Source organism: Arachis hypogaea, chromosome 2 (genome assembly GCF_003086295.3).
Source record: "Arachis hypogaea cultivar Tifrunner chromosome 2, arahy.Tifrunner.gnm2.J5K5, whole genome shotgun sequence".
Classification (NCBI taxonomy): Eukaryota; Viridiplantae; Streptophyta; class Magnoliopsida; order Fabales; family Fabaceae; genus Arachis; species Arachis hypogaea.
The window spans coordinates 96,271,871-96,343,959 of record NC_092037.1 but is presented as its reverse complement, the minus strand read 5'-3'; the positions used below and the strand labels follow the sequence as shown (position 1 = coordinate 96,343,959).

Below are 72,089 nucleotides of genomic sequence, written 5' to 3'. Positions count from 1 at the left end.
CCCATTTGGGGCATGGGAGGGATTGGAAAAACTACTTCGGCTCAATTGGTTTTCAACGATGAGAGAGTGCAGCAAAAGTTTAATGTTAAAACATGGGTTTGTGTTGGGGAAGAATTTGATGTTCTTAAGGTGACTAAAACTGTGGTAGAGAAAGCAACTTCTGGTCCTTGTAACTTGAATGATTTAGATTCAATTCAGCTTCATTTGAAGAATGAGCTAGCAGGGAAGAGTTTCTTGGTTGTTTTGGATGACATGTGGAGTAACAATTATATGGCTTGGAAAAAATTGCTTACTCCTTTTCAATGTGGAACTGAGGCAGGGAGGCACGGAGGTAAGATTCTTGTGACAACTCGTGACGAAAAGATTGCAAATATGGTCAAAAGTTATCACCATCAAGCCCACAATTTGAGTGTGCTGAATGATGAAGATTGTTGGTCATTGTTTGCAAATCTTGCCTTGCTTTCTAAAGACCGTTTAGGTTTTGAGAAAGTAGGGAGAGAAATTGTTAAAAAGTGTAAAGGATTACCTCTGGCTGTTCAAACACTTGGGAGCTTACTAAGTACCAAAGATGATGAAAGGGATTGGAATGATATTTTGAACAATGAAATTTGGGATTTTTCTGAAGAGGAAAGTGAGATTCTTCCTGCACTGAGAATCAGTTATTACCACCTTCCTTCGTATTTAAAACGTTGTTTTGTTTATTGTTCTTTGTATCCCAAGGACTATGTGTTTGATAGAGATGAATTGATGTTATTGTGGATGGCAGAAGGTCTTTTGCAACAACCAAAGAGCGCAAGCACTTTAGAAGAGGTTGGTTATGAATATTTTAATGATTTAGCTTCAAGATCATTTTTTCAGCCTTCTAATAACGCTTATTATGAAAATTCATTTGTGATGCACGATCTCATGCATGATATGGGGACATTCTATGGTGGAAAGTTCTATTTTAGAACCTTTGAACTCAAAAATGTACTCAAGTATGATGCCAGAACTCGTCATTTGTCATATGCTCTTTGCAGCAATGATTCAATCTCAAAGATTGTGGAAGTATGTGATAATTTAAAGCATGCAAGGACATTGCTGAAAATCAATTGTACATATCATGGATTCTCAAAGGGAATAGTCGATTCTTGTCACCTACTAGAACAAATGAAGTGCTTACGAGTTTTGTCATTTAAATCCTTTTCCCGTGAGGAAGACTTGTTGCATGATTCGATTGGTGAATTGATTCATTTGCGTTATTTAGATCTTTCTAACACATTTGTCGTAACATTGCCTGAGTCATTGTGTGATTTGTACAATTTACAAACTTTGAAGTTGAGCAACTGTACGAATCTTAAAAAGCTTCCCTACAACATGCAGAATCTTGTGAATTTGCGTCATCTTGATATTGAAGGCACTAAACTAGAAGAGATGCCAAAAGGTATGGGCAAATTAAAAGACTTGCAGATTCTGCGTTACTATATTGTTGGCAAGCATGAGGAGAATGGTTTTGGGGAATTGGGAGAACTTGTAAATCTTGGAGGGTCATTTCGGATTGAGAAGATAGAGAATGTAGTTAACAGCAGTGAAGCTTGGAAGGCAAGGATGGTTGATAAGAAATACATCCATCATTTATGTTTGGAATGGTCATCAGGTGAAGATAGTGAGATGGTTGATTCTCAAATGGAGAAAGATGTACTTGCCAAATTAGAACCTCACAAAGACCTGAAAGAACTAACAATCACGGGTTACAGGGGTACCATGTTTCCAGATTGGGTAGGGCTGTCTTTGTACCACAAGGTGACTGAGTTGGAGCTGAGTGGATGCAGGAATTGTTGGGTGCTTCCTTCACTTGGACAGTTACCAGCTCTAGAGAGGCTGGTCATTTCGAACTTGGAGAAGGTGAAGATGATTGGTGGTGAATTCTATAAGGATGATGGAACTGATCATCATCACGAGACATCCTTCCGATCCCTTAAAAAACTTGTTATTTCAAGAATGCCTTGCTGGGAGGAATGGAAGTCGTTTGAATGTGATGACGATGATGCACCGTTTCCTCAACTTGAGGTGCTCCACTTAGAGGTGTGTCCTAAGTTAAGAGGAGATTTACCCACTTTCCTTCCATCTTTGAAGGGACTCTGGATTTCAGGATGCGAGCATCTTGGTTGTTATCTGCCAGGAGCTCCCATCATACGCCAATTAATAATATATGGCAAACAAGAAGCAAGAATGCGGGACTACCACTTTCCACGTTGGAAGAAGTATCAATTAGTGGAGAGCAACAGGTGGAGTACGTGTTCAATGCCATGACCCACACCCAACCAACCTCTCTCACATGGCTACGAATCTCAAACTGCTCATCAGCCATATCATTTCCAGGGGATTCTTTGCCCTCTTCATTGAAATATTTGTTCATCATAGATTGCAAGAATGTTGAATTCCCAATGCAACACCAACAACATCACTCACTACAGACCTTATATATAGACAACAGCTGTGATTCACTTACATCCTTTGCAATGCCAGCATTCTCAAATCTCAAATATCTGACTATCAAAAGACGTGAAAATTTGACATCTCTGGAGGTGTCACACTCACAGTGCCTCAGAAGTTTATCAATATCAGACTGTTCCAAGCTGGAGAACATAAGGCTGCTTGCCTCTTTAAGTCATCTCTCCATTACAAAATGTCCGTTATTGGGGGAACGCATACAGAAGAAGGACCCCCATATTTGGTCATCCATTTCCCACATTGCCAACATTTCTGTTAATGGAAAACAGATTCGCAATGACTCAACATCTTAAAACAGGTACTGTTTTTCTCTCTCTATCCCAAACCCACTTCATCTTCTCCAACATCATATTCATCGTCTTCTACATAATCTTAATCTTATTTCCAAATTTGTAGTCCATCGAAAAACTGCTAGCTTTTTTAGGATACACTATCAATTTTGGATTTTTCCCCTTCCCCATTTAACTGTGTTTACCCATTTATTTATTTCCTCTTTCTCTTTTCATAGGGACATCCAATGATTCTTCTGGGACTCGTGAATTTGTTGCATCGGGGTGCTGCACCTCCATTCTTGTAAGGATGCTTCTTCTCTAAACTCTCTATTTGAATTTGATGTTTGAATTTGTCATATACTTTGCTTTTTCTTTTGTTGAAACTTAAAAAAGAGTTCCTGGAGCATTGATTGGCATTACGGTACAAGTTAAACACTAAAAGTGCTCTTATCATTCTATATTCTTCAAAGTCTCATGTGTGAAATCTGCAATAAATAATATACCAAAATGTTTGGGCATGCTTAAAGAAAGATCTTGTAGAGTAATTGAGTTATTTGTTTCAAATTTCTTAATGTAGAAGATCTTAAGAATATGTTTGGAATGACAACAATTAGAATTCACAATAATGAAATTCTTTTTCATATTTTGGAACAAATAAAAAAATTGATTCTAATTCATTCGAGAGTTCGGAATTCTCAAGTTTACTACATTTATATAATGGAATGGAATTCTTGTATGTAGTAATTATTTGCTGGTTGAGTACATGGACAAGGAGCTAGGCATATAGTTGAACTTTCTTGTTGCATACAGAAACTTCAACCTGGACCACTCTTAGAGGTATAATCCTACACTGCATTACTCTTATGATTAATAACATATCTTATACAATATACCTTCTCATACACCTTTCATAACGATTTTGCTTTTGCTACATCCAAGTATCAAGTATGTACAACCATCACATGGTGTGACCTATTTTAATGGGATCATAAGCAAATAAGTACAAGCATTGAATTTTTTTGTCTTTTTCCAATTTTCCACAAAATTCTTAGATTGTTGATGTTTTCTTACCCCCCTGATAGCATGGACAAACTTGTTAATCTGGAGCAAGTAATGTTAAAAGCTAGGCTGAGTGGCTGATATGATGATCTCAAAACAATGTTGCTCAACTCAACGCAGAATTTTTTTTTTTTAGGTCAGTGAGAGATTAGGCATTTTGGGCCATAATGTTATACATAAACTACATGCAGCATAGACATACTTTGTTCTAATTCTAAGTGCAATTATGCAATGTTTATTACAAGGTTATAATTTTGTTAATTCAAAGATCATCCCTCATTTTATTATCTTAGTATTAGTTTCTGTTGAATGAAGAAACTTACTTTGTGACAGCAAACATTTATGGTTTGGTTTCTAATGTGTTTGTTTTGGGACAGCAAGATTGCAAGAAACAAATTGGATCAAGTTGGAGTAAGCAGAATTCATGGAAGACATCATCCTCGTACAAAATCAAAAGAAGAAATGGATGATGTAGAACAGAATTTTGCAAGGACAGATAGACCAATCAAAATGCAACAAGAACACCTTCAATTATTCTTTTTTTTTTTCCTTCAAGAGTTTTCATTTCTTCATCATTTCATTCTATTTAAGGATAATTGATATATGACAGACTAAACTATATTATGGAGCCATGTTATTGAAATCTAACTCATTTCATGAACTTTATATGTGTAAGTTAAGCTAATTGATTATTGCAAGTGAAATAATGAAATATCTCCCAAATTCTAGTAGGCAGGAGGTGTTGAGGATAAATAAGAGATGAAACTAGCTGTAGTGTGAGGCATGTGATTAGAAGTTAGTTGTGCTGAGTTAGTTTGTTAGAAGGATAATTAGTTGTTAGAAAAATCTGTTTTAGCTATGACTATAAATTCAAGAGAAAACCTACTCTGTAATGTAGTTTTTCAGAATCAATGAACTCAATTTCTCGTTCTCTTCTCTTCTCTCTTCTCTTCTCTCTGCTCTCTACTCCCTTTCTTTCTCGCTCTTTGCTCTCTTTTCAGATCTAACAGAGTTTTCTGATACATTCTCATGGTATCAGAGCTCTAGGTTCTGATCCATGGCGCTACCAAGTGAAATTCCAGCTTCCGCAATTGTGAACCCTAGAACAACGATCAACACCATCGCGTTCAAGCTCGATGAAAATAACTTCGTTCCATGGAGACGTCAAGCACTGGCCTTCATAAAATCGAATAAATTCAAGGAGCATCTCGATCCAAGAAAAGTACCGAGGAGATATGGATCTGAACAAGATCGATTGACAAACACTGAAACGAAGGAGTTTGAAGCTTGGGAGCAAGAGGATCAATTCTTAGTCTCGTGGTTCTTTGCCTCAATGGATCCAGAGTTTACTCATCAGTTGGCTGAGTGTGAATTTGCTTATGAGATCTGGTTCAAACTGGAAGATTATTTTGCAAAAAGGATGAAATCAAAAGTAAAGCAGCTGAAAACACAAATTAAGACCATCAAACTTCAAGGATCTGTAACTGAATATATGTCCAGGATTAAAAAGGTAACAAACTCACTTTCTGCATTAGGTGCACCTCTTACTAGTGAGGAATTTGTCGAAGCAGTAGCTCAAGGCTTAAATGAGGATTACAATGTTTTTATTACTATGATAAATTCAAAGGCTGATGAAATAACTGAGAGTGAGGTGGAGGCATTATTAGTAGGACAAGAAGAATTAGTTGAGAGATTTAAAAAGAATGTACTTGGCACTATGCATGTAAATTTGGCTCAAGGTTCAGAATCAAAACTGCAAGAACACCACCACAATTACTCTACATATTCACAAAATCAACAACATAACTATCAAGGAAGAGGTCAGGAGTTTCGAGGACGAGCTCGTGGTCGAGGATTTAGAGGTGGCAGATCCTTCTATTACGGCAATTCAAGGCCGCAATGTCAACTATGTGGAAGGATTGGACACATTGTATGGGATTGTTATCACAGGTTTAATCAGAACTATCAAAGACCTTATGAAGCAGCATCAAATCCAGCTCCACCGTCTTCAGCCTTTCATCAACCACAGTCACAAACAGACTCACAACCACGAGCATTGGTTGCAGCTGCGTCGTCAACCACACCTTTGACAGATAGAGCGTGGTATCTGGACACAGGAGTATCACACCACCTTACATTTGATGGCAACAATCTAGTTACAGGCTCAGAGTATGAAGGCATAGAGCAGGTGTTCACAGGTAATGGTCAAGGTATGTGCATCAATAATATTGGCAGAACTATATTATTTCCTGTATCCAACCCTCCTTATCAGTCCAACACACACTACTTTAAACTACTAAACCTACTACATGTTCCCTCAATCACGAAGAACCTCATTAGTGTAGCAAAATTTGCGCAAGATAATCACGTGTTCTTTGAATTCCATCCTTTTGATTGTTTTGTTAAGGATTAGGAGACCAACGATCTGCTTCTCATAGGGTCTCTTAGAGGAGGACTTTATCAATTTGACAACATTGGCATATTGGCCAGGGCAACATCATCAAGCGGTTTACCTTCATTTGGAGGAATAAGAGAAGTTTTGCAAGCAATAAAAGCCACTGCATCTGCTAGCAGTGACCAGGAATCTCATTTTAGTGTACAAGAGTCTAGAATAGGTAGTGTTGAGCATGAACAAAAAAGCAAAGAAAAAGAAAAAGAAAAAGAAAGTGAACAAAAACAGAAAAGAAAAGAAGAAGGAAATACACATTGTAAAGATGTGTCTGTGTCGCAGTTTGAAGTATGGCATAGAAGGTTAGGACATCCGGCAGCAAAAACAGTAGCAAAAGTAATGCAGCGTTGTAAAATTGTGGATGATGATATGAATAAAAGAGACACAACAGCTATTACTCATTTGTGCAATGCATATTGTCAAGGAAAACATCATAATTTGCCGTTCTCTGACTCACTCACTGACTATAACACAACTCTAGAGTTAGTCTACTCTGATATTTGGGGGCCAGCACCAATCATCAGTAGTTCAGGTTTTAGATATTATATAATTTTCATTGATGCCAAAACCAGATACACATGTCTATACCTGCTGCAAAACAAAGCTCAAGCTCTCCAAGCCTTTACCCAATACAAATTGCTACTTGAAAACAAGACTGGACACAAGATTAAAAGTCTTCAAACTGATAATGGAGGTGAATTCCTCTCTCACAATTCACAGAATTCCTCATTTAGCATGGCATTGCTCATAGGTTTAGTTGTCCTTACACTCACCAACAAAATGGTAAAGTTGAACGGAAACACCGGCACATAACTGAAATGGGCCTAACACTACTCTCTCAAGCCTCTTTGCCCCTAAGATTTTGGGATCAAGCCTTCTTGACAGCCACTCATCTCATTAATCTACTACCCTCATACACTACAGATCAAAAAACACCATTTGAGCTCCTCAATCACAAAGAACCAGACTATTTGTTTCTCAAAACCTTTGGATGTGCATGTTATCCACAACTTAAACCCTACAACACTCATAAATTTAATTTTAAAACTCACAAATGTCTCTTTTTAGGTTACTCCTCTCATCATAAAGGGTACAAATGTCTCTCACCTTCCGGCAAACTCTACGTTTCTAGACATGTCTTATTTGATGAATCTGAGTTTTCTTATCAATCTCTCTTCTTCAATCAAACTCCAAAACTGAAATATGTTATCCCACACCTCCAAACTATCACATCTGCACCATTGCACCTCATTCCAGCCCACACCATTGTCCAACAAAACCATCTCAATGCCCAAGCCACATCTCCAATTAGTACTTCCAACACCACTAGCCCTCTCATACATGAAACACCTGTTCCTAACTCAGATGCCAATTTACACCGTCAAATACTAGACCCTGCACAACAATCACTTTTCCAACCATTTTCACCATCCTCCACACCCTTAGTTCAACCTGAGTCTTCTGCCAATATTAGTGCTGCTCATAACTGTCCATTAACTGATGATACTGCTATGACTACTTCTACTTCTGTGTTTCCCTCAACTAATGCAGGGTTATCTGAGCAGCTAGAAAGAGGACATGTAGCTCTGCCCACTACAGCGCCTACTCGAACGCATCCTATGGTTACTAGAAGTCAGGCTGGAATTTTTAAGCCGAAACTGTTCACTGCACTGGTTCCGGATAATGTTGTAGACCTCACACAAGTTGAACCTTCTTCAGTGGTACAAGCACTAACCTTTCTGCATTAGAAAGCCGCAATGGATGAGGAGTATGCAGCACTTTTGAAGTGCAAGACATGGAACGTGGTTGAAGAGTCACCAACAGTTGAACCAATTGGATGTCGCTGGGTATTTCGCATCAAAAGACAGCCAAATGGGACAATTCAGAAGTACAAAGCGAGGTTGGTCGCAAAGAGATTTCATCAGCGAGAAGGTTTGGACTATGATCAAGTTTTTAGTCCAGTTGCCAAGCCTACAACAGTACGCACATTGCTGTCTATTGCTGTTTCAAAAGGATGGAGAGTGATGCAATTTGATTTCAACAATGCATTTCTCAATGGGGATTTACATGAGAAAGTGTACATGGTGCAACCTGAGGGTTATGCACTTGGTTCTAGCCTTGTGTGCAAATTGGAGAAGGCCCTATATGGCTTAAAACAGGCTCTAAGAGCCTGGTTTCTGAAGCTAAGCAGCACACTTAGAGGATTTGGTTTTGCAAGTACAACCTCAGATCCTTGTCTCTTTGTTCGACACAGTAAAGCTTCAACAATCTATTTTCTAGCATATGTTGATGACATACTGATGACTGGCACTAATCAAACTGAAGTTGATGGTCTGATCCAACAATTAAAAAAAGTGTTCACTCTAAAAGACTTGGGGGAAATGAATTTTTTTCTTGGAATTGAAGTTGAAAGAACTAAAGCTGATACTCTAGTGCTGAAACAGTCTAAATATGTCAAGGATCTGTTGAAGAGAGCTGAGATGTTAGAGGCTAGACCCGTTACCACACCAATGGCTAGTACCTTAAAGCTTGATACAATAGGTACAACATTTGATAAGCCCTTTTTGTACAGATCCATAGTGGGTGGGCTGCAATACGCCACCATCACTAGGCCTGATATTGCCTTCTCCGTGAACAAAGTGTCCCAATTTATGCATGCTCCCCTGGAACAGCACTGGAAGGCAGTAAAGAGAATCCTTCGCTACCTGGCCGGGACAATTGAGTTTGGGCTTGAAATTCATAGAAGCAGCGACTTCAGAATCTTAGCATTTTGTGACTCAGATTGGGCAGCAGATCCTGTGGATAGACGATCAACAACAGGGTATTGTATATTCCTTGGGGTGAATCTCATAAATTGGTCAAGCAGGAAGCAAACGGCTGTAGCCAGATCAAGCGCCGAGGCTGAGTTTAGAGCCCTGGCTGATGCCATGACAGACACTATGTGGCTGCAGAAACTCCTCCATGAAATGCACATACCGGCTGGACTTCCTCCAACATTGTTTTGTGACAATCAAAGCACAGTGCTCATGAGTCAGAATCCAATTCTGCAAAGCCGATCGAAACATTTTGAAATTGATCTCCACTTTGTTCGACATAAAGTTGAGGACAAGCAGGCATATGTAGTCCATATTCCATCTCAAGATCGAATTGCAGATGTTCTTACCAAGCCAGTGAGTCATGATGCCTTCTTGAAGATTAGATGCAAACTAAGACTAGTTGACCAAGCCAAGCTCAAGTTGAGGGGGAATGTTGAGGATAAATAAGAGATGAAACTAGCTGTAGTGTGAGGCATGTGATTAGGAGTTAGTTATGCTGAGTTAGTTTATTAGAAGGATAATTAGTTGTTAGAAAAATCTGTTTCAGTTGTGACTATAAATTCAAGAGAAAACCTACTCTGTAATGTAGTTTTTCAGAATCAATAAACTCAATTTCTCGTTCTCTTCTCTTCTCTCTTCTCACTCTCTGCTCTCTACTCCCTTTCTCTCTCGCTCTTTGCTCTCTTTTCAGATCTAACAGAGTTTTCTGATACGAGACAAAGCGAAATATAGTGCAGGGGTTTAAAAATGTTAATTTTACTTTATGAGTATCTTAATCTGTTTTTGAATATGCGTTCCTTCTAAATTATTTTTATTATAGTAAATATATATTTTATATTATTAGAGGTGCCATTTTTATTCTTATTTTACCATATTTATTTTTTTAGTTAGGAATAATAAGTATGCTTATAGTAATTTTTGGTGTATATATAATATTAGCTATTATTTTATGTAATTAGTTTAAAAAGATTTATATTTAGAAGAAATATAGATTTTGTATAGCAAATAATATGATGTACATAATCCATATACTTTAATTTGTAATCAGAAAGTATTTGTTTACTTTTATATATTATATCTAATAATTTAATTTGGCCATTAAACAATTAAAATATTGATAAGTTATTAGTTCAAATATAAAATTTAATAGGCTATATAAAATACTTTAATATTCAACTTGGTTATTGTTAATAGGTATTACTTAAAAATAATAACAGTATACTAACTAATTTATTGTTAAAATATTTTTTTTAATTAAGTTATCAATACATTCATTATTAAAATACTATATATCTTTTTACTAATAAATTATCAATGCCCTAATATTTTAAATAATTTTCTTAAACTTAATTCGTAAATGTCAGTCCCTAAATATTTAGTCTAACTCCACCTCTCAAAGCAGGGACGACTAAATTTGTGTTACATGTTTCTAGGTCATAGTCAAAGAATTTCATGAATTTTAAGTTGAGTTTTGAACTTTGATACAAATAATAAATACACCAAACATCTTTTTTAGGGAGTGAATTCTTTTTAGTGGAAAAAAATTTTAGATATTATTAAGTGTTTAATTTAATTCTTCATTTTTTCTCTTTTTTATTTAATTTTGATTCCACTTATAAAATTAAAAGTGAAAAGTTATATTTTATTCTTTCAAGTGTTTTTTCTATTGGAAAGAATCTATTTCTGCTCTTTTACATATTATAAAAAATAAAAAAGAATGAATGCATGAATTACCACCATTGTCATGTATTTAAGGCATCACCTAGAAATACCACCAGAAACTAAATGAGGTAGTTGAATGGTGACTTATGAGGTAGTGCAAGAAATAAGAATCGTGATTTTCTTGCCTTTCAGGACACTTCTGCACAAACATATATAATATTAAAAAATTATGTAAAAAATTATATAATAAAAGATGTACTATAAAAATATATCGATAAAAAATATATTTTAAAGAATAAAAATTATGTATGTATTTATTATTAACGAAATGGTTGATTATTTGTATCATAAAATTCATTGATAATAGAATCTGTCAAACTTTTTAACAATTTTTTTAATATAATTAAAAAATAATTAGTAAAAAATTCATCTTTTATTTTGTTTCTGAGTTATTTTTCATAATATTCATAACTGAAAAATAAATTTAGTTCTAGCAATTAAAACAAAGAGAATTAATACCAAATGAATTAAGAAGGACGGTCACATGGAATTTAAAAAAATTTATTTAATTAAAAAATATTAGTAATAATATCTTTTTTAAATTTTTTTAATATTATTAATTACTTTTTAGATATTAGAAATCATTAATATTTAAGTTCGACTTGACTTTTATTTATATTAGATTAAACACTAAATAAATTTTCAAAAAAATTAAATCATACTTAATAATTTATTACTATTAACTTTTTTTTAAAAAAGCTGGGGAAGCTAAGGCCTCCACTCTCTCCTCTTATGTCCATCTCTACTTCTATGATTCTCATTCACTTCTAAATTCTAATTTAACATTCAAAATTTGTAGATAGTTATTTATTTGATTTGAGTTATTATTAAACCTTTCTTTTATTTTCAAAATATTTATATATAATATATAATTATTTTAAGAATTTAATTTTTGATGTGTTATAGGTGTAAAATAATATTATACAAGTATTTAAATACGTAATGACTCGTAAATAAAAATAATTATTATATTTTATATTAACTACATAAAAAATTATTTAAAAGAATAAATATAATTAGATATTTATGTAGAATATTTTTTAAAAAAGTAATAAATTCAGATATTGAAAAAAAATGATATTTTTAAGAAAATAAAAATTTTGCATGGAACTTTAATCTTTTGTTGGGTTGGCAGCAGAATCATGCATATAACTATATATATGTGTAATTTTTATTTTAATAAATAAAATAAATATAATAATTATCGGATTAAATAATTTTAAAAAAATTATCGAAATCTGCGTCGACTCTGTAATATGAATAATATGAATGTTTAATTATTTATTTTTTACAGATAATTGATGATTAATTTTCAATATTTATGAGATAGATTTAGATAGAATCTTAACCCTTAATAATAAATTATGACTAATCAAAATTAATTTTATTTTCAAAAAATGGGGTCATTTTTTTTATATTGAAACTGTGTGTACGATGTGTCTGGTTATAGAATTATGGGATGCTATACAGAAGTGTGGGATAGCTTTATCTAAAACTAACATGATTTGATTTTTTTATTGAAAAAATCAGGGTCGTAAATTGGACGGTCCGATTTATATAGAGAGAAAGTTTTTAAATTTGGCAATTGAAATCGGACCGTCCGATTTCAGTTGGGATTAATTTTTTTTATTTTGAGAAATTTAAATCGGACCGTCCGATTTGATAATAAAATATATTATTTCAACAGACAAAAAGAAAACGGTTGGTACGATTTGTTATGTTTATATGTATATATATAGCTGCGTGTGTTACGAGTTTGCAAATCTCATCTTCTCCTTCGTGCTGTTCTTCTTTTTTCCTGAGCTCTTCCAACATATGTTTCTCCATTATTTTGTTAGAGTGCAAAAAAATTGACAGTAGAGTTTATATTCATGTGAGTGAGAAACATGGATGATAGAGTCTTATTAAAGATATATCATTTTGGTCAGATTTTGTTACAAATATCTGAAGGAGTGAAATTTGTTTATGAAAATCCGTTAGATGTTGTTATTCCATTCACAATCTCATTTGAAGAACTAAAAGGTATCATTTGTGAGAAGATAGATTCTGAAATGTCAAGAAAAATATCATGTATTTTAGACAGGTATCTTATACCAGTATTTGGCAGATTCGTTCAATTTCAAACCAAATATATAATTAATGAAGCGAGCATGCAAGAGATGTTTTCAATGTATATTGAAAGTCACGCTCAGATACCGTTCATTGAGTTATATAGAGTTTGAACAATTTGAAACCGACCGAAATATTGAACGGGAAGATTACAATAGTGATAGTGAAGAAGAGTTTGAAAGCAATTACGAAATTGTTAGTCTAGACGGAGACGAAGATCAAAGTGACGGAAATATGAAGGCAAATGTGATAGACATGGTAAACGTATTGGCAAATGAATATCCGTTTGAGGAACCATCTTTCATGCGAGTTTTGAATTTGGAGGCCATGCATGCTTCGAAGTTTTCTGAATATATGAATGCACGTACGTAACATGTGAAAATATACTTAATTAATATTTGTTTATGTGTTTAAATGGTTAAATTTAAGACAATAATTATTTAATTAGTTATCGATTTAGTTAAATATTAGTTGTCCTAATATTAATTAGTATTTATGCATGTGATTATGTTTTCATTGGGTTAAAATTGAAATAATTACTTGATGTAAAATTTATTTATATTAATATGATGTAGTGAGTATTAATTTTTTATATGAATATTAAAATATAAATTAATATTGTAAATATTTTTTCGACATATAAATATTTATTTATGTTAGTATTAAATTTTTGGTATGATTGATTTGTAAGTTATAGATAGATTTTATTTTTAATTTCACTTATTAAATATTTATGGTATGACTGTTGTCGTTGTAGAAATTTCTATGGTGGTAGATAGTGAATTTATCGTGGGAATGAAATTCAGTTTCAGGGAAGTTGTTATTATGTCGATGAAAGATTAAATCATCCGAAGAAGTATAGACTATCGGGTGTATGAGTTGGAGCCGTTGACATTTTATGCCAAATGTACACAGTATGGATCAGATTGTGATTGGCTGATCAGGGTAAGCATGATCCGCAGAAAATACTGTTAGGTTATAAGAAGGTATAATGGTAGTCACACTTGTACCAGAGCCACCATTTCTCAGGATCATTCGAAGCTGGATTACCCTCATCATTCTCTTGCACCACAAGATCCGACAAGTTCAAGTGGTTGCCATATTTTATATAATACCAATGCATGTAAATATCTAAGGGATGCTATGGAGGCATGAAAATCTGAGTAAGAATGTGATTATACCTATTTATCCACTGCATCACCCAAAATGAATGAGTCGTGGCTGTGATCCAGTTAAAATTCTTAGGACTAGTTAGGACTTTCCCGTGTGCCTTATCAAAACTCCGTTCCTGATAAAAACTCCCTGAATGAAACTGAATTGTCCCCTAAATCGATCGGTTGTATGCCACTCAATGCATTCAAATGATACCAATGGTACCGTAGCACTCCACCCAACTGAGTCAATGTAGATTTCTGCAGGAATTATATTTGGGTCAATACGGTCAACAGCATAGACCTACCACACAAACTACACACAATAAAAGAAACAAATGATTACAATCCAAATAATAATTATACTAAAATAAAAACAAATACTCCTTTAATGAAAACAAATCTGACCTTCCTGAAGATCATCAAATGACTTTTTAAAGTGAGCAAGACTAAGATGTCTATAGCGTCCACCTCCATGGTCCCAGTTATGCCATCTAAGGTAATTTATTTCATTAACACAATTGGATGCTAAATATGAATGTACGATGTAAGTCGATAATGGATTACCTGTTTGCAAGCGAAAAACTGCGGAGATTCCTAGGAATCGGCGCAAGATGTGGTAGACAGAGCCAAGCCCAAGCTAAGAGAAGTGTTAATGGATCATCGATTTCCTTGCAATCAAAACGAGACGTTCTGCATAACGACCTGTACAGGTGTGCTAAGCATGCCGATCCCCAACTATACTATCGTATACTGCCAAAATCACGAAATAAAGGCAGAAACTTCCAGTGCACAGCTGCCCCTAACTTGTCTCCAAACAAGATCGTACCAAATAACAACATAATGTGGCACTTCACGTACCAATGATACTGTCTTTGTCACACACTGTAAACATTCTTTTAAATTCTGAAACCACGTCAATTTTATACAGCTTCCTCTACAGTCTGACTTTTTCGGTGTAATTCTAAAATAGTGCAAACACTCAGCACACTTACCAACAGAAAAGTGAAATGTGTGTGTGTTTGGGTGCCACCTCTCAACTAGAGTATTTACCAATGATTTCTGGCATTGAACTATTCCAACATAAAAAACATGATAAAAATTAGTGAACCATAAATGCTCCTCTACAGCATGATTGTCAAAGACAGTAGATATTTACATGTCAAATTCTGTGAACTTTACAAAAACATAACAAACTATTACTAAATTAACAATAATTACTAATTCACTACTAAAAATTAATAATTTCATAATAATAATAACTAATTTATTAGACTAATACTAATTTAGTAACCAGCATGCATGCATATAAATGAAAACAACTAAATATAATAATTCAACTAAATATTAATACTAATAATTTAATTTCAAAATATTAATAATTCAATGGTTTCCTAATTTTGCTATCAATTGTTTCTTACATAATTATTTATTTATATACTCATAGTTTAACGGATAATAATAATAATTCCTATATCATCGCAAATAATCATAATTACTAACTAACTATTAATAATAACTAATAACTAAATAAATTCAACTCTTATTTACCTAATCATGTTTTACATATTAAAACCTCAACTATAATAATACATTTATATCAATTTAAATATCTAACAATAAATAAATTATTATTACCGGTAAAATGTAATATATTATATTTTATAAAACCTAACTATTAACCATAATTTCTAAAATTATTACAAACAATTATACAACAATTAACATAACTCTAAACATATAATTTCAAAAATTATTACAAAAAATTTTAAACATATATTTTAACTAATCAATCATATTAGTCTAATTCAAATATTATTATTGATTAAAATATTCACTAACTAAATTTAAATATATATTTTTTATTTTTTTTAAACATATCTTCTTAAATTTTTACTTTGTAGCCCAAACATTATACATTAATACTAAGAGGAGTGCTAGGGGGCCAACAATTTTTGTATTTTGTAACCATCAATTGGCCATCAATATTATTTTTAATGGTGTGAGATTACATTCAATAGTGGAAGATCACCAATATTTCTTTTTTTGATTAAGTGCTGGCCATAAAACACAAAAATGACTAGCCCCTAGACTTTCTCCTAATACTAATAATATGCCCAACGTAGCTCTAATAATAATTAATTATAATTTTCCTAAATTATTACAAATATTTCTAAACATATGCTTTTTTACTAATTTACTATATTAGTCTAATCTAAACAGATTCAACCGCTAACATATTCACTAACTAAATTTAAATATATATTTTAAATTATTACACTAACTATTATTAACAATCTTCATTCTTAATATTATTTATAATATTTTAGATATATAAAAAAATTAAAAACAAACATATATAATCAGAATGACAAAGATAATTGATAATGTCACAACCCAAAATGAACCATGACTGGCGCTCAGAAAATTAGTCCCATAGCAAGCCTAACAGATTCGAATATAAGATAATTAAGGTTACAAATATTTTTTGATAAATTTACACTTTCTAAAATGAATAATTACATATTTTAAACAAAAATAAAATAGATAAATATGGATGAATCCTACGTGTGACATATGGAGTAGATGATGTCTAAGAACTCAACACAAAATTGATACCAATTGCGGATCATTACTCTTGAATAGAAATACTCACGTAATCAAATATTTATTCCTGAAAATTATTTTTTTCAAAAAACGGAGTGAGTTTTAAAACCCAGTGACTAGACAATACATCTATAATTCACATGAGACCATATAAATATTATTATAAAAATAATTTTAGTAAAAAAATAATAATTTATATGAATAAATGAATCAATAAAGGAGTTCTCATACAAAAATAAAATTAAAAGTCCACATTTGGGCGGCTCCACCTCTATGGGTAGCCCTTTCCTCTAGTGTGTCCGTACGGAATAACAGATCCAACGTGTGGCCTACACATTAGGCTAGCAACGCCCTTGTTAGCTGGGGTCTGACCCAGATGCATCTAGGTTAACGTCATAACCGCTGTTAACTACGGTTTTCTAATACGAGCCTTCCAAACCAATTCAAAACATATAATCTCAAATACAACAAATCCTTGATCTTTCAAATATATGGTATCGAATCAAATCAAATCAAATAATACTTTCTCATCAGAAATCTTTTCCAATCATACTTTTTCAATTATAAGAAATTTCAAACATATTTCACCAACTTTAAAGTGAGTACCAACAAATACTTTAATGCTTCAAAAGCAGATATTCAATTAAAATCAAACATTTTGGAATAATGCAAAATTTCATCAAAATATATATAGTCTCATGTATAGTTCCGAAAGTATAAACTTCGTAAAAACGAATTATTTAATTCTAAAAATCAATTATTCTAATCAATTTAAAATCATTCAAGGCAAATATAGTGAGTATAATTCAAAAATCATAATTGATATATATCAAAATAATTATAGATGTACAATCAAACAATTATAAATGTAAATCCTACTCACAAATTGGTCTCAAGGGACTGAAGAGATCAAACCCGGAATGCCAAGATAAAAGGTGAGGAAGGTTGAAGTAGAATGGATCGGAAGAGCACAGAACTTGGACTAAGACAATGGCAACAACTTCAATTCTAACGGCAGCGATAATGACCACAACACCAGGCAAATGCAGTAATTCAAGTCAAATAAAGAGACAAATGCAGATAAAATTCTGGAAAATCCAAGACAGAACAAAGACAAAAATAAATAAAAACAAGAACAAGGTAGAAAAATGAAATGGTGGCAGAGATAAGGTGAAAATAGAAGAGATTAAGGGGAGAAGCTAGACTAGAACAAATGGCAAGGTAGTGTTGCCGCGCGAGTTTGGAAACTCCGGCATGTTTTCCGGCGACGGTCGCGCCGTTCCTGGCGACCAGAGGCGCTGCGACGAGTCTCCTCCTCCGGCGAGTTCCCCCTCCCCTCTCTGTTCGTGTATGGTCATGTTTCTCTTTCTGCGAGCTCTTTCTCTCTCTCTCTCTCTCTTCGAAGACCCTCTCTTCGCATCACTCTCTCTCAAGCTGTCTCTCTTCAAGCCTCCACGCCTGCAGCTATGGCGACGGCAACGGGGTCAGAGTGGCTCAACAGCGGCAGAAGCATCCCCTAGGTCCTACCACGACGACGCCCTTTCTCTCTGCTTGCATTCTCATTTTTCCTCTCCTCAGCAGTGACGACGACGACAGTAAACCCCTTGCCGGCGTCATCTCCTCTCTTTTCTTTTTCTTCATTCCATCTCTTTATTTCTCTTCTTGATCCTCTTTCTCTTTTATTTTGTCTTCTGTGCTTGGGGTGGGGGTGTATGTGAGAGAGAATAAATTTGTGGGAGTTGTTCAATAATTTAGGGTTAGGGTTGGGTAGGAGGAATAAGGGTAATGCAGCAATTTTGGTAAAATTAAAGGGTAGAGTAGTAACAATAAAAGAAAAGAAGCTTGGGACATTACAGATAATATGAAGTTCAGGATGATCAACATCTTTACGTTTTTACTTCTTTGACATTGTAATTGATTTTTTTCTAAAGCTTCAAGAAAGTGATGAAGAGAAAGAAAATGGTGGCTGGATGGATGGATGAGGAACGAAGAAATGAAGAAAGGGACACACCAAATAAAGAGTGGGGCTTCAGGTGGGGTTCTGTTGGCTTAAAGGGGATCACCGTCTACATTACCTGCATGTGCGACACGTGACGGGAAGGCACAAATCGGACGATTCGATTTGTGCAGCTTAAATCGGACCGTCCGATAACTCACCATCAACTCGGACCGTTCGATTTTTCCTTTACTGACACCACATTCGTATTAATAAGCACCCCTACACCCTATAACTTCATTCTATTCCATTGCACCCTCCATATGCAAATTAAAAAGTGCAAAAAATGAACCGATAAACCGAACTCGAGCTTTATTAAGATTTAAGAAAAATGACAAATAGGTTTCTAATCTTATAAGTTTTTGACAAACACATTCCTGACAAAATTTAAATACAAAAAATTATTGACTTTAACAAATGGAGGACAATTTAATCCTTCCATCTATTTGCTTCTCATACACCAAACGGAACTGGCTGACGTGGTTAAAATGGTGTTTAGGTATCCATTACGGTGCCACACTGGATGGGGATAAAGTTTGAAAAAAAATAGGTCCCTGCTGATCAAAATGACATCGTTTCACAAAGGTTTAAGGTTTAAATTGGGTTTTCTGTCATATAGTTCTATGCACCCAACATTCCCACTTCCTGCATTTCTGGCTCCGGATTCCTCTACATACTCAGATTCATCGACAACATGATCAAAGTAAACATAGAACTCATTTTTTTTTCATTCCTAATCAAATTGTCACACAATTCACGAATCCCACTATCTCCTGTTAAAAGATGAAGCCCAGATTCAATATCATTCGCCGTACTATCAAACGAGTATATTACCTTGTAGCTAGGATATTCTAAATCCTCATACAACTTCACCAAATCACCAAAGTTGATAAAATTTATGTTCATCTTTAAAAATTTTCTACTTTTTCATTCACATAAACAAGTCCTCTATCACCATTTCTCACAAACTTTTCTCCATGGTGAAAAACAGAAATCACATATCTATCAGTCATCTGTAATTTTTTAACAAAAATAAAATCAATCCACAATACACAGAACCATAAAAGACTTTAAAATGAGGGTATAATAACTTTTTTCAACAAAACTGAAACAGAAAGCAACCATGGTAGAGTGCATTTGCATGCATGGCACCCTACACTAAATAAAACCCTAACGCGAATGTGATCATGACCGTTGTGGAAGGGAAGAAAGCTCTGCCTTCATGAAGAGGTTAGGACAGTATATGGTAATTTCTCTCTTGCCAAAGGATTTTTAATAAGAATTGACTATGTTTGCAAAACAACGATATTTTGATTAGCAGGGACCTATTTATTCTTTGAGCTTTATTCTCCATCTAATGTGATACCGTAATAGATACCTGAACAATATTTCAACCACAATAATTTTGTTTAGTGTATAAAAAGCAAATAAACAGAAGAATTAAATTATCTTCTATTTATTAAAATCAGAATTTTTTTATATTTATATTTTATCAAAAATATATTTATAAAAAATTTAAAAGATTAGAGGGTTGTCTGTCCTTTTCTGCTATGTTTGTTACGGTGAAAAATAGGAGGGATTTGATATGGGAAAAGAAATAGAAAGGAAATTGATTTTGAAAGAATATGAGAAGAAAAAATATAAGAGTAACAAAAAGTAATGTGGGGCCAGTAAAAACTTTTATTCCCAACTAAGGGGAGAAAACGGAAAAAAAAATCATTTGGTCATTCCATTTCATCATTTCAATTTCCAAACACACCTATAAAAATTAAATTTCACTTCTATTTATTTTCTTTTTATTTTTTTTCACTCGATTTCTCTCCTTCTTGTTTCTTTCCACTCCCAAACAAAGCATTAAGATTTAAGAGTCAAAGACACAACAAAAACAGTTACTACTTAACAACGCAAACACACACTTCATTTGAATTTGTAGAAAAGTAACTTCTCTATTCGCCCATTCTTCTTTGAAGCTTTTACAAGCTTGAAGCTATGGCGTCGACTATTCCCCGAAACGGCGTCGTTCAACGCGGAACCGCCAAGTTAGATCGCCAAGGCGCCAACAACAACAGCATCCTCAGAACGAAGCCTCGCCACTCTCACCCTCCGGGACCCGCCGCTCTCCGCCGCAGCTCGCCATCTCACGCTGGCGACGCAGGTTTCCTAACACCTTTCTTATTCTTCCGATTTCAGCTTTTGAATTCTCGTTCTCATTCCACAATAGAAACGTACGAGTAGTAATTCGATTCCTTTCGGCTTAGTTATTCTCTTCACTCGCAACGCTGATAACGGAATAGAGTGAGAAAGAGCAAGTGCTTATGTGTTTGAATAGTGAAACAGTAAGCAGTAGTAGAAACGTAAGAGTATGAAGGTGAATGCAAATGTAGCTCTAAATCAGCCCTTTGTTAACCGATTTTTCAGTAGCTTCTTTCTTTGTTGTTACGATTTCAAGTAACCTAATAAATTTATAGATACTCGTTTGATTTTGTTATAGAAGCCTTTTTAGTGTTTGTCACGTGTTCTGTTATAGGCTTATAGCGATCAAATTTATTGTATGTGTTCAAATTTCAAGTAATTATTAGTTTTTTTAACGTGTGGATGATGAACTGGAAAATAAACATGTGTGATATTGGTTAAATCATCATGTCTTAATTATGCTGCCTAAGCTCGAGATGAATAGTTGCTGATGAGGTTTTTAGTTGAGAAAAAGTGCTAGATTTGTTCTCTAAGCTTTAGCTGATTTTGAAGAAATGAGGTTCTTAATTTATATTCAAATAGTATTCTTTGGAAGTTTTATGATGTGTTCTGTAATCCTAGATTATACATCGGAGTAGAGTATATTCTGGAACTGATGTTGAAAAGGATATAGAACAGTTCATTGTGACAAGATACTGTAGACTTGGCACTTGTCTGTAATTTCAGCAGCATTTTTTATGCTTATGTTGTGTGTGTGTATATATATATATATATATATATATATATATATATATATATATATATATATATATATATTAATTGTTGGATGCAAATCCTCAAATATTTGTAATCGTTAACTGTGGTTTCTGTTATGATGTTATTGTGACATTTCTTTTCTATTTCATACTTGTGTAAAGTTCCTGGAAGAGTTCAAGTGGCTGTAAGATTGAGACTTCCAAATGCAGAAGAAATGATGGCAGATGCTGTAAGAGTTTTCATGCCTTCATCATTTCATTCTATTTAAGGATAGTTGATATATGGGATAATGAAAGACTAGACCATATTATGGAAATCTAAGTCATTTCATGTAAGTCATTTCATGAACTCAGTTGGTTAGCTCATTAGTAAACAAATGTCGGAAGTTTGGATTTGGCTTTATGCATGCAACAACCTATTGGTCAATAGCAAACTCTTCAATAGAGCTCTAGTTCGCAATGGATTAATTATTAATCTGTTGGGTTAAAAAATATCGTAAAAAAAATCATTTTAAAAATAAAATAAAAGCATTGTTACAAAAAACATTACATAAAAACTAACAAACATAAATTGAGAAAGAAGTTTGGAAATGTCTACTTAATCATTGAAGCAAAAAGAGAATTTTTTTTGTAAATGGTAAAATTGGAAGACGAGTGAATGCTTTTACTAAATTTAGAAAAAAAAAGTGCATTGCATATGATACAATTTTTTTGGTAAATTCTTTTTATAGAAAAAATATTTTTTACTTTTCATTATAGTATTATCCAAGAAAAATTATCTTAGAGAAATGACTATATCAATATAATTTTGTGACAGATAAAATATATTTTTTATTCTTAACATTTTTAAAAATTCCTATAATGTTTAATTTGTTTCAATTTTATTCTTAACATTTTCGATAAATTTTAGGGTAAAAAACTCAAATAAGCCAAGGAGAGCTCCAAATTACCCAAATTAGCCAAATCAAAAATCCACACCTGAATCCACCAGGACGAATTATTATATAATTCGAATCAATAAGATTCGAATTATACTCTCAAGTAATTCGAATTGATATAATTCAAATTATGTGCATGCAACGACTTAAAGTAATTCGAATTGACTTAATTCGAATTACTAGGAAGGAAACAGAATAAAGTAATTCGAAACAACTTGTTTCGAATTACACTTAACTAATTCGAATTTAGTTAATTCGAATTAGTATGTTAGCGTGTGATACAACATAATTCGAAACAAATTGTTTCGAATTATATATATATAGTGCGAACCGGAGCTGTATATATATGCTGTGAACTCATGATGCTCTCAACAAAGAGGGGAGATGGCTAGTGCGGAGAGTTTTCTAGTGCTGGTACATTACAGAGGGTCGATTAAGAGAAAAACTCGGTCCGGCGTGAAGTTCACTGATAAGAATCCCCTATGTATTATCGTGACGCCAACAACCACCTACGATGCTCTTGTTAGCTCTGTGCTGGAGAAGCTTGGTCTCGAAGGAGTTAATAGGGTCAAGAAGTTTTTCTACCGCATTCCAACAGCGGTGCTCCATGACACCGTGAAGTTCGATTGTTCCACAATCGGTAGTGACGAGGACTTGCAGGTTATGTTTCTTTGTCGTAGGCAGTTTTCCGAGGTAAGGACACCAGAGTTGTTGGCAAAGTTGGTTGATGTGGTATCCAGCTCGGGTGGTTCGAACCGGAATGCCAATACTATAGCCGCGGTTGCCGGCTCGAGCTCGAGACCTGCTGTTGCTTCATCCTCTGCTCCTGTGTATGAGCCACCGATGCAGCCTGTTGCGTCCCCTTCGTTTGCCGTTGATCTGAGCGGCAATGTTGGAGACGAGGTTCGGTATGGGGAACATATTCCCACCGAGGTACATTGTCCCACACCGGCTGGCTTTGGTGATGGTTTGTTTGATGATCCAGATGACGATGACGTGGAGCCGGATATGATCGCTGATGAAAGCGGCGATGATGTTGGAACTACTGTTCCGAGAAGGGCTACAGGTGGATCTAGTTCCGGCACACAGCAGTATCCACCCCATTTTTCATCGTTGGACCTGGATGCCATGCGGCAGGACGAAAATGCTCTGCAGCCCTCAGGATTTGGCGCTAGAGATACCGAGGGGTCTGCCGGTATGAACGAATTCCAGGTTGGCCAACAATTTCAGGATAAAGATGAGGCGCTGTTGAGTGTGAAGACGTACAGTATCCGTCGAGGTCCAGTACAAGATCGTTGAGTCTGACTACCGCAGGTATGTGGGAAAGTGTTCAGAGTTTGGGAATGGGTGCACATGGCTGATTCGGTTGAGTCTCCGACAGCGGAAGGGTATCTGGGAAGTGAAGCGATACAACGGACCGCATACATGTCTCGCCAGCTCCATCTCCAGCGACCATAGGAGTCTGGACTACCATGTGATATCCACCTTCATTATGCCGATGGTTAGGGCTGATGCAGCTGTGAACATCAAGGTGCTTCAAAATGCCACGGCCGCACACTTTGGGTTCAGGCCAACGTACCGGAGGGTATGGATGGCGAAGCAGAAGGCCGTTGCCGTCATATATGGGGACTGGGACGAGTCGTACAATGAGCTCCCTAGGTGGGTTTTAGGAGTTCAGCTGACGATGCCTGGTACTGTAGCCGTCCTCAGGACTTGCCCTGTTCGAGTTGGGGGACAGGTTGACGAGTCGCAGGTTTATTTTCATAGGCTGTTCTGGACTTTCCCCCCTTGTATCCAGGCATTCCGTCATTGCAAGCCTTTGGTTAGTATTGATGGCACCCATCTATATGGGAAGTATGGTGGAACATTGCTAGTAGCCATTGCACAGGACGGAAACTCGAACATCCTCCCCGTGGCATTTGCACTAGTTGAGGGTGAGAATGCTGAGTCATGGTCTTTCTTTCTTTCCCACCTCTGTGAGCACGTGACACCTTAGCCGGGTCTGTTAGTTATTTCAGATAGGCATAAACGGCATCAAGGCAGCCCTCGAGGCTCCGGATGGGGGATGGCTACCCCCGACTGCGTACCGGGCGTTCTGCATTCGATACGTTGCAGCGAATTTTGCCTTGACGTTCAAGGGAAAAGATGCCCGGAGGCTTCTTGTTAACGCCGCATATGCGAAGACCGAAGTGGAGTTCGACTACTGGTTTGACATTCTCCGCTCTGAGAATTTGGCAATGTGTGACTGGGCGAACCGAATCGAGTATTCGTTGTGGACACAGTACTGTGATAAGGGTCGGAGATTCGGGCACACGACGACCAATATTTCGGAATGTGTCAACTCAATCCTGAAGGGGATAAGAAACCTCCCTGTTTGCTCGCTGGTGAAGGCCACATACGGAAGGCTAGCTGAGCTATTTGTCCGTAAGGGTAGGGAGGCAGAGGCTCAGATGGGTACTGGACAACAATTCAGTCAATACCTAGTAAAGTGTATCGAGGCCAACCTGAAGACAGCCAGGTGCTTCACGGTTACTGTTTACGACAGGGATAACTCGGAGTACACCGTTGCTGAGACGACTCCGACAGGTTCATTCTCTCTTGGTACGTACAGGGTCTCATTAGGGTCTAAGACTTGTGATTGTGGATACTTCCAAGCACTTCATTTTCCCTGTCCGCACGCACTGGCATGCTGTGCTTATTCACGACTTCCATGGCAGCCTTACGTCCACGAGGTCTATCGCCTTAGTTCCGTTTTCGGTGTCTATCAGATGGGATTTACACCTCCCATTCCAGAGGGTTTCTGGCCACCTTATGCCGGGCCTACCGTTATACCGGATCCGAATATGAGGCGTGCGAGGGAGGGTCGTCCTAGATCCACAAGAATTCGCACCAACATGGATGAAGCAGATCCGAACCGGCCAAAGAGATGTGGCCTCTGCAGGCAGCCAGGTCACACCAGGCGTAGTTGTCCACAAGCCGCAGGCCCCAGCGGGACTGCTGGAAATCAGTAGGAGATTTGGTTTGTCTGTTTTTATTTGTTAATGTATTAGCACTTGTCTTCTAATTGTTTTTATTTGTTAATGTATTAGCACTTGTCTGGAACTAAGTTGTTTCCTATGTGTAATGAAACTTGTTATTCGTACCAAATATTTCTGTTGAATGTCTTTTAAATGATTGAAATTTTTATCTAAAACAAACAACATTATATCATGGGATGACTGATAACGAATAACATAACATCAAACTATAAATCATAACATAAAAGTAGAAGACATCAAAGTAAATGACATAACAAAACATCAAAGTACATAACATAATATCAAATAACATAATAACAAAGTACATACCATAACAATGATAACCAACCAACAAGGTACACAATATAAATATAACAACATGACATATACCACTATCCATAAATCATCTAAATAGGTGCGATCCAGTGCCGCAACGGCGTGGCACCCGTGTCCGGTAACCCCTACGTATAAGTGGCTCCTCATCCTCAATCGACTCGTCGCTGTCATCCGGAACTGGCTGTCTCGGGGTCATAGGCGCAACATGCACGGGTCTGGATGATGACGGGCCGGCAACTGAATGTGATCCAATACTCTGGGCCGATGCTGGGGTCCCACCCATGGCAAAAGGATGCGCAGGAGCTACCGTGGCAGGCTCGTTCAGATCTACATCCAGGGGTGCCTGTGTCCCTGTCGTCTGAACCCGTCCAGCTGCAGCCTCATCCTCCTGCATGATGGTCCAGATATCATCAAGGAAATGCGGTCCACCGAACTCGGCCACAATGCCATCACTAGCAAGTAAGTCTCCAAACATCGAGCCAGGACTCACCCATGGAGTACTCTCCTGAAGGGTATGATCATCACCGGGAACACCTACGAAATAATCTCCAAGACCTCCACCACCAAGCCCAGCATCAGTGTGACTCGTGGGATCTCCCATACCAGATCCATGCGCCCACCATCATGCCCGCCCTGATGGGCCCTATCAACCCCCGCAACATCACCTCCCCCAGGCATCTGGGCACCCTCTCTAGCAGCACCCACCCTCCTCCTGCCTCCACGACCACGAACTCTCCCCCCACCCCTAAATGGGTCGTCTCCGTCATCCATAGCCCGATCCACCCAGTTCCACTCACGCTGGCTACGACGTGTCCCAACTCGTGCTCTCTGCTCAATACGACGCCTGTCAGGAACATCCTCGACCCGGTCCATATCTGGAAGTCGGCCTGCACCCCTCTGCGTTGCCTCATTTGGAATAGCAATACCTCTCGGATCCCCCAATAACATCTCCGGTGACAGAAACCTCTTTCCGTGCTGATACCACCATGTCAAGAAATCATGTGACGGACCGGGGTCGGGCACGATGTCAAACTGTAGAACGTGCTCCGCACGCTCCTGCCAGTGAAGATGCCAGTCAGCATACTGTGCTGGGAACCAACGGTCACCTCCTTTCCCGTCCTTCGACATCAAGAAGTCGATGTTCAGGGCGGGAGACGGTATGGGCTGAACGCCACCAAACTGAGGTAAAACTCTGTCAACCTGATGCCACTCGACAACCGCAAAATAAATCAGGGACGTCCTGCACCACCATAACATCGTATGCCGAGGCTCCAAGACCTCCGGATGGACAACCTGGATGACATCGAGTGCGCTATAGGGCATCCATATGAACTGAAAAAATCAACATAAAAACGTTTGTACACTTATGTTAGACAATATAAACTGAAACAACGACTTCAGATACACATATGTTCTGCGTACTTACCTGCCGAGGCTGTAACAAGTCGATCTTCATGCGAGCCATCTGTACCCGAGGTCCCTTGTTGCTAATCCCAAGATTGTAACCAGACCATCTGCGTACGAGAAACATAAAAATTGGTTGCATAATCGAAAATAAATACAAGAAAAATATATAGTACAAAACAATAACGGTACCTCGAGGCAAGGGGCCAGCTAATCTCATCATACCCAGATGGTCTAAGAGTGGAAAACCTCCAGAAGATCCAAGACTGTAGTAACTGTAAAGGGCCAGCTAACTTCACCACATGTCTGTTGGCGACTCGGCACATGCACCTGTACAACCATGCTAGTGCCGCCGACCCCCAACTGTAGCGACCCATCTCCTCAAGCCGAGCAACATAAGGTAGCCATCTGATGTGTATACGATTGCCGGATTTGTCAGCAAACAGCTGCGTGCCCAATAATATCATGATATAGGCCCGGGCAAAGCGCCTAACCGTCTCCTCATCAGCCCCGTCTGGACACTCTGCAAATGTCTCCTGAAACCAGGTGCAGTTGACTGCGAATTTCTGCACCTGGTTCTCGGGAGGTAAAACACTGAGCAACTCATGGAACCACTGCCAAGCAGGTCGACCACCCTCAATGTAAAGGTGGAAGTCTGTCAGGCAACCACTAACGTAATCTCCGTCGACTGGCAACCCCAGCTGGTATGCGACGTCCTGAAGCGTGATGGTGCACTCTCCAAACGGCATGTGGAAGGTGTGCGTCTCAGGCCGCCACCTCTCGACGAATGCGCTGACTAGGGGCTCGTCTAGTCGGAACCATCTGTCGTTCAGTCTCGCAAGATGGTACAATCCGGCCATCTGCAAGTACGGAACGTACCTCTCATCAAGACGCATCCCCTACTGCCGCCTAACGCTGGATATGCAACGACGAGGCTGGCCAGTACATAAACCGCATAATTAGAACAGATGCAGAAACCACTAACATATTCAATATATTTCATATGGAACCAGAAAATAAATCGTGATGGGTAAAAGATATATGAAACAAACGACCAACATTTTATACACAAACCGCTCACTCAAACCACGTGCAAATAACATTAACAAAAACATATGCATTTTCATTTATCATAAACCACTACCCTTAACCGCTAACCATCAGTAAAACCACTATCCAAAACCGTTAACAAAAACCGAGTACAAAAATCACTAACAAAAACCACTGGCCTAACCCGCTTGCTTAAACTGCTAACACTAAAATAAACCGCTATAAAATACCATTAACAAAACCCACTACCATACACCACCAACTCAAACCACGTCCCTAAACCGCTAACCATCACTAAAACCACTATCCAAAACCATTAACACAAACCGCTTACAAAAAACAATTTCAAATACCACTAACAAAAACCACTGGCCTAAACCGCTTGCTTAAACCGCTAACACTAAAATAAACCGCTATAAAAAACCATTAACAAAAACCACTAGCCTACACCACTATCCTAAACCGCTATCCTAAACCACTCACAGTAACATAAACCATTATCAAAAACCATTAACAAATACCGTTATCATAAACCGCTTTCATAAGCCAATAACCTCGTCATTGATCACACCGGCGATATGAGCAACTCCATCCAAACGATAAAGCCTTCCCGGATCGTCCCCCATCGACAAAAAAGCCGCTCTCCTCTTACTCGTACCGGACGTGGGTTTTTTTCTCTGGGATTTGGTGGGGTTGGAGAATGAGAAAGTGATTCGAATGAACTTGGTTCGAACTCCTTTTATAGCCGAAACCCTTGTAATTCGAATCAACTTGATTCGAATTACTATGCGAATCAATTTTAACCTAATTCGAATCAACTAGATTCGAACCCCTCTAAAGTGCAAACCTCCTAGTAATTCGAATTAACTAAACTCGAATTACAAGTACAATTCGAAACGAGTTGTTTCGAATTACTTCGTCTTCTTGCATGTGTATAATTCGAATCATATCAATTCGAATTACTTTAATTCGTTGCATGCACATAATTCGAATTATATCAATTCGAATTACTTGAGAGTATAATTCGAATCTTATTGATTCGAATTACATAATAATTCGTCCTGGTGGATTCAGATATGAATTTTTGATTTGGCTGATTTGGGTAATTTGGAACTCTCCTAGGCTTATTTGGGTTTTTTACCCTAAATTTTAATTCTACCCTTACCATCAAATTTTTAATAGTAGATACCTAATCAACTCTTTTCCCTAATTTTATCATTTTTTTTCTTTATATCTATTTCCGTTAGACAATATTATTCCTCTCTAATGGAGATAAATATTAGGAATTGCTTTATATATTTTAAAATAAATACTAAAATGTCAATATTAAAAATCTCAAATTAATTTTGATAATTAGTTTAGAAGTTTTTTAAACTATATAAATGCTTATCAACTGTATTTAAAGCAAAATATGTTTATCGTGACTTCATTATTAAAAAATAATTATAGGTACTCTCCATAATTAAAAAAGTTCTTAATCGGCTCCAAACTATTTAAGTAATTGGTGTCTGATAAAATATAAAAAGCAGTTTTATGTTAAAGTTATTTTAAAAAAAAATGCAGAGATGAACAATTTTTTATGGTATAAGAAGCAGGGAAGCACTAATGGTAGTCGGGTTAATAAATAAATGCACAAGTGGATATTGTTAAACATTTTGCAGCTAAAGATCCGTTGTAGGGAGAATGAAGACCAAAGGCACCCAAAGCATCTCACAGCTTCGGAGCAAGAAATGAGATGCTTTATAATAATCTAAGCATATGAAGCATATGAAGTCAACATATGTTATTATTCGCTAATTATAATAATCTAAGCATTCACCACATTACAATAATATTTCATACTCTGTGTTTGTGAGAGAATTCTGAGTTTTGAGTGCATACACAAACCACTTCCCTTTCCATCCCTTTCTTTCTTTCTTGCTCTTGTGAACATGGCTGCTGAACTTGTTGGAGGAGCTTTTCTCTCTTCTTTTCTCAATGTTATTTTTGATCGGCTGTCCGATCCTGAGATCATCAACATGATGAAAGGAAAGAAGGTTGACCAGAAGCTGCTTCAAAAGCTGGAGAACATTTTGAGTGTGGTTGAAGCTGTGCTGAATGATGCTGAGAGGAAACAGATTTATAACCCTGCTGTCAAGAGGTGGCTTGAAAATCTCCAAGATGCTGTCTATGATGCTGATGACTTGCTGGACGAAATCGCCACCAAAGCTGCCACTCGGAAGGATCCACCACCAGGTAACTTCCTGTTCCGCTTTCTCAATTTGCAAGATAGGGAGATGGTTACTAGGATTGAAGAAATCATTGCTAGACTACAAGATATTGCAAGTCATAAGGATATCCTTGGTCTAGAAAAGATTTCAGTGAAGAACATGTCAGGGAGAATTGAATCAACATCTCTTGTTCAAAAGTCTGATGTATTTGTTGGTAGGGACCAAGAGAGGGAGGATATAGTCAAATTGTTGTTGGATGATAGTAATGATGGTAAACTATCTGTGATCCCCATTTGGGGCATGGGTGGGATTGGAAAAACTACTTTGGCTCAATTGGTTTTCAATGATGATAGAGTGCAGCAAAAATTTGATGTTAAAACATGGGTTTGTGTTGGGGAAGAATTTGATGTTCTTAAGGTGACTAAAACTGTGGTAGAGAAAGCAACTTCTGGTCCTTGTAACTTGAATGATTTAGATTCAGTTCAGCTTTGGTTGAAGAATGAGCTAGCAGAAAAGAGTTTCTTGGTTGTTTTGGATGACATGTGGAGTAACAATTATATGGCTTGGAAAAAGTTGCTAACTCCTTTTCAATGTGGAACTGAGGCAGGGAGGCATGGAGGTAAGATTCTTGTGACAACTCGTGATGAAAAGATTGCAAATATGGTCAAAAGTCATCACCATCAAGCCCACAATTTGAGTGTGTTGAATGATGAAGATTGTTGGTCATTGTTTGCAAATCTTGCCTTGCTTTCTAAAGACCGTTTAGGTTTTGAAAAAGTAGGGAGAGAAATCATTAAAAAGTGCAAGGGATTACCTTTGGCTATTCAAACACTTGGGAGCTTACTAAGTACCAAAGATGATGAAAGGGATTGGAATGATATTTTGAACAATGAAATTTGGGATTTTTCTGAAGAGGAAAGTGAGATTCTTCCTGCATTAAGGATCAGTTATTACCAACTTCCTTCGTACTTAAAACGTTGTTTTGTTTATTGTTCTTTGTATCCTAAGGACTATGAATTTGATAGAGATGAATTGATTTTATTGTGGATGGCAGAAGGTCTTTTGCAACAACCAAGGAGTGGAAGCACTTTAGAAGAAGTTGGTTATGAATGTTTTAATGATTTAGCTTCAAGATCTTTTCTTCAGCCTTCTAATAATGCTCATAAAAATTCATTTGTAATGCACGACCTCATGCATGATTTGGCGACATTCTATGGTGGAAAGTTCTATTTTAGAACCTTTGAACTCAAAAATGTATTTAAGCATGATACGAAAACTCGTCATTTGTCATATGGTCTTTACAATGATTCGATCTCAAAGATCGTGGAAATATGTGATAGTTTAAAGCATGCAAGGACATTGATGCAAGTCAATTTGGATACATATGAATTCTCAAAGGGAGTAATCGATCCTTGTCACCTGCTAGAACAACTGAAGTGCTTACGAGTGTTGTCATTTAAATCATTTTACCTTGAAGAAGACTTGTTGCACCATTCGATTGGTGAATTGATTCACTTGCGTTATTTAGATCTTTCTCAGACACTTCTCGTATCATTGCCCGAGTCACTGTGTGATTTGTACAATTTACAAACTTTGAAGTTGAGCAAATGTAAGAAACTTAAAAAGCTTCCCTCCAACATGCAAAAACTTGTGAATTTGCATCATCTTGATATTGAAGACACTGAACTGGAAGAGATGCCAAAAGGTATGGGCAAATTGAAAGACTTGCAGATTCTGCGTTACTATATTGTTGGCAAGCATGAAGAGAACGGGGCTGGGGAATTAGCAGAACTTGTAAATCTTCGAGGGTCATTTCATATTGAGAAATTAGAGAATGTCATTAACAGCAGTGAGGCTTGGAAGGCAAGGATGGTTGATAAGAAATACATGAGTGATTTATGTTTGGAGTGGTCATCAGGTGAAGATAGTGATATGGTTGATTCCCAAATGGAGAAAGATGTACTTGCCAAATTAGAACCTCACAAAGACCTGAAAGAATTAAGAATCAAGGGTTACAGGGGTACCATGTTTCCAGAATGGGTAGGGCAGTCTTTGTACCACAACATGACTGAGTTGGAGCTGAGTGGATGCGGGAATTGTTGGGTGCTTCCTACACTTGGACAGTTACCCGCTCTAGAGTGGCTGGTCATTTCGAACTTCGATAAGGTGAGGAGGATTGGTGGTGAATTCTACAAGGATGATGGAACTGATCATCATCGGGAGATACCCTTCCGATCCCTTAAAACTCTGATTATTAGAAGAATGCCTTGCTGGGAGGAATGGGAGTCGTTTGAATCTGATGACAATGATGCACCATTTCCTCAACTTGAGCATCTTAGGATATGGGAGTGTCCTCAGTTAAGAGGAGATTTGCCCACTTTTCTTCCATCCCTGAAGGAACTCTGGATTTCAGGATGCGAGCAGCTTGGTTGTTATCTGCCAAGAGCTCCCATCATACGCAAATTAAGAATATCTGGCAAACAAGAAGCAAGAATGCAGGACCTACCACTTTCCACGTTGGAACAACTATCAATATGTGGAGAGCAGCAGGTGGAGTATGTGTTTGATGTCATGACCCACACCCAACCAACCTCTCTCACATGGCTAGAAATCTCAAACTGCTCATCAGCCATATCATTTCCAAGAGATTCCTTGCCCCCTTCGTTGCAATATCTGTCCATCAAGAATTGCATGAATGTAGAATTCCCAATGCGGCACCAACAACATCACTCACTACAGAGCTTACGTATAGACAACAGCTGCGATTCACTTACATCCTTTGCATTGCCAGCATTCCCAAATCTCAACGAGCTGACCATCAAAAGATGTGAAAATTTGACATCTCTGGAGGTGTCACAGTCACAGTCCGTCCGGGAATTATCAATTTCAGACTGCTCCAAGCTGGAGAATGTAAGGCTGCCTGCCTCTTTAAGTAAACTCTTCATCAGGGAAAGTCCGTTGTTGGGGGAACGCATACAGAAGAAGGACCCCCACATTTGGCCAACCATTTCCCACATCCCCTACATTTCTGTTAATGGAAAACAGATTCGTAATGATTCAACATCTTAAAACAGGTACTGTTTTTCTCTCTCTATTCCAAACACACTTCATCTTCTCCAATATCATATTCATTCTCTCCTACATAATCTTTGTTTTATTTCCATGGGGAGCTGTTAGCTTTTTAGGATACGGTATCAATTTTGGATTTTCTTTCCATCCCCATTCAACTGTTTTACCCATTTATTTCTTCATGTATAGGGACATCTACTGATTCTTCTGGGACCCGTGAATTTGATGCCTTTGGGTGCTGCCCCTCCAATTTCTGTAAGGATCCTCCTTTTTCTGTAAGCCCTCTATTTGGATTTCACGTTACCTTTGTCATGTACTTTGCTTTTTCCTGTTGGAGAAATTAATTGCCATTGCAGTACAAGTTTAACATTATAAATGCTCTTATCTATACTCTTCAAAGTCTCATGTGTGAAATCTGCAATAAACAATATAGCAAAATCTTTGGGCATGCTTAAAGAAAGATCTTGTAGAGTAATTGAGTTACATATTTTAATTTTCTTAATCTAGAAGATCTTGAGAGTATGTTTGGAATCACAAAAATTAAAATTACTTAGAGCTTGTTTGGAAATTATTTAAATGCAAGAAAAGAATTTTATTTTCTTTAATAATAGAATTTATTTCTATTTGATACTCAAATCATCAATTCCATGGTTTTGAATGACTTTAACATATTAATAGAATAGAATTCAATTCTTTAATTTGGAATAATTTTTATGAGTTAAATTTTCTTCTTTTACAATTTTGTCCTTAACAAGGAGAAGAAAGAGGACTAAATAGGTGTTCGACAAAATTAGAATAATTAATTATAAATAGAGATTTTTTTATATTTGACATATTGAGCTTGTTTAGTGTGAGAATTAATTTCAAAATCAGACCATTTTGGTCTGATTTGTAAATGAGAGAAAAGTGAGAATTGGAATTCTCAAAGAAATTCAAATATTTCCTTTTTATTTGTTCTAAAACAAGAAAAAGAATTTTAATTCTTGAGTGAATTCTAATTCATAGATTTCCAAACAAGCTCTTAAGAATTAAATTCTTTTTCATACTTTAGAACAAATAAAAATAAATAATTTAAATTCATCTGAGAATTCGGATTTCTCATGTTTACTCCATTTATATAATGGAATGGAATTCTTGTATGTAGTAATTATTTGCTGGTTGAGTACATGGACAAGGAGCTAGGCATATAGTTGAACTTTCTTGTTGCATACAGAAACTTCAACCTGGACCACTCTTAGAGATATAATCCTACACTGCATTACTCCTATGATTCATAACATATCTTGTATAATATACCTTCTCATACACCTTCCATAACCATTGTGAATAAGGATTTTGCTTTTGCTACATCAAGTATGTACAACCATCACATGGTGTGACCTATTTTAATGGAATCATAAGCAAATAAGTACAAGCATTGAATTTTCTTGTGTCTTTTTTCCAATTTTCCACAAAATTCTTAGATTGTTGATGTTTGATAGCATGGAAAAACTTGTTAATTTGGAGCAAGTAATGTTGAAAGCTAGGCTGAGTGGCTGATATGATGTTCTCAAAAAAAATGTTGCTCAACTCAAGGAAGATTTTTTTTTTGTCAGTGAGAGATTAGGCATTTTGAGCCATAATGTTATACATAAACTACATGCAGCATAGACATACTTTGTTCTAATTCTAAGTGCAATTATGCAGTGTTTATTACAAGGTTATAATTTTGTTAATTCAAAGATCATCCCTCATCGGTTTTGGTATGCATTTTATTATCTTAGTATTAGTTTCTGTTGAATGAAGAAACTTACTTTGTGATAGCAAACATTTATGGTTTAGTGTCTAATGTGTTTGTTTTGGGACAGCAAGATTGCAAGAAACAAATTGGATCAAGATGGAGTAAGCAGAATTCATGGAAGACATCATCCTCGTACAAAATCAAAAGAAGAATTGGATGATGTAGAACAGAATTTTGCAAGGACAGATAGACCAATCAAAATGCAACAAGAACACCTTCAATTATTCTTTTTTTTTTCCTTCAAGAGTTTTCATTTCTTCATCATTTCATTCTATTTAAGGATAATTGATATATGAAAGACTAAACTATATTATGGAGCCATGTTATTGAAATCTAACTCATTTCATGAACTTTATATGTGTAAGTTAAGCTAATTGATTATTGCAAGTGAAATAATGAAATATCTCCCAAATTCTAGTAGGCAGGAGGGACAGAGCGAAGTATAGTGCAGGGGCTCTAAAATGTTAATTTTACTTTATGAGTATCTTTAATTTGTTTGTGAATATGCGTTCCTTCTAAATTATTTTTATTATAGTAAATATATATTTTATATTATTAGAGGTGCCATTTTTATTCTTATTTTACCATATTTATTTTTTTAATTAGGAATAATAAGTTTGCTTATCGTAATTTTTGGTGTATATATAATATTAGCTATTATTTTATGTAATTAGTTTAAAAAGATTTATATTTAGAGGAAATATAGATTTTGTATAGCAAATAATATGATGTACATAATCCATATATTTTTAAATTTGTAATCAGAAAGTATTTGTTTACTTTTATATATTATATCTAATAATTTAATTTGGCCATTAAACAATCAAAATATTGACAAGTTATTAGTTCAGATATAAAATTTAATAGGCTATATAAAATACTTTAATATTCAACTTGGTTATTGTTAATAGGTATTACTTAGAAATAATAACAGTATACTAACTAATTTATTAGTAAAATATTTTTTTAATTAAGTTATCAATACATTCATTATTAAAACACTATAATATCTTTTTACTAATAAATTATCAATGCCCTAATATTTTAAATAATTTTCTTAAACTTAATTCGTAAATGCCAGTCCCTAAATATTTTGTCTAACTCCAGCTCTGCAAGCAGGGACTACTAAATTTGTGTTACTTGTTTCTGGGTCATTGTCAAAGAATTTCATGAATTTTAAGTTGAGTTTTGAACTTTGATACAAATAATAAATACACCAAACATCTCTTTTACATATTATAAAAAATAAAAAAATGAGTGCATGAATTACCACCATTGTCATGTATTTAAAGCATCACCTAGAAATACCACCAAAAACTAAATGAGGCAGTTGAATGGTGACTTATGAGGTAGTGCAAGAATTGTGATTTTCTTGCCTTTCAGGGCACTTCTATAGTTCTATGATTCTCATTCACTTCTAGATTCTAATTTAACATTCAAAATTTGTAGATAGTTATTTATCTGATTTGAGTTATTATTAAACCTTTCTTTTATTTTCAAAATAAATATATATAATATATAATTATTCTAAGAATTTAATTTTAATGCATTATAAGTATAAAGTAGTATTATATAGATATTTAAATACATAATGACTCGTAAATAAAAATAATTATTTTTATATTAATTATATAAAAATTATTTAAAAAAATAAATATAATTAGACGTTTATGTAAAATATTTTTTAAAAAATTAATAAATTCAGAGATTGAAAAAAAATAATTTTTTTAAGAAAATAAAAATTTTACATGGAACTTTAATGATTTAATCTTTTGTTGGGTTGGCAGCAGAATCATGTATCTTTTTGGGCCAATTTTCTGCAACGTGGGCCCACTTGGTTTCCAATCACCTTTCAATTTTCGTCAGTTGCATTCATTCGTTTTCTGCCTCCTCCCTTTTTTACTTTCACTTTCTATTTCTTTTTACACCCAAAAAAAAATAAAAGTTGCTTCCCATAATTCCATTTTTTCTCCTCATTTTATTATCTGCTGGATTCAGAGAAGCAAAAATGTCCGGCAATACAGATATTTGCAAAAATCCCTGTTATGGAGATGAAAATAGAGATTTTCCAAATTCACAGAAATGAGATTATCTTTGTAAATAAACTGGTAGAATGGTTTAAATTACTTTTTTTAAGTGATAGTATTTCTAAATCATGTTTTGTGAGAAAATTTAGTATACGTTTGATTTATATTTTTATTTTTTGTTTTTACTTTTAGTATTTTTTGTTTTTTTTAAATTTGTTAAAAATAAAGACAAAATAATAAAAAATAAAATTTTGTTTTTTATTTTTTATTTTTAAAATAAAAAACATTAAAAATAAAAATAAAAATAAAAACACAAAACAACCGCATTTTTAGTTTCATAAAAATAAATTGAGGTGTCTCTAAGGTGTTTATCAAACATGACAATTTTTTTACTCATTTAGAAAATATTTGCAAGGAAGATTTTGAATTCGACTGAAAAGGTAAAAATAACCTAATGAAAAAAGTAAAATTAATTTGTTTTTAAAAATTTTCGTTTTCTTTCCATAATACACTTTTAAAATAATAAAATGAAATTACACGTATGATCTTATGCAAATTACGTACTTAAGTTCTCCATGTTAACCCATTGTGGTAATTCAAAACATTTTAGTTAAAAAATTAATATAAATATGACAAGAAGATGTTAGAGAAATCCATTGGGAGCAAGAAACGATGAATCTGTGTATGTAATAAATCATTCTGACGATAACTTATGCATATATAATATATTATTCAATTCTGCTATCTTATCAATAACATTTCTGTCAACATCTGTCAATTCTTATTTATAATTGTATTTAATAGAAATATCTTTATAAATGTGTCTAATAAAAATATTTTTTTATAGCTGTGTTTAATATAAGTATTTTTATAGATATATATTTTTTAGATATATTCCTTTATATATGTATTTAAAATATAATAATTAATCATTGTTAACAATAAATTGACAGATAATATATTGGTACTTTATATTTTTCCTTATTAAAAATATTATTTATCCAATAAAATTAGTTAGATGTAAATAAATGTGTGATTTATTTTATTTTTATTATATATTTATATTTTAACATATATTTTATAATAATAATATTTTCTAACTCGATAGGATAAGGACTAATTCGCTGCAGATCTGAGTTTCATGTAAGAGTCTGTCGTTAGTCAATGAATTACTGTATGCACAATGCGAAATCCAACACTTACTTAAATACACGAGTGAGCTTATAATATAATTATTTAATTATTTATTTTCTACAAATAATTGATGATTAATTTTCGGTATTTATGAGATAGATTTAGACGGAATCTTAGCCCTTAATAATAAATTATGACATTAATTAAAATTAATTTCATTTTCAAAAAATGAACCGGTAAACCAAACTCGAGCTTTATTAAGATTTAAGAGTTAAGACTCAAGACTTGAGACACAAAACAAAAACAGTTACTACTTAACAACACAAACACACACACTGCATTTGAATTTGTAGAAAAGTAACTTCTCTCTTCACCTATTCTTCTTTGAAGCTTTTACAAGCTTGAAGCTATGGCGTCGACTATTCACCGAAACGTCGTCGCTCAACGCGGAAGCGCCAAGTTAGATCGCCAAGGCGCCAACAACAACAGCATCCTCAGAACGAAGCCTCGCCACTCTCACCCGCCGGGATCCGGCGCTCCCCGCCGCAGCTCGCCATCTCACGGTGGCGACGCAGGTTTCCTAACACCTCTCTCATTCTTCCGATTTCAGCTTTTGAATTCTGGTTCTGATTCCACAATAGAAATGTACGAGTAGTAATTCGATTCCCTTCGGCTTAGTTACTCTCTTCATTCGCAACACTGATAATGGAATAGAGTGAGAAAGAGCAAGTGTTTGTGTGTTTGAATAGTGAAACAGTAAGCAGTAGTAGAAACGTAAGAGTATGAAGGTGAATGCAAATGTAGCTCTAAATCAGCATTTTGTTAACCGAAATTTCAGTAGCTTCTTTCTTTATTGTTACGATTTCAAGTAACCTAATAAATTTATAGATACTCGTTTGATTTTGTTGTAGAAGCCTTTTTAGTGTTTGTCGCGTGTTCTGTTATAGGCTTATAGCGGTCAAATTTATTGTATGTGTTCAAATTTTCAAGTAATATTAGTTTTTTAACGTGTGGATGATGAACTGGAAAATAAAATGTGTGATATTGGTTAAATCATCATGTCTTAATTATGCTGCCTAAGCTCGAGATGAATAGTTGATGATGAGGTTTTTAGTTGAGAAAAAGTGCTAGATTTGTTCTCTAGCTTTAGCTGATTTTGAAGAAATGAGGTTCTTAATTTATATTCAAACAGTATTCTTTGGAAGTTTTATGATGTGTTCTGTAATCCTAGATTATACATCGGAGTAGAGTATATTCTGGAACTGATGATGAAAAGGATATAGAACAGTTCATTGTGACAAGATACTGTAGACTTGGCACTTGTTTGTAATCTCAGCAGCATTTTTTATGCTTATGTTGTGTGTGTGTGAGTGTGTGTATACATATATTAATTGTTGGATGCAAATCCTCAAATATTGGTAATCGTTAACTGTGGTTTTTGCTATGATGATATTGTAACACTTCTTTTCTATTTCATACTTGTGTACAGTTCCTGGAAGAGTTCGAGTGGCTGTAAGATTGAGACCTCAAAATGCAGAAGAAATGATGGCAGATGCTGATTTTGCAGATTGTGTAGAATTGCAACCGGAGGTGGATATTGGTCTATAGATTCTTCAATTTACATTGGTTATAGGTGTACCTTTGGCTTTTTTATGCATAAGCCTTGCTTGAGGTTTAAATAACCTTCCTTTTTTCCTCCTTTTAAATGTTTCAGCTTAAAAGATTGAAGCTTCGACGTAACAATTGGGATTCCGACACTTATGAATTTGATGAAGTGCTCACTGAATTTGCGTCACAGAAGCGTGTTTATGAAGTTGTAGCTAAGCCCGTTGTAGAGGTCTGTTGTAGTAATGCATTTTCTATTTGTACAAGAATATCCTTTACTCTGCCATCTGCTTTTAAGTAGTGCTATTTAAGACTTTATTTGATAACCATAACTCTTAGTGGTAATAGAAATCAAAGGATTGTGGTGCTTTTAGGTGTTGTATGTAACTTGACTTGACATTCCATTTGATATGTGGTTTTTAGAGTGTTCTTGATGGCTATAATGGAACTGTAATGGCTTATGGTCAAACTGGCACTGGCAAAACATTTACCCTTGGACAATTGGGGGAGGAAGACACTTCTAGTCGGGGTATCATGGTTCGTGCCATGGAGGATATTTTATCGGACTTATCCCCAGAAACTGATTCTGTCACAGTCTCATACCTGCAGGTTGAATACTTTTGTCTTTTACTGCAATTGCATCATATGCTATTTTTTATACTTCTTCCACCATATTGTCCTTATATAACCATTAAGCTTTTGGCCTGTTGACTATGATATTTCTATTGGCATCTTTTTATCTCATTTTTTGTCAGTGGCCATCATAACTTTTACTAAAATGTTCATATCATCTCTGTCCTCGAAAATGTGTAGCTTTACATGGAGACTGTCCAGGACTTACTAAATCCAGCCAATGATAATATTCCCATAGTGGAGGATCCAAGAAGTGGTGATGTGTCTTTGCCTGGGGCAACTCACGTAGACATAAGGGACCAGCAGACTTTTTTGGAGTTGCTTAGATTAGGGGAAGCTCATCGAATTGCTGCTAACACCAGAATGAATACTGAATCTTCTCGTAGTCATGCTCTTCTGACGGTAAAATGATGAACTGTGTTTTATGTAATTTCTATTACATGTCATGAATCAGGATATCCAGTTGGCCACTGGTTTTCGTTTCAGAACAATTGCATGTAATCTTGATGTAGTTATCTCTTCTTTATCAGGTACATGTCAGGAGGTCTGTTGTGGAAAGTGCAGATAATGTTTTGACTGAAAATTTTGATGCCTCTCACTTGACTAAACCTTCAAAACCACTTATTCGAAAGAGCAAGCTTGTTGTCATTGATTTGGCAGGATCAGAGCGTATCCATAAGTCAGGTGTATATTGAAGTGTGTTTAAGATATTTTTATGTTTTTTGTTGTTTGAAAATGTGTATTTTTGTGAATGCTAAGCTTTTTCACTTTTTCTCCACTAGGAAGTGAAGGGCACATGCTTGAGGAAGCAAAATCTATCAATCTTTCTCTTAGCGCATTGGGGAAATGTATTAATGCTCTAGCCGAAAACAGTGCTCATGTACCATTTCGTGATTCAAAGCTTACTAGGCTGCTTAGGGATTCTTTTGGAGGTAAGATGCTTTAATTTGGTTTATGATGTAAGTATGCTGTAAGGCTTAAGTTTTTCTTTACCATCTGTATAGTTTAGAAAGCTGGTTTCTACATACTATATGCTGAACAAAATTGTACTAGATGTCTCTTATCAATCTTATGGGCATGAGTCCTATTTGTTGAAAATTACATTGATTATAGTATTTTATACTCCATGTGCTCTGTCTTACAATCATTTGCAGGAACAGCTCGGACCTCATTGATTGTGACCATTGGTCCATCTCCACAGCATCGAGGAGAGACATCTAGTACAATTTTGTTCGGCCAAAGGGTGAGCTTTTACCTCTGATCATGTATGTCTAACCATACAATGTTAGATATAAAACCATTTCTAGACCTCCATCTAATAGCTTAAGCTTTGAGTAAAGTTGGTTGTTGACATGGTTTTAGCACCTTGTGAACAAATGACTAGAAGTTTGATCCTTGCCACTTCTGTTTATAGTTAATTTAAAAGGCAATTCAACTGCAAAACAAAAATAAAATAAAATGAATAAAAGACACTCCATGCTTCAAACCCAACGTGTTTGGCTTGAGAGGGGGTATCATATGCGAGAAAACAGAAATGTAAAACCATTAAGGCCAAATATCTTAAGCTTTATTAAGAGTTGGTTGTCAAGGCAATGCACATTAAATACCGTTATCAAGATTTATGCAATTTTTAATTCCTATTCATGGTGTGTTTTTCATTGGCAAAAATAAGATATACGAAAAAAAGTAGTTGTTGGTGATATAATTTGCCATTTATTTATTAGATATTTATATGCATTGATTTTCCTGTCTCTTTTTATCATGCATTCATATACTTTTGCTAGCATCTAATTTACCCTTTTTTAGCTGGATTTCCCCAAACAATTTGTAGTAAATTCATTATTCTTCACAGTTTTTGTCTGGCTCATGGAAGTTATTTTCCGATGATGTATTTTATTATTATTAGTTATTACTAAGTTAACCCAAGTGCATTAGCTGGCTTTACATGAAAGACGTATTGATGTGTCAGGCTATGAAGGTTGAAAACATGCTGAAAATTAAGGAGGAGTTTGATTATAAAAGTTTGTCTCGGAAACTTGAGGTACAGTTAGATAAGCTTATTGCAGAAAATGAAAGGCAGCGGAAAGCTTTTGAAGATGAAGTTGAAAGAATAAATTTGGAGGCACAATGTCGTATTGCTGAAGTTGAGAAGAACTTTGCTGAAGCATTGGAGGTATGTTGTTTTTTTATTTTATTTTATTTTTATTTTAAAAACTACATCTCCTGCTTTTGAAATGATCTATAAAGTTTATATATCATGCTGGATAGTTAAGGGTGGTTGTTTTTTATTAAGGTATCTGATTATGGATTTCATATATAGTTTAGGTTTGATGATTGATTGAAGTTAGATCCTAGCCTTCTAGTCTGTAAACAGCATCTACAGACAGTAATTGAGGTTATAAAGAAAGTATTACAAGTTGTAAAATAGATTATGTCCTCTGGCTGACCTAAAAGATCTGAATAAGCAATAAATTTATTTGGAAGAAATTAATATAGAAAGATGCAGGTAGAGAAGGCCTAGGCTTCACAGATAGGATTGCGAGGCATTGAGACTTTTGGGTCATATTATCCAAACCACTAGTCTGCAATGTCAATGTGGTTGCACCAGTGCCTAATTACCAAAATATTGCAGCTTTCATGAATCCTCCTAACCATGTTGTACTTCTAAACATGTTACACATATATATTTACTTTATTTTCTCTTGAACGCCTAAGAGGATATTTTTTTAAACATAATGCGAACAATATATTTACTTAATTTATTAAACTAAAATGTTTCCTGTAGAGAGAAAGATTGAAATGTCAGATGGAGTACATGGAATCAGTTAAGCAGCTGGAGCAGAAGTTGATGACAAGTCAGGAAAGACAAGGTTGCAATGGTTTTGTCAATGGCTGTGGAGAGGTATTTTATTTCAAAGGTTATCTACCTATATGAAAATCTTAAAACTAGATTGTCTTTGTTCTTGATAAATGACAGATGTTTTTGTGATGATATCTTATATTAAGGGTATATCAATGTCTCAATTACACATTGCATGTGGCATGCATTTTATATCTTATCCTCCAACTCTTGGAATATCATTTACTTTCCATTAATAATATTTCTTCTTATATATATATATATATATCGAGTAAAGTATCGTTTTTGTCCCCCAACGTTCGAGACATGTCTCAAAGTTGTCCTTAACGTTTCAATCGTCCTATTTAAGTTCCTAATATTTCAAAATTGACTAAATGTTGTCCTGCGTTAGGGATCCCCAGAATTGGTGACGGGACAAAATTGAGACGATTTTGAAACGTTAGGGACTTAAATAGGACGAAAACGTTAGAGACAAAAACGATACATAAAAATAAATTTTAATTTTATCCTTCAATAATATCAATTTTTTACCGTACATAGTATTCAATTATTTTTTAATCACATCTAAGTAAATTACAGTTAATCACATTACTTTCATTCTAAATAAATTAATTTTTTTATAATTTTACACTTAAAGTAATGTAATTTTTTTATAAATAAATAAATTTTACACTTTCATTCTAAATAATGTAATTTTACTTTCATTATTTAATCATATTACTTATAAATTCTTTTTTTATAATTTTACATTTTCATTCTAAATAAATAATTTTTTTTATAATTTTACACTTTCATTCTAAATAATGTAATTTTACTTTCATTACTCAATCACATTACTTATATTTTTTTTGTATAATTTTACACTTTTCATTATAAATAAATTAATTTTTTTATTATTTTACACTTAAAGTAATGTAATTTTTTTATAAATAAATAAATTTTATACTTTCATTCTAAATAATGTAATTTTACTTTCATTATTTAATCACATTACTTATAATTTTTTTTATAATTTTACACTTTCATTCTTTCATTATTTAATCACATTACTTATAATTTTTTTTATAATTTTACACTTTCATTTTAATCACATTACATTATTTATTTAGAATGAAAGTGTAAAATTATAAAAAAATAAATTTATTTAGAATGAAAGTAATGTGATTAAATGTAATTTACTTAGATGTGATTAAAGAATAATTGAATACTATGTACAGTACAAAATTGATATTATTGAAAAATAAAATTAAAATTTATTTCTATGTATTGTTTTCGTTCCAACGTGTTCGTCCTATTTAAGTCCCTAACGTTTCAAAATCGTCTCAATTTTGTCCCGTCGTCAATTCTGTTAATGGATTCCTAACGATAGGATAACATTGAGTCAATTTTGAAACGTTAAGGACTTAAATAGGACGATTGAAACGTTAGGGACAATTTTGGAACTTACTCCAAACGTTGGGGACAAAAACAATACTTTACTCTATATATATCACACCCATCTTTTATTTTAGGATTCTTCTAGCTGGCTTCGCTTGTCTTTGCTCTACGTTTTAATGCTTGATTTGATTTCAGTGTCATTATTTATAAGTGTTCAGTGATATGTTTTGACATTGGCTTGTTGAAGTAGCGTGGCTAATTGAGTAGTGATATCCAATATACATTTTTTTATTGTCTTCTGCTTTATTATTCATGTGTGTATTCTTTACTTGTATAGGGGGTTGCAACATCTTCTGCTGATGAAGTTGCTGAGGTCAAAAAGCTTCTTGAAATTGAAAAAGGCAAGAGAAAGGCAATTGAAGAAGAGCTAAAAAGTCAAAAAATCCAACTGGGTAAATATGGACAAGTAGAGGTTAGTTTCAATTAAATGATAACTCTCACTAACTCAGTTCTTTTCCAAGTATGATTTTTCTAATATATGGGGAACATTTTGGTGTACTAGGCAGGAGGTGATGCTGACATGATAAAGCTTCGCAAAATCCTGGAGGATGATGCTAGTCAGAAAAAGAAACTTGAAGAAGAAATAATAATATTAAGAAGCCAATTATTGCAATTAAACTTTGAAGCTGACCAGGTATGTGTCACTTTGAATCTCTGATTCAGTATGCAGCATACGCTTGAGTAATAAGTGCTAGTTTGGAATCTGGATCCATATGTAGACTGGTTTAACATTTTAGTCCTTGATAATTCAATAATGTATATTTAGGTGTGACTAGAGTTTCTCTAATACTCCAAATGTATCCCGAGGTTGAGCACCGTTATAAATTACTAACATGGTTTTAATAGTAAGGACAACATGAAAATCTTGAAACGCAGACAACCAAATAAAAAATTTTCAACATATAGATCGAGACCTAACTGAAAATCCATGACTAGTGACCTTGTCATGACTTCAGTTTTGTCTTCTTTCTCCATGCCTCTTGTTGCCATTATACTCCAGTTTCTTGCATAACTTCAATAATATCTTATTTAATTTCTTTCATGTGAATATACATTAATGCTATGGCTATAGATGAGAAGGTGCTTAGAAAGTGGAAGTTCTGGAAATGCATTCCCTGCGATGGATACTTCGTTGTCTCAAAGTAGACATTCCCAACCCAAAGACACTAGGAATGATCAGAAGGCATCTGTTGCCACCCTCTTTGAACAAGGTACAAGTTGGCTGAGTTATAGTTGAAACTTTACATCCTTGTGTATACGACTAACATTATTTTAATTTTTAAACAGTTGGATTGCATAAGATTTTATCATTGCTCGAGTCAGATGATGCCAATGTACGAGTACATGCTGTGAAAGTGGTGGCCAACCTAGCAGCTGAAGGTAGATGCTTTCCTCTTCTTGTTAGTGTTGTTAATTGATACCGACCTTTTCAGTTTTATTTTCAATGCATTTGTTTTTACAATATATCAGACAAACTCTGGGAAGAGAGTGAGTTCTTTCAACATCAGAAGGGCCATCCTTTTGAGAATTTTGTTCAGAACAATACGAGCTTCAAGATATTTATCTCATGTTTTGTCCATTGAAAAAATTCACCCCATTTCATTTCCATTCTTACGGTCTTTCAAAAAGATATCAGACTGTGCCTTCATGGTAGTATATAAAGATTCTTAACACTTCATCTCAATATATAACATGCAGAGACAAATCAGAAAAGTATTGTTGAAGCTGGTGGTCTTACTTCCTTGTTGATGCTGCTTAGAAGATATGAGGATGAAACTGTTCGCAGGGTAGCAGCAGGAGCAATTGCTAATCTTGCCATGAATGGTGATCATTTATTTGCAGATATTTACAATATGCTGAGTTAACAGGATTATTTATTCCAAATCTGTTAATGTTACCAGTTATTAGGGATTTGGTGCTTCTGGTTCCTGTTTGTTTTGATATTCGTTTGGTTTCTTTCATGGCAATTCAGAGGCCAATCAAGAACTCATAATGTCTGAAGGAGGAATTACTCTGTTATCAATGGCTGCATCCGATGCTGAAGAACCACAAACTCTTCGAATGGTTGCTGGGGCCATTGCTAACCTATGTGGGAATGGTATGTTCCCTCGTTTTTCATGGTAGATTTTTGAATTTCACCTTCCAAATTAAAACAATGCAATAACTTGACATGTAAACTTTTCGTGATATTTTTAATTCTTTCTCGTTCACGTTCCTTCAAGCAGAGTCAAACTTGAATGATGCATCATGGAATATTGAGTAAATGGTTAAATTGGTCCCGAAAAGATTATTTATTCTCCAAATTAGTCCTTGAAAGATTACTCGTTTTCCAAATTAATTTCTGAAAGATTTTTTTAGTCAAATTTGCCCTTCAAAGATTTTAAATTAATCACGTTGGTCCTTTCGCCACTTCCTTTGTTAACGGCGTCAAAGTTTGCTAATTAAGGGAGACCTTGAGGCATTAGAATCCCTTTCGGATTGATTTGATCTGATTTCATAAACTTATCATGTTATACGCCAATGAAGACTACTAGGTGTGTGTTGCGGTGTCACTTAACGTGTCGCATCCGCAAACTCTAATGCCATTAGCAACAGGAATAATAGAAGGACTAACATGACTAACTTAAAATCTTTGAAGGATGAATTTAATTAAAAAAATCTTTCAGAGACCAGTTTGAAGAATAGGTGAGCTTTCAGCGACTAATTTAACCATTTACTCATGAAATATTGTCCAGAGATTCAGTTTACATAATATATAACCATGTCCTTGTTTCATTCTGGTGTGAACAGAATGAGGAAATGATTTAAGAGTGAGAACATTTATTTAGGTGAATTTACAGTAAGTACCAACAAATAAAAATAGCTGGCTATTATCTCAACATGGTGTAATAAAAGGTTTTGTTTTCCTTTGTAGATTTTGAATTGGGGCTCAATATTGTCCCTCGGGTTATCAATACCAGAGATATTCACAGTTTTACTTTCGTGTTCTTCCTTCAGATAAAATATTGATGAAGCTGAGATCTCAAGGAGGTATAAAGGCTTTACTGGGAATTGTAAGATGTGGACATCCTGATGTTCTTTCGCAAATTGCTCGAGGAATTGCCAACTTCGCTAAATGCGAATCTCGAGCTTCTAATCAAGGTCTGCTTTCTTCCTTGTCAGTATTTGATTATCAGTCTCAAAAAATTCTAATTCACTGCTATCAGCACTCCCTACTCTGTCTTGTCTGACTTATGACACTGCCAAATTTCGGCGCTAGCATGGAAGAGAAGATAATAGATGTCGTTTTTATTTCAGCTTGATAATTATGTCTGGCATTTACAGGGATAAAAAGTGGCAAATCCTTTTTGATAGATGATGGTGCACTTCCATGGATAGTACAAAATGCTAATAATGAATCCGCACCAATTAGACGCCACATTGAGCTTGCACTTTGCCACTTGGCACAGCATGGTATGTTTTATCCACTTTGCCACATTGATATGTTGAGAAAGTTCTAACAGTTGATTTTATGAACATTGCAGAAGTCAATGCAAAAGACATGATCAGTGGAGGAGCCCTTTGGGAGCTTGTGAGGATATCAAGAGATTGCAACCGAGAAGATATTAGGAGCCTTGCTCGCCGGACTCTGAGCTCTATCCCGCAATTCAAATCTGAATTGCGGCGACTGCGGATAGAATATTGATCAAAGATCTTCTGGGTATGATATCCTGTGCTAGTTATTCATTCTTCCATAGCTCCAATGAGATTGATCTATTCAAACTTCAATGTTTTACACCTTGCAATTTTTCCGTAGTAGAAGAAGCAAAGCAAGGGTATAGTAAGTACTTAGTGTTAGTGGTTTCTAGTCCAATGACCTTGAATGTTGTATATGTAAATAGAAGAGGAAAATAGATTAAGAGAATCGAAATATAATTTGGTCATGAAGAGAAGGAGAGGATATACGTTCTGTATTAATTTGATTTGTGTAAGTAATGAAAATCATGATCATTTTTTCGGAGTGTGGCCGAATATTATTGTATCAAAATTAGGCTCATTTATTCATGATTGAATAATGAGCCTGTTCGATTTTAAAATTTAGCTGGACTCAATAATAACATGAAGAACCTGATAAATGTAAATCTTTTAAGTCTCATGCTTTAAGATTAGATGAAATATTAGGACCTACTTGACATGGAACTAGTTGTTGATGTTGTTGTTTTCTATACTTTGCTTACATTGCTTTGTGACATAATCATATGGAAGAGTCTCTTATCATTTTGTAAAGTTTACTTTGATAAATACAATTTGTCACATTCAATTCTTGCTATTGAATAAGTCATGAGATACAACGAACCTGCTAATAGACCAAAATGGGAAACGGATAAGCACAAGAGTTACATCTAGTTCCCCTTTCCTCCTCCCTTTCACGTGCCTATACCCTCTCTTTCATACGACATGTATTTTCTTCCATTGGAGAGATACATAAACATGCCTACATTCGGTCATACATATAAAATATATATATATTCTTTAATTATGGTATTAAAGGATATGTATGTCAAGTCTATATATGAAAGAGCTTGAAGATCTTATCTTGATTTTGATGGGATGATCCATGTCAAACTCATTTAAATTTTAGTTTAATATTATTATTATATGAAACTTGTAATACATGTTTATCGATAAGTAAAAATGTTTACATTAACTTATTCTATATTGAAAAACAATTACATATTCTTTATTTGGGAGAGACATCTAAACATTAAAAAAAGAAAACCTTTGAAAGGTAAAATTATTCAAATAAATGCAATACTGAGTGGTGGCTAGTACATATATACTGAACCCAACTATCATTATTTCTAGATTAACTTGTTGGAGTTAATTAAGTAGCAGTTTGAGGAATTGAGTATTATTCAGTTCATCAGTTGTTGCACTTTCTTTCCTCTAGTAGTACTATTTTTTCTATAATTTCAATAATGATGTAAATAATTTTATTTTTTTTGGAAGCCGATAAGAGTGACGCAATATGAGATTTTAATTATTGGACGTTGTCCACCTCATATATATATTATTTTCCTCCTCTATTATATTATCTGAGACTTATTTGTCCCCCTTTATTTTTTGACATTACTAAATAATAATAATAATAATAATAATAATAATAATAATAATAATAATAATAATAATAATAATAATAATAATAATAATAATAATAATATGCAGTTTAAAAATATGGCAAATAATCCATCAAACACGTAGATGGCATATAATCCATAAAACACGTATATTAGTTTCTTTAAGCAAAGTTGACTACTTGTATCGAAATCAAATCATAAACTATTACTAAAGACGTGCATGGTCAAAAAAAGAAATTGCCAAGCATTTTACATGCTAGCTAACTTCTTGTCAAGAATAATAATTTATTATTTAAAATTCTACATATTTCTTGAATTTGTTAATTGTAATTTAACTTAAGTATCAATAATATATTTACTCAATCGTATCAAATTCACAACGAATTAATTATTAGTCTAAAATAGAAAATATAGTAGAAAACACAATATATATATATATATATATATATATATATATATATATATATATATATATATATATATATATATATATGTCAGTCCTAATCTTAAAACTGTAATTACTCTTTAAGAGTATTTTTAATGAAGTGACTAATACTATATGATAGAGGGTCACTCACTATTATTTCCTTTAGTTTTTAATTACTATAGCTTATAGTTGTCATATATGGTTAGATTTTTTGATCCCTTATAATGTTATAATCATTTCGCATTATATTCCATATTATAAAAAAATAAATCGATCTACATTATAGATCATACTAAAGTACTCTTATCACATCTTAACACATCTGTTTCTTCAAGAAGGATATATATATATATATATATATATATATATATTTTGTTGTTTCACATAGAGATTGAGATGAAAAAAACATTTCAACCTACATTGTCCAAACTCCAAACAATGACACTTTTTTATGTACTTGATCACTACGCATAAGTTACCAAGTTTAATTTATAAAGTTTTATCAGAACTTAAAAAAAATATGAACTTGAAATATTGAATAATAATAATAATGAATGTATGTTAGCCTATTATCTCCCATAAAATTATTAAAAATATAATAATAATTTATGTGTCGTCTTTTTATCAATTTAATTTTTAAAAATTTTATGACAAAAATCAACCCTTGAAGAATATAGAAAAGCTTTAGATTCACCAATTTCACATGATTAACATCATCAAATTTATCCTAGAAAAGGAAGAAGAACAAAATTATATATAATAATTCTAAAGGTATATATGTACTATGTAGCCAAGAAAATTGGGATAGATGAGAGAATTAATGCTGGATTTGACCTAAATATTAAATAATAGCCAAGGCTTATCATCAAAGCTAATGAATTCCCAAGTAAAAAATTTCAGGAGATGATTCATTCCTGCATTATCATCATGGAATTTTATTATCTTTTGAGTTGTATATAATTATTATAATGTAGTTCCAAGTTCGAAGTGATGCTCACCATGATGAAGCAGAAAGGTATAATCATTAATTAAAAACAAACACACATCATTAGTATTGGTCCACCAATATTTATTTACACTACACTTCTAAAGATTCATTATGAAATTAAAGCTCCAATTAAAGTTATTCTTTGATTATTATCCTAAAAATAATTGTGCTCATGCTTAATTTGTATTTATTTGAATTATTGACTGAAATTAAAATTAAAAGTTTATTTTCCAGTTAGGTAGATTAATTAATTAATTAAGGAGAAAGAATGACATGAAACTAAAGAACTAAAGCAATGTGCCACTATTTATATTCCATGGGTTTGATTCTCTTATTATAGGTATACCATGAAGTGATAATTAAATTGGTCACACCGCCCCAAGAAAAATTATAAATTGTGTGCTTACCATTGTATTAATTATGATAAAAGATATCGTTGTTCATCATAAGAGTATATTTTAACCTTAAACCGTATTTATATAGCATAAGGGGTTATACAATTATAAGTGTCAAGACATAAATTAAAGTTCATGGGACAGTTCCCAATTCTGAATGAAAGGACTCCAAACAACGTTAATTAAATAGATGATCAATTCAAGATGCTTCGGTTTCCTTTATCATATGATCTGAATAATATATATAGAAATAATAAAATAAGAGGACATGAAATTCAGTGAAATTAATTGATTTATATACACATATATAAGTTTGATTTGATATGTTATGACATACATATAATATAATATGTTACTCCTATATTATATATATGTGTATATATTAAAGAAATAACTCAAAAGTGCAAGAATATTATTGCATGCTGGGATGTGACAGTGTTAAAATATATATGACACACAATTAATTAACACATATATATACAATGCAAGTAGTGCTATATATAGACTTTTTCATGAGGCAGTAGTAGTGTTTTTCATAATTATTGAGAATGATCTTTGGGAACCGATGATCTAATCTAATATATATATAAAAATAATAAGAAAGGAAAAAAAAAAAACTTATGATCAGTTATAGAGAGGGAAAATAATGGACAAGCTAAGAATAGAATCCAAGGAAAAGATGGATGTATAAATTAAAATAAAGAAAGTAGTAGATGTTGGCATTGGTGGAATAACAGTGTAAAGAAGCACCTCAGAGAGCTAGGGTTTCAAGGAGCATCTATTCCATAACCAAGACAAAACTCTGAGTTTAATTTATTTATATCTCTCTTTCTCCTCTCTCCATTTTAATATATACCACAAGATTCTTCTTTAAATATAAATTTCATATATGTATGAACCAAACATATACTATACTGTATACCAATGAAACTAATAAATAAATATAAAAAAAATCTATGGGTAATAATCTAATATTTCCTAACCAAAATCGAATAACAATTCAATCTCTAGTTATGAAAAGGGAGATGATAGATTAAATTTTTACATAAGATATAAGAAAGGCTGATATATAGATGCCTCGCTTTCTTATAGTAAAAAATACGGTTATAATTTATTCTAAATAAAGACCAAAGTCTCGGTTAAAAAATTTATTCAAAATATATTTGTTTGTATATATATATATATATATTGTTAGTTTAAAATTTTGAACGAAATTATTTTATGGCTTAGTATTAGAATTTTATGACTAAAGATATAGAACAAATTTGAAAAAAAAGTTTGTATGAAAAATATATTAAAAATATAATTATTTATATATTTTTTATTGTCAACTTAAATTTTGAAAATAGCTAGTATCATGGCAAAAATTGTTATAAACAATGGAATGTTTACTTTATATTGTTATTTAGATCTAAAATTAGGTCAAGAAATCTTCTATTTATAAGTAGAATTATTCTAGTATAATTATGCTACTATGTCTATATTATAGTATTTTATAAAATATTGTTAAAATTAAAGTAATATTTTTTTATGGTGAAAGAATATTTTTTAGAAATTATTCTTAAAAAAATATTATCAAAATATAAAAAAATATATATATCTTTAATTTTAATAACAATTATATAATTCTCATAGTCACCAAATATAATCATATTAAAATCCAAGTATTCTATAAATCATATTTTTGACCGACAAAAGATTTATAATTAATAGCTTGATAACATACCTCAATTTTGATTTTACTTGAAAATCCATTGTTTTTCCATATCAATAATCTAGTGGCAATGAGAGAGAGAGAAGAGCTTTAAGGGCTTTAACAGTTTGTCCCTAAGGTTGTATGGTGGTGGTGGTGTTGTGGTTGCAATGTTGCCTCGAAAAGGAGCTTTTTTTTTCCCACAGAGGGGCGCACGTGTGACCCAACACCCAATGCTCTTCTCTGCCTCCAAACCCTAATCATATACAGACAAACTCACTAGTGAAGCCCATCACCCCCCACTACTCTTCATTTTTTCATTAATGCCAAAATCCCTATATATCACTTACTCTATTCAAAATTAATGTTTCTAGTCATATATAATTTTAATGGATTTAGCTAACATGTCTTCTAGAACACATGATAAATAGAATATTTTAAATATTTTTATTTAATAAATAAAAAATAAATACATTAAAAATTTAATTTTTTTTTGTCTAATTTATCATCTTAAGAATATACGTTAGATAAACCCAATTTTAATTAAAGATAGAATGGGATAATGATAGTAATGATAGTGCTACTAATTTTTAAGAATATGTGGGAGTTTGGGTGTAATGATGAGAATTAGTAGCATAGAAAGTGAGAAATGTATGCTAATCATGTCTCAGTTTAGTGTTCTTCTAACTACAAAGGGGCCTAATTATTGTGTTCCCAACACTTCAAAACAATTAAAAAAACAAGCCCATAATTTTTTTTTGTGGGGTTATATTTTAAGATATATATATATATATATATATATATATATATATATATATATATATATATATAATTTTCTAGAATCTGAATCTTGGTTCGGAGTACTAGAAAGTAGAAACCACAAACCTGGAACAAGAAACAAAAAAGGCACACATAGAAAAAAGAAAATATAATTGAAAATATATAAATTCTCTCTCTGTTTTTTTTTTTCCTTTCTCTGCAAAGATTGACTGATAAATTATGAGACAAGGTACTAGAATAGCAGTAATGGAGAAATCAGAGGGAGAGAAAAATGAAAGAGACAAAGACAGAGAGAAAGAAAAGAGAGCACATGCTAGTAGCTGCTGTAACTGCTTCATCTTGAAGCAACGCCAACTATGAACACATTAGCTCAACTAGAAAGAAAAAATATATAAAATTAAATAAAAACAAAACATAGATAGAAAAAATAAACCGGTTAATAATAATAAAAATAAAAAAACTCCACCAAAATTTCATGATTTATACATCCTTCTTCAAATTCAACACTGACCAAATATATATCAATAGTAATCATAACAACAAATTAAACATCCAAGCTAATAATTAAGGCCTCTTCAATTAAATTAAAGCAAGATAATAAACTAGGTTATATGGAAGAAGAAGGAGAATGAACATTGATTAAAGAGATAATAAAGTCAAAAAGAAGATAACAAAATCAAATTAAAAAAAAAACATGGTAATAATAATTAACCAGAAAATGATTTTTTTTTTTGGATTATAATTAAAAGGGAGGGCGTGCACCGGAACCACCCCAGAAACCTTCAGCTGGCAATTGGCATGAATTAAGAAGATTTTGAGGCACTCCACCATGAAACATTGATGAACTATTGGGATCTCCTCCCACTAGTTGTTGCGGTTGCGGTTGTGGCTGTGGCTGTTGTCCGACAATTCCAGGGGATCCTAGTCCCCCGCCTCCGCTTCCTGAGACGGGGACGGACCCCTCCTCCTCTTCTAGTGGCAGTCTCTCGTAGGCTGCATTGCCGAACGAGGCTGCCATGATCACCACCGGGCCGGCCGCCAAAAGTGGGCCCACCACACTCCCACCTACTACCTGTCCCTGTCCACCAGCCAGATATATGGCTAGTCCTGACGCTGCAGGCGGGGCCGGCGGCGGCAGGAATGATCCGGACAGGGACAGAATCTCAAACCTACCATGTAGGGTTACTACGGCACCCGGCGAAGCCGGCTGCCGGAGAGTGACGTTGGTAACCGTTCCACTGCCGCTGAGGATACAAACACCGCGCTGGCGCCGCCGCGCGAAGACGGTGACACTCTCCATGATGTCACAACCGTTTGCAACTTCCATGACATGAGATCTTAAAGCATTTGCACTGTCCCTTGTGATGATGATGGGTGGCTTAGGCTTGTTCTTGGAGCCTGCTGGTCTCCCCCTGGGTCTCCTGGAGATCTCGCCGGATTCTCCTCCGCCGGAGTGCGGATCCTTGCCGTCTCCAGTAGAAGGAGGGGTGGCGGGGTTCTGGTCATCGGCACGGTCACGCTTTTGGCCACGGTTTTGGTCATTCAAATCGGTGGTTTGGTTGGTGTTGGTGTTGTTGAGATTATGGTGTGGTTGAAATTGATGGTGAGGGTGTAGATGAAGGTCTCTGGTAAGAAAAGGAGGCGGTAGAGGTCTTCCTTGTGCTGCGACTGGGTCCATAGATGATTCTTGTTTCTTTGTTCTTCAATAATAATGATATTCAATTAACCCTAGCTAGGTAGCAAGATTGTTGAAAATTAAAGAGAGAGAAGGTTTTTTGGGGTTTGAGGAATGTGTGGGAGAAGAGCTAATAGGTGTGGCTAATTAGGTGTGGTGGTAGCATGCTACTTGGTGAGAGTAAACTAAACTTACCTTTGAGTTATGGAGAAAAAGTAGAGCAATGAATTCAAGCCTTTTTTTTTCTATCTACAGAAGCCACCAAATTCTGAGCTGAATTGTTTCCACCATTTGTTGTTCATGCGTGATGAGGGAGTTGGAGGTGGTGGTGATGATGATGATGCTTTGTTGATTTGCTGTTTAGCATCGAATAAGAGAGAGAAAGAAATGGTAGCTTGGAGTTTGGAGGAAATAAGGTAAGAGAGAGAGAGAAGAGAGAGAGAGGAGAAAGAGAAATGAGTTAGAGAGGGTTTTGTGTTGGGTTATGAAGGGAACTGTGGATGGTGATGGTGGTATTTGTTTTATCTTTATAATTTTTTTCAAAAGGAAAATTGCATCTATCTTTTAAAATATTAATATTACTTGTATATATATTAAAAATAGAAAATAAAACCGGCTTTTAAAATCGTCGATATAGTACTTTTTTAGGTTAAGATATATAAAAACTTGAAATATGTAATAATAAAATAAAATTAATATTCTTAAGTTTTTTCTCCTAGTATTCAATTTTTAATAAAATTATTATATTTCATAAAAAATTAAAATGATAATGCTAATAACCTTATAATTATCAACAATTTTAGTATTAATTATCAGAAAATGCTAAAAATCAACATTTTTAGTATAAAAGGAAAAAATTAACTCATGTTAATTAAAAAAAAGATTAAAATAAAAAAATATTGATCACGTAAATTTCTCTTAATTATATATTTAAATAGGTCCTTACAAAATTTTGAGTCAGACGTTTTTGTTTCTAAAAAAATTTTATTATATTAAAATATAAAAAATAAGATATTCAAGTTTTTCTATCATATTTTTTAAAACATGTTTATCCAAATAAAAGCAAGAAATCTGAACAAGGTAGGAATTTGTGTTTGATTTGAGTTTTTATTTTTAGTATTTTTTTTATTTTGTGAAAAAAAAATAAAATTAATAAAAATAATAAATTTTATTTTTTTATTTTCACCTTTTATTTTTATCTTTTTTCACAAAATTTAAAAAATAAAAAATAATAAAAATAAAAATATAAACTAAACGCATTCTATATGTTTTATTTTTATAAAATTCGAGAATTTTGATGTAATAAGATTTTTTGAGAAACAAAAACATTTTAAGCAAATTTCTTAAAAATCTATTTAAATATATACTCATATTTTTTAAATTTTAAATTTTAAGAATAAATTGATACCCGTGTTTTATTTTGAAATTGAATATGTCAAATTTGAAAATACAGAGAAACTAGTTGGTAGTATATATTAATTTATTTAAAATATTATTTTTATATTTAAATTAATTATTAAAATTAATTATTATATATCTGTGTATAAATAAATGTATAATTTAATTTATTTTAATATATATTTTATTTTAATAATTAATTTTAATAGTTAATTTTTGTGTATATATAATATGATCGATGAATTTATATATCTATTTTTAATTTATATTTTAGTAAGGTTGATGTGGAATCCTTTTGGGGGTTGTTACTTGTTACTGCGCTGTTGGGTTAGGGTTAGGTCCAAGGAATGAGATAGATGATGGAATGAATGAATGAATTTGATTCATTGTTATATCAACACTGCGTGCCCATGGGCGGTGACGTGGCCCCCACATGTTCATTTTTCCATAGTTCCATTCTCTGCACCAATTTCACGTACAAAAATATTTAGTATAACTTTCTTTTTTTTTTCACTATGAGTTCATCATTTTATGATTATACTACATTAATATATGTGATGAATTTATTTTTATAATCTTAATTACTTTTATGCAAATGACAGAAAATTAAGAAAATAAAAAAAATTTACTTAAATTTTAAATAAATATTTAAATATTCTTATAAAAAATTTAAATTAAATATATAAATTATTTATCATTTATAAAAATTAATAGTACCTTTTTTATTTTTTTATTATTTTTGTTTGTTAATATTTATTAGAGTTTCATTTTAACATATCTTTACTGATGTAATACTATATAATATTTTAACATCAATAGTACTTTTTAATTTTAATTAACTATTTATACCGTTAATGTAAAAAAATAATTATTTTTATTGATATAATATTATATATAATTAAATGTATATATAAAATTATTTTATTGATAATATATTTAATTAACTTTTATTCATGAATATCTTAATAAGGTGTAGTTTTTATAGTTTAATAGTGAGAATAAAACTTTTCCATCTTTAGAAGCCTGCAAATTTAGGAACACATTCTGTCCTTCACTTAATTATTGGCCAAAAACCTTAGCTTACTCCAATTCCATAAATAAAATCCTTAATCCTTGTACCTCTTTTTTGCTTTCTATTTTTTTTTTTACCTCATCTCTCTCTGCCTGCACCTTCTCTTCCAATGATCACATTCATCAGCCACAATGACATCCCTCTCTCTCTCTCTCTCTCTCATGATTGCTTTCCTCTGATGGTTCCTAGAATTGGCATACTTCAAAGTTCAGCCATGTCCCGTGCGTTACAACTTTCCACTTTGCGGTAAATTTTAATTTAAAGGGAAACACAAATTGGGATGAATACAAGTTTATCGTGTCATTTAAATTCCATTCACTCTAAATGTATACTTCACATTTTATAGGTTTTTATCAATTTTTTTATGACCAAACGTTTGTATAAATATTACATAATAAACTTGGATTTAATAAGAATAATTTGTTTTAAGAAAAAAAATTCTCATTAGACATATTGTTATCTTTAGTTTTTCATTGGAGTATGTATATAATTCTCTTTTTTCAAGGATTTTCATAGCTTTATTAGTTTTAAATTTTTATATTTTATTAGGTGTTAGAATTGAAAGTGAGTTAAGTGGAACTCAAATTTAGTAATTTCAACTCAAGTCATTAGAATTAAACTCGATCGGCTCAAGGATTTTGGTTTATTAATTATCAAACTTAAATTTAATAAGGATCAAACTAAACTTATTATCCAAACTTTCACGAGCTAAAGAAATTTTATCTTGATTACTAAAATATACATTAATATAATTTCATAATCGATAATATTGAGGGAAAAATTTGAAAACATAAGTTATTTGGTTAGAGATATAATATTAATATTTTTTTATCAGTTTAAATTTTTTGGATGAGTAGTTTCATAATATGATATCAGAGTTTTATGTTTGAAAGACTAAATTAAAGTTCAATTTTTGGTAAATCTGAAAAGGATCTAAAATTCGATCTTTAATAACCTAAAAAATATATAAAATAGTATAAGACAAATAAAAAAAAATCTATAAAAAATATATAGAAGAGCGATTTTATGACGCTATACTATAATTTTAAGATATTTCAATAAAAGAGTTATACCGAAAACATATTAAAATATCAGATTCAAAATAAAAAAAAAAGTAAATTTATTATTAAAAAAATATCGATAAGCATTAAATTAGGTTTTAAAAAATGTTAGATTTGGGATATTTTAATGTATAATTTTTTAGAAAAGCTCTTAAAATTATTCCTATAGAAGAGATTATCTTTTCATTAGTTAGATTTGTTAATAATTGACGAAGAAATTTAATATAGTCATTAAGTAGCTGCATAAAAAAATGAAAAGTCTAGCGGCCAGCAACTTTGTTAAATTCTGATCAGCATGTAATTAGTAAAAAAAAATGAGTTATTGGATGAAATTTTACACCAATCTCATACCATTAAAATTATCATTGATGACTATTTGATGACTACAAATCACAAAAATTATTGTCCCGTAACATTACTCATAAAAAAATATATGATATCGTAATGTCATATTCTTCTATTAATCATTATTAGATCAAAACAGGAAACTACCTATTTTTTAATAGATGTAATTTTTTAAATAATAAAATATCAGATACAAAATTGTAAAAAAAATATATTTATGATGAAAAGAAATATCGATAAGCATTTAAATTAATTTTTAAAAAATTTTATAATAAAAATATTTTAGTGTAATAACTTTTTTTAAAAATCTCTTAAAATTATCTCTATCAAAGCAGTTATTTTTCCATTAGTTGGATTTGTTAATAACTGACGAATAAATTTGATATGGTCATTAAGTAGATGACATAAAAAAAAAGTATGGTATCTAAATGGATTGGACACCTCAATCACTTAATAGTCATGTTAGATTCTTCTATTAATTGTTATCAGATCAAAACAGTGAATGACCTATTTTCAAATAGATATAATTTTTTAAATAATAAAATATCAGATAGAAAATTGTAAAAAAAATAAATTTATGATTAAAAGAAATATCATTAAACATTTAAATTAATTTTTAGAAAATTTTTTATTAAAGATATTTTAGTGTAACAATTTTTTTCAAAGTGTCTTAAATTTATTTCCATCAAAGAGATTATCTATCCACTAATTGAGTTTGTTAAAATTATTCTCTTTATACTCAAATTATCTCTATTCTTTTTATTTCCATTTCAATTTTAATGTATTTTTTTTATTCAGTTTAAATCTTTATTTTTTTGTTTATCTTTTATTTCTTTATCATTTGATATATGAGTTCAGGTATTAGATTAATTCTTATCTATTCTTTTCTTATCAATTAAAAAAAAGAGTCCTGTCATATCTTTTTTTATGTTCTTGTGTTCTTATTTTCTGTGTGCGTTTCATTATTATTTTTAAAAAATAAAAAAAGCATAAAGTGCAAAAAAAAAAAAGAAATTATCTTCTTTGTAATTATTGTTCTTTTTATATACTATTTTTTTCACCTACAAGATTTGAGGATGAATCTTTTTTGAAGAAGAGGAGAATGATACGTGATTCAAATGTTCGTGATATGAAGAGTTCAAGTGTTATTTAGAAGATATTAGTTTATATTTTTAGAATATTTTAATTTAATATATTTTGATTTTGTTTATTTAATTACTAGATTGGACTTTACGTTTGTGTTCTTAGGTTTTTTATATTTTAATCTAATAAGAGGTTATAAATACCTTATAAACTAGGGTAGTAGTAGTATAGAATGATTCAGAGGTTTGAAAACCTTTTTTTGGTTTCGTAATTAAATCATGGTGTGGACAATTGAAGTTGAGAAATCCCTTCGATTCAATTTTCAAACTATGGCGTTGACAAATTAGGTTGAGGAGTCCCAAATTGAGTAAAAAGTACAATAATTCTCTTTATACTCAATTTCAATCCATGTTTCTTGTTTCTATTCAATTTCAATGTATCTTTTTTTATTAAGTTTGAATCCTTATCTTTTTGTTTATTTTTTATTTCTTTATCAAATCTATTTTTTAATAGATATAATTTTGTATAAAATAAAAATTTGAAAAATTAAATCAATTTATTGAAAAATTCATAAAATCACTTTGATCATGTGTATTCAAAAATATATAATTAACTGTTAATATTTAAACTTAATATAGATAGATCATGTCCTTTTTAGAAAGAAATGACTGCTAAAATAAATCAATCTAATCAAATAATAATAAGAAAAAGATGATAAAGCAAAAACTATATTCCGGGGGAATGGATGGGAGTTGGGGGAGCCAGACAAGCGGAAATTGTAGAAGGGACCCACCCCAACAATTAAAGCTAGGAGAAATTTATATGTAATTTTGATTATGTATTGAATAAATAAGTTTGTATGTGGGATGATCATGATAGATATGAAATTAGCACTAGGTAACACTTTGAGCTACTTTTGAGTACATATACATGATATTTTAATATTTTAATTTTACTTATTTTAAAATATTCATATGTAATTATAAAATACTATTTAGTAAAAAAATTGCTATGCAGAGACTAAAACTTAACTAGTAAGTCATTATATATTTATGTATACTTATACGTATTAATTTATAATTTTTTTCAATTAAATTATTAGTGAATAAGTAAAATTTGTCATGATAGAATATTTAAATTTATAATATATGATTATTTATTTACAGTATTATATAATTAAAAAAGTTTAATTATTTTATTAGTTTTTATAATTTTATTAAATTTATAACTAAATTTTTATATTTTATATTATTCTCAATTTTATAATTAAATTTTTTCTGTATCTAAAAAAATAAAATTAATAGAATATTTTTTTAAAAAAATATATAGTAATTTGTAAAAAACAAATCTGTTAGCCTAATTAAACTTTAAAAAATATATAAAACATCAAATACATAACTATATATATAGTTAATTGATGACTGAACTTTTTATATACTTATAATAATTAATATAATTGTTTAATAAAATATATCTAACGAACCTAATGTTTGATTATCATACTGCAAAGTTTCATTACTACTTGACATTTGTGTGTGTGTGTTCATCATAAATTAAGAAGAATGGATATTATATTATCAATTCTAAATTAATAATCTCACTCGCGTTTAAAAAAGTTTACTCTCAAGTCTCAGTACAAAAGCATATTAAAATTATGCTAAATTGAAAATAATACTATTACTTTTAGAGTAACAATATATATCTACTTCTTAATAAATTAAGATGTGATATAAAATATAAAATTCAATATATATACTTTTAATAATTTTATGATGTGATATATACTTCTTAATAAATTAAGATGTGATATAAAATATAAAAAAAAATTAACTGTATTTCAAACACCAATATTTTAGCAATAATTTTAACCGTTAATCATTATTATAAAAAATATATATAATATATATTAATAAAAAATAATAGTTAAAATTATTGGAACATCAATATTTTAAATATATATAAAAATTTTCCTAAAGTATAATCCTTCTATTAATAAATATTAACTATCAAAATATGTAAAATATAAATCCAAGAACATATTTTAAGATACATATTCCGTATTCCATGGAATGTAATACCTTTATTTGGCGTTTTTAGGTTTGTAGGGTCCCTTCATTATTACGTGTCTCTTCCCCACCTTCCTAACCCAAACTCAATGCTTCATTTTCACTTTTCAGTTCAAAAACCTTTGATATCATGTAAAGGAACCTATCATATTATTAATTGAAATATTCAATTTATATCCATACAATATAACAAATAAAATTATTGCTCTTTGCCGTTCAATATCTTTTTAAATTTTAAACTTCTCCTTTTTTAAACAACATATATATATATATATATACCTTCAATAATAGTAGTAAGTAGTAGCAGTGTTCATAACACATGCATGGGCTAGCTAGACCGAAGCATTATGATAAGTTTATTTAACAAATGATTCCACGTATTTTTTGGACTGATTTTGGGTTATATGTTAGCTAGGTTGATCACTGCCAACTCTAAGTTATATTAAGAATATTTATAAAGAAAAAGAAATGTTAGAATGTTATTAAAATTTATTATTTTTTGTTATTATTTAATTATTAATGTTTAAAAGTATAGAATAAAGTATTGTTAGATTATTAAACTAAAGAAATTGAATTAATAATTAAGTGATGGTAAAAAATAATAAATTCTAATAGTCTTTAATTAATATTTTTCATAAAAAAATTTAGCAATAAATCATTATATTATTTTAGGCGAGCTAATATGCTACAAGTAAAACAAAGAGTGGAATATTCTTTAAAAAAATATCTATTATTTAAAGTAATAAATAAGAATTAATAGTTAAATTAGTCTCTAAAAAAATGATAATTTTTTAAATTTATCCGTAAAAAATTTAAATGTAGATCTTTTAAAGTGAATAAGTTAATAAAGTGATAAAGTGAATGATTAAATCTGTACCTTCCTATATTATATACGATATTGATAAAAACACTACACACCTCCTGTTAGTATAATAGGTGTAACACTCTACCAAACTGAGCTTTACGTTTAAGCCGTAAAATAGAGGTGGTGTGGTATTACGACCTCTAAAATAAAATATGTACATGTAATAGCAGAAAGATTATAATATACTAGGAACCTTGAAGAACAGATGAAATAAAAATAGCGAAATAAAAGCGCAACGATTAAGAAACGAGTTAACTTGCATACTAAGAAAGTTAGGGCTGTTAAGCATAAGGTAACCAAAACAGGAACAGATGGCAAAAAATACAAAGTAACAAGCTCCTAACTCAGCCCGCGAAGTCAAGGCTGGCCGGAGAATATTTACACATATGTATACATATCCAAAACCCAAATTTACATAAACAAAATCCTGACTCTCCATAAGCCTCTAAGAGGATCAAAAGAAACAAGTTATGCGGAGAGAAAACTAAGTACACACATATATATAAGACTATACAATCCAACAAGTAACCAGATAACCACTTCGCTTCAGAAGCTCAGACGTCTAAGGAGGTGCCTCTCGACCTGCATCTAAAAAGCAACAACATAGTATGGGGTGAGAACCAGAGGTTCTCAGCATGGTAAAGGTGCCACACATATAAGATATAAGTTCCTGGGAATACCAGAGACAATCCTAAAATGTCGACATTCATATTATAAAACTTAAAATATTAAATAGAAACCATAAAAGGTGGTTTTCTAAAAGTATCTAAACCTAACTTAACTTAATCTTAAATCTAAGTCCCACTACCTTTCCTCCATACCTCTACCTCCGTCAACAAATCACAGACAAATAAACAAATAAAGACAAGCATAAGAAAGTTACAAATACTGCAGGTAACAATTATACATTTAGCATACAAGTACACTTAGGCACACCCAGTTAATGCACAAACAAGTAATTTAAGTAATATGCATATGATACATGTCTGTCCTATGGCTGATGAGTTTCATCTGTCGGTTATCAAGCCAACCTGACAAGTTCGGTTTGCTAAACCTTTGGACTGTCCTCCGACGCGCATCCCCATGAGTCTATGCATAGCTTTTTTCTCATATATATATATCAAATCACTCAATGGGAGTACCATTCTCAAGAATTTATAAGTGTCCGGTCACCCTTACGTTGTAGGGTCAACAGAGTATCGAGTTTTTGACCTGGTACACATGGTGGCAAGCCACGATACTTTACCTAGGGAATCTCATATCTCACATCATTTGATTATTCAAGCCAGATATCATACATAATTATTCATGGCATTTCATATTCAATTCATCACTTTCTCAGCTTTACTTCACTTCCAAGTTATTTATAGTTCCTAACTTCGTCTAATTATCAAATTTAATACTATTATTTATGACTAAAGGAATAAAAATAGAGGTTTAAAAGTTTGAAATAAGATTTAAAACTCATAAAACCATGTTTGCTGGAATAGGGGACACGCGTACGCATTGTCAAAAATTCCATGCCACGCGTACGCATGGACGTGCGTTTTTCAAAAAAAAAATTGATTCAATAGCAAGCTGCAGAATTGAAAGAAAGAAAACAATTTTTGGTTCAAATCTTCCAACACCCATAACTTCTTCAATTTAATATATTTTTCATCCGTTCTTCGAATGGCATAAACTTCACGAACTCAAATTTTCATTTAAAACAAGTTGGAAACAAATTAAGGATCCGAAAGCTAAGTTATAACTCGCCGAAGTTCGGCCCAAAACCAAGTTTTGCTAAACTCCCCAAACCTCATCTTCATTCAAAAGTTCTATTCTTTTCACTACCAAACCTACCTGTTTCAACACAACATGCCCTTCCTCATCATCACAACAATCACCACAATAATCATACCTCAAATCATCAACAAATTCATCAAATCACCACTAACCATCAATCATCATCAACCATATGTTTACATCCTCAAATCATTAATCAACAAACTTATCAATTCACCAACTAGTTAACAAGCACCAAACCAAAACCAACTAGTTAACAAGATACTAGGCAATAATTATATACACATACATTCTAACCTATCTTATGGTCATCTAGCCTAAATTTTCACAGAACATTATATTTTAAATGCACGAAACCTAAACTATACCTTGACTGGTTTTCTCGTAATGATCAAGGCAACTTATTAAAACCAACACAGCCCCAAAAACCTCAACAAAATACTAGTGTTAAGCTTCCTCCAAGTTTCAATATCCACAATTTCAAACTCCAATTATTTATTCACAACCTAATGCACATTCATAACACATATACACCCAATTTAATACCCAAAGCACAAATTCAGAATATTTAGATAGAATTATAATATCATCACCTTACTCAAGCTTCACATAAGTAAGAGTGAACGTTTTCCTCAATCTAATTGGATCCTAAAACATCAAAGAGTAAAGAAATTCAATACCTCCACTTAATTTAATGAAAATTGGGGAAGAAGAGGATGAGAGTGAATAAGCTGGTTACCTATGAAATTGTTCCAGTAGAAACGTAGAGCTCGACGTGGTGGTCGCGTGGCTGTAAACGGTGCGACGATTGGAGCTCGGACGGAGGAGTTACAGTGATTTAAAATCAACGTAAGGGTTAGGAAATTCTTTCTTCTCCTCTCCCCTGTGTATCTTCAGCGCTAGCTTTGCTGAATTAAGGAAGAAGAGAGCTTGGGTTCACTTAAGTGCTGGGCCGGTTGGGCTCATGGGTTCGGATTGGACCCGGTTCAACCGGTTTGATCCTTTCGGTCCAATCCTGGGCTGAATTCTTTAAATTTAGTGTCAAAATTCTCATTTCAATGAGCTCGATCCTAATTTAATATAATATTCATATTTCTAATTTTATTTATTAAAAATTAATTTATTGGATAATTATTTACTAATTTAATGGGGTTTACATCCTACCCACCTAACAAAGGATTTTGCCCTCAAAATTCAAATTTAGTTACCTGAAAAGAGATGTGGGTAGTCCTTCTGCATATCTGATTTGGGTTCTCAAGTATGTTCCTCAATACCAGCTCAACTCCAAGCTACTTTTACCAGTGATACTTCTTTCCCGCGCAATCTTTTGACGCTAGTATCATCAATTCTCACCGGGATCACTGGAAGTGTTAGATCTTCTCTCACTTGAATCGGTTCCGGTTCCAGAACATGACTTGCGTCAGGAGTATACTTTCGAAGCTGTGATATATGAAACATGTCATGCAAGTTCGAAAGATACGGTGGTAAAGCAATGTTGTAAGCCACCGGCCCAATTCTTTTTAGGATCTCAAACGGTCCAACGGGAATTCAGTTTCTTAGTCTTAATGGCTCTTCCTACTCTAGTAGTTGGTGCAACCTTCAGAAAAACATGCTCCCCTTCTTCAAACTCCAAAGGCTTTCGCCTTTGATCAACATAGCTCTTCTGACGGCTTTGGGCTATAAGCATTCGGCTACAAATTTTCTTTATCTGCTCAGCAGTTTCAGCTATCATCTCAGGCCCTAATAAGCTTCTTTCTCCAGTTTCATACTAACATAGCGGGAATTGACATTTCCTGCCATATAAAGTCTCATACAGAACCATTCCAATGCTCGCAAGGTAGCTATTATTATAAGCAAACTCCACTAGTGGCATATACCGATTCCATCTTGCCGGCTGATCCAAAACACAAGCCTTTAGCATATCCTCCAAGGTCTGGATAGTTCTCTCTGATTGACCATCTGTTTGAGGGTGATATGCAGCAATCAAACTTAACTGGGTCCCAAATACACGCTGAAAGGCTCCCCAGAATCTTGATGTGAAACAAGGATCTCTGTCGGATATAATGGTGGAAGGCACGCCGTGCAATCTGACAATATCTTTGATGTACATTCGAGCCAATTCCTCCATTGTGCAACTTATCCGGATAGGGAGAAAGTGAGCTAATTTTGTTAGTCGGTCCACAACCACCCAAATAACGTAATAACCAGTCTGAGTTCTAGAAAAACCTGTCACAAAATCCATTGTGATACTTTTCCATTTCTATTGTGGAATCTCTAAAGGCTGAAGGGTTCCTGATGGTCTCTGATACTCAGATATTGATATATTTTGGTGCTTCCTGGATGGATTGAAAACCCGCTCTTATGAGCTTTCTTTAAGATATCTTGTCGCAGGTCTCCGACATCTGGCACAATAATTCGGTTCTTGAACCTCTAAAAATCATCCTTATCTTCTGACACTCTCCACTGCTTTTCCTGTTCAATTGCCGGTAATACTTTACGTAACGCTTCACCATCATAACGAGTCTTCAAAAGTTCTTATTTAAAATCACTTGAAATTCGCAACTGACTCAAACATAGAATTCCAGATTCTTCCCTAACTCCCAGTTTCAAACCTTGAAATGCCTTTAGTAACTCTTCTTCTCGTAGCATCATCCAAGCTGCATATAAAGATTTACAACTCAAGGCGTTCGTCACAATGTTCGCTTTTTCTAGATGGTAATTCAATTTAAAATCATAGTCTTTCAGAAGCTCCATCCACCTCTTCTAACGCATATTCAACTCTTTCTACTCAAAGAGATATTTCAAACTCTTATAGTTTGAACTTCTTCTATCACAAAACTGCTTTAATAAATTTTTTTTTGTGCTCAAATCATATTAAAAATATGCTTTTCCAATAGATGATATGTACAAACCTGAGCCTTTGTCAATAATAACTTGATTCTCCCTCCCCCATAGCTTTCTCCTTCCATCAGATTTTGTGGGTCTAGTGTCATGTGATGTGTTGCTCTTGAATTTGGATACCAATTCTAATCATAAATTGTAGCTAGTATAGTAATTCTATTTTCAACATTTTTTATTTACTTGAGGTGGTCGATGCTGCTGTGACCTAAAATTAGAATTATTGTGAGTATTTCTTTCATCATATGAAAGTTTATATTTATACCATCTTATGACAGTGTGTCCCATCTTTTCACACACCTAAAAAACTACTCTACTTCCATTGCTTGATCTATCTTCTCTATTGCTGAATTGAGTGTCAAATTCTTTATTACCATAGAAATTTTGATTTTCTTCCTCTATACCTATTGTCAAATTTGCTACCTCCATTGAATCTTTAATCATAAGCAAACTTATCATTAAACCTTGAGCCATAGTTAAGCTGATTTTGAATCTTGGACTAAAATTTTATTTATCATTAAATCTTGAACCATATGTTTGTTGATCACCAAATCTATTTCTTGTACTAAACTTTTATCTTCTAAAATCTCTTTGGAAGCCATTTCTAAAGTCACCCTGGAGTTATAATGAGCTAGATTAGCTTGTATGCTTGAATCTGATTTTCTAAATTTCTCTAACATACTTTCATATGTGAGCAGTAATGTCTATAACTTTTTTACTGAAATGTTTGTGAATCTTGCAACAACTGAAGTAATTAGTGGTATATAATCCTCAATTAATCCCTGAAGAATTGTATTGACATAGTCACTTTCTTTCATTAGTTCACCTACACAACCAAGTGCTTCCATTGTTTCTTTTACTTCCAACACATATTCATTTACAAATGTTTCAATCTTGATGCAACTGAGCTTGTTCTTGGGATGCATAAACTTCGTTCTGATTTATAACGTAAAATGATCCTCAGTCTCTTCCAGATCTGATGCGTGTATACACATCCAACTATTCTTGTTGTAAACGGCTTTGTCATAAAGACTAACAACCATGATTTTGGCAAGGCGTCTTGCCTTTTTTATCTTACAAATTATGAATTTATTTTTTCTAAGACATTGAATCAATTTGTAATTCCTTCATCCGTTATGTAACTGAGTATATCATGACCTTCAATCATCGATTCAGCTTGATCCTTCCATTGAAAAAGTTATTTTTATTCTAGTTTCATAGAAATTAATGATGACGTAAAATTCGCTAAGCTTCAGCATCTTAGACATGTGTAGGTGTAGCCATAGAAGAGAAACTATAGCTCTAATACCAATTAAGGTATCAGGCACAATAAAGGTGAGAAAGAAAAAGTGATAAGTTAGGTGAGAGAGAAGAGAATGTGAGATATTTTTATTATCAAGGAGAAATGGTAAATTTGGTTACAACAATAAATAGCGAGCTACTATTTATAGCTAGTTGTAGTGCCAATTGTCATAACTGTCTGGACTAATTATAGAGTAACAACACCTTAGGCTCTAACACTTTTGTTGGGCCAATACATTTATTCGTTTAAATTGATAAACTTTTGCTTCTAAAATTAGACCCGTTTAAATTTTGAGTTAAACTGGTTGTACCCAATAAACTCGAAAAAACAGCGGGTTAAATGGGACCGACCCGCAAGCTAAATAGGCCGCTCATTTAATTATTTTTTTGTATTTCTCAAAAAAATTAAACTTTTTTGTTAATATTTTTATACAAATTCAAAAAATTCGATCCATCAACTAAAAAAAAGTCTATTTATTTAAGATTTTTAACAAAAAAATAAACTTTTTATTCAAAATTATTTTCAAAAAATAAATGGACCAATCTTCTAACTTTTGTTATCTTTTTGTTTTTTATGTTTTTTTATTGTTTTTGACAATTCTCTCTATAAACCGTTGCAAAAAAATATTTACTGATTATTTCATAGACCGCTTTCATAGTTACTACAAGATGGCGGTTTTGGGACAAATATTTTAAGAGATTAAATGTTTAATTTTAATATATTTTACATATATTTAATCATATTTATTCTTTTAAATAATTATTTCTGTGATCATATAAAAAGAATTAATTATTTTTGTTGATATAATATTATATAATTAGATATAAATATAAAATTATTTGACATAATATTAAAATTAAATTTATATTTAAAAAACAGAAAAAATATATTTTTTGTAATCATAAAATCTAACTATTTATAACTAGTAATTTTACGAAAATAAATCCTCTCAATTTCACTAATTTGTTATTTGCCCATTTTCAAAGAGAGATTGACTCTTGTTGGAATGGTGGGAAGACAGCAAATAGTGTTTCAGGGAGGTTTTGGATTTTCTTAATTATTTTTAGGAAATCATAAACAAATTGTTTTGTAAGGTCCCATTGATGACATAACTCCAAATCAAGGCATCAATTGAGCCATGCAAAGTTTTTAGTTTTGTTGTTTTCTTGCTTTTCTCTTTTCGTTTGTCTATTTGAGTATTTTCCTCTAATAATTTTCTCTCAATGCAATTATGATTTATCTTTAATCATCAAATTTGGTGATTTATTATAAGCTTGTCCCCATTTTTGTCGTTATAGAAAATATAAAAATAGCACCACATTGACCTAGCTATAGCTACTATCTAAGGTGTGAGAAAATGATGCAAATTAAACGTGCATTTTTGTCGACAAGATCTTCAAGACGCGTCCTCGGTTGAAATTTTCCACGATTATTATGGATTTTAATTAATTAATAAATATAAAATTAAAATATTTTCACAAAATTAATTATCAGAAAATTTTATTTATTGTATTAACAGTGGCGGAACTTGAAACGAAATTTTGGGAGGGCCTGATAGAAGATAATTGTCAAGATACTTTTGATATGAATCTCATTTAAGATAAGCTCGTTTAACCTCATCTCTCTGATTTGGGTAATATTGCCAAATTTGAAACCATTTTTCAGGGTATCGTTCTAAAGAATTAAGGCCAAAATCATCAGATATAACTTTTTAAACTTTTGAAGGTTGTATCTTACTTTCTTCGTGATTCATTAAAGTAGAAGAACTATCTACAAATGTTGATATTATAAAAGTTATATGTTTTTCTTCTTGAATATTAGCCTTCCTCTTAAAAAATGCATCATCAACTCTTTGATTTTTTATGACTATTTTATATAAAAATTTGAATATATATCCAGTAAAATATGTAAAAAAGAAATTAGAAGGACAAATATTAAAATTTATAATATTTATTGAATTTTTTTATCAATTTATACACATACAATAATATCAATACTTATTGAATATTCTAATAT

General features: G+C 32.9%; 7 protein-coding genes across 19 annotated transcripts in view; 5 read left to right on the top strand and 2 right to left on the bottom strand.

Moving 5' to 3' along the window:
* Positions 1 to 4,755, top strand: part of LOC112753835 (putative disease resistance RPP13-like protein 1) — a 5,589-nt gene extending 834 nt beyond the window's left edge. Inside the window, exons 1-6 of one of the 9 annotated variants that reach the window (XM_072221311.1) lie at positions 1 to 810; positions 1,363 to 2,791; positions 3,002 to 3,066; positions 3,507 to 3,602; positions 3,818 to 3,960; positions 4,202 to 4,755. The exon at positions 1 to 810 is cut by the window's left edge and continues 741 nt beyond it. In XM_072221311.1, the coding sequence (XP_072077412.1) occupies positions 1 to 810; positions 1,363 to 2,292 (1,740 nt within the window). In that variant the 3' untranslated portion in view covers positions 2,293 to 2,791; positions 3,002 to 3,066; positions 3,507 to 3,602; positions 3,818 to 3,960; positions 4,202 to 4,755. Of the gene's footprint in view, positions 2,792 to 3,001; positions 3,067 to 3,506; positions 3,603 to 3,817; positions 3,961 to 4,201 lie in introns of all 9 variants that reach the window. The other 8 variants (XM_072221313.1, XM_025801640.3, XM_072221304.1 and 5 more) reach the window with 8 other exon arrangements.
* Positions 4,756 to 20,486: 15,731 nt separating this feature from the next.
* LOC112720297 (kinesin-like protein KIN-UB) lies at positions 20,487 to 22,023 on the top strand. The gene is made up of 2 exons (XM_025771193.3): positions 20,487 to 20,829; positions 21,785 to 22,023. The coding sequence occupies exons 1-2, from the start codon at positions 20,664 to 20,666 to the stop codon at positions 21,889 to 21,891; spliced, it is 273 nt and encodes a 90-aa protein (XP_025626978.1). The 5' UTR covers positions 20,487 to 20,663; the 3' UTR covers positions 21,892 to 22,023.
* A 2,035-nt stretch (positions 22,024 to 24,058) lies between these two features.
* On the top strand, positions 24,059 to 25,571 carry LOC112728781 (uncharacterized). Its single transcript, XM_072210506.1, has 2 exons — positions 24,059 to 24,494; positions 24,604 to 25,571. The coding sequence occupies exons 1-2, from the start codon at positions 24,059 to 24,061 to the stop codon at positions 25,569 to 25,571; spliced, it is 1,404 nt and encodes a 467-aa protein (XP_072066607.1).
* A 4,397-nt stretch (positions 25,572 to 29,968) lies between these two features.
* Positions 29,969 to 35,846, top strand: LOC112753762 (putative disease resistance RPP13-like protein 1). 4 transcript variants are annotated; one of them, XM_072221293.1, is made up of 4 exons: positions 30,014 to 30,602; positions 31,632 to 33,651; positions 33,836 to 33,901; positions 35,494 to 35,846. In XM_072221293.1, the coding sequence occupies exons 1-2, from the start codon at positions 30,299 to 30,301 to the stop codon at positions 33,644 to 33,646; spliced, it is 2,319 nt and encodes a 772-aa protein (XP_072077394.1). In that variant the 5' UTR covers positions 30,014 to 30,298; the 3' UTR covers positions 33,647 to 33,651; positions 33,836 to 33,901; positions 35,494 to 35,846. The 4 variants fall into 4 exon arrangements, with proteins under 4 accessions (XP_025657419.1, XP_025657417.1, XP_025657418.1 ...); XM_025801634.2 differs by having other exon boundaries at positions 29,969 to 33,651; positions 35,498 to 35,846; XM_025801632.2 differs by having other exon boundaries at positions 29,969 to 33,651.
* A 3,028-nt stretch (positions 35,847 to 38,874) lies between these two features.
* LOC112753746 (kinesin-like protein KIN-UB) lies at positions 38,875 to 49,122 on the top strand. 2 transcript variants are annotated; one of them, XM_025801631.2, is made up of 19 exons: positions 38,875 to 39,162; positions 40,077 to 40,177; positions 40,302 to 40,424; positions 40,616 to 40,801; positions 41,006 to 41,227; positions 41,356 to 41,509; positions 41,608 to 41,757; positions 41,980 to 42,068; positions 42,795 to 42,998; positions 43,611 to 43,727; positions 45,400 to 45,534; positions 45,625 to 45,756; positions 46,195 to 46,333; positions 46,410 to 46,502; positions 46,821 to 46,946; positions 47,095 to 47,220; positions 48,120 to 48,263; positions 48,447 to 48,575; positions 48,647 to 49,122. In XM_025801631.2, exons 1-19 carry the CDS (start codon positions 38,997 to 38,999, stop codon positions 48,805 to 48,807), a joined length of 2,697 nt encoding a protein of 898 aa, XP_025657416.1. In that variant the 5' UTR covers positions 38,875 to 38,996; the 3' UTR covers positions 48,808 to 49,122. The 2 variants fall into 2 exon arrangements, with proteins under 2 accessions (XP_025657416.1, XP_072077385.1); XM_072221284.1 differs by having other exon boundaries at positions 38,937 to 39,232.
* Positions 49,123 to 54,983: 5,861 nt separating this feature from the next.
* LOC112753730 (AT-hook motif nuclear-localized protein 22) lies at positions 54,984 to 56,683 on the bottom strand. The gene has a single exon (XM_025801630.2). The coding sequence runs from the start codon at positions 56,198 to 56,200 to the stop codon at positions 55,265 to 55,267; it is 936 nt and encodes a 311-aa protein (XP_025657415.1). The 5' UTR covers positions 56,201 to 56,683; the 3' UTR covers positions 54,984 to 55,264.
* Positions 56,684 to 67,150: 10,467 nt separating this feature from the next.
* Positions 67,151 to 68,000, bottom strand: LOC112728772 (uncharacterized). Its single transcript, XM_025779063.1, has 3 exons — positions 67,692 to 68,000; positions 67,407 to 67,580; positions 67,151 to 67,312 (listed from the first exon to the last, which is right to left on the bottom strand). The coding sequence occupies exons 1-3, from the start codon at positions 67,998 to 68,000 to the stop codon at positions 67,151 to 67,153; spliced, it is 645 nt and encodes a 214-aa protein (XP_025634848.1).
* Between the last annotated feature and the right edge of the window lie 4,089 nt (positions 68,001 to 72,089).

What these genes read in the sequence shown, in the direction of transcription:
- LOC112720297 (XM_025771193.3), top strand. Translation starts at nt 20,664, where the DNA reads ATGGCGTCGACTATTCCCCGAAACGGCGTCGTTCAACGCGGAACCGCC. An exon ending in ATCTCACGCTGGCGACGCAG is followed by an intron (nt 20,830 to 21,784) that starts GTTTCCTAACAC and finishes ACTTGTGTAAAG; the next exon opens with TTCCTGGAAGAGTTCAAGTG.
- LOC112728781 (XM_072210506.1), top strand. Translation starts at nt 24,059, where the DNA reads ATGGTTAGGGCTGATGCAGCTGTGAACATCAAGGTGCTTCAAAATGCC. An exon ending in GGCATTTGCACTAGTTGAGG is followed by an intron (nt 24,495 to 24,603) that starts GTGAGAATGCTG and finishes GCATCAAGGCAG; the next exon opens with CCCTCGAGGCTCCGGATGGG.
- LOC112753762 (XM_025801634.2), top strand. Translation starts at nt 30,299, where the DNA reads ATGGCTGCTGAACTTGTTGGAGGAGCTTTTCTCTCTTCTTTTCTCAAT.
- LOC112753746 (XM_025801631.2), top strand. Translation starts at nt 38,997, where the DNA reads ATGGCGTCGACTATTCACCGAAACGTCGTCGCTCAACGCGGAAGCGCC. An exon ending in ACTTTGCTGAAGCATTGGAG is followed by an intron (nt 42,999 to 43,610) that starts GTATGTTGTTTT and finishes TGTTTCCTGTAG; the next exon opens with AGAGAAAGATTGAAATGTCA. An exon ending in TGCTAATCTTGCCATGAATG is followed by an intron (nt 46,947 to 47,094) that starts GTGATCATTTAT and finishes ATGGCAATTCAG; the next exon opens with AGGCCAATCAAGAACTCATA.
- LOC112753730 (XM_025801630.2), bottom strand. Translation starts at nt 56,200, where the DNA reads ATGGACCCAGTCGCAGCACAAGGAAGACCTCTACCGCCTCCTTTTCTT.
- LOC112728772 (XM_025779063.1), bottom strand. Translation starts at nt 68,000, where the DNA reads ATGGAGGAATTGGCTCGAATGTACATCAAAGATATTGTCAGATTGCAC. An exon ending in ACCTTGCGAGCATTGGAATG is followed by an intron (nt 67,581 to 67,691) that starts GTTCTGTATGAG and finishes ACTGCTGAGCAG; the next exon opens with ATAAAGAAAATTTGTAGCCG. An exon ending in AACTGAATTCCCGTTGGACC is followed by an intron (nt 67,313 to 67,406) that starts GTTTGAGATCCT and finishes CATATATCACAG; the next exon opens with CTTCGAAAGTATACTCCTGA.